Consider the following 67,740-nt stretch of genomic DNA (forward strand, 5'->3'; position numbering starts at 1 on the left):
TGCGCGTGCCCTCCCACCACAATACACAGTGCAATAAGCAGATAATAGAAGCTGAGATACTGCGATCCTCTCACACAGCATTTGCAGCGGCAAACAAACTGATACGCGCCAAAGTATGAAGTATCGGCGTCAACAAGGTGACCATGTGTTTAGCGGAGTACGACCTGCCATCAGCAGAAACTAATACTGCACGAAGAATGTAGCAACAAGGACTTTTAAAAAAGGGCAACTTCAATAATAATTCCACGAAAACTACATCAACTGAAACATTAACATTTCTGAAAGGACACCAGTAGAACCAAAGATTCTAGCGTCCGCAGAAGAAATCACGTACCAAAACTTTGCGCTATCATGGAATAATCCGTCATGTGACATTTAGACATGATAGTCTCATCATACAAAGTGTAACCATTTAGAGACAGGGAGTTCAATAAAAATTTTGTAACAGTTCAGTAAAAATTGTCAAAGAGTAGTTCAATCAATTGGTTTTTAGTTAAAAATCAGTCAGTTAAAGTCGGTTTTTAGTTACTGTTCAGTCATTCAGTTTACTTATAAAGTCTAATCCAGTCAGTCGATGTTTTGTTGAGAAAGTCTTACAGTCCACTTCAAAATTTGAAAGAGTTCAGTTGAGTTAAAAATTCAAGCAGTTCCGTTAAAATTCATAAGAGTCCAATTGAAATTTTGTCAAACCGCAATTCAGGTAAAAGTTTATTAAGAGTTCAGTTGTTCAGTTGTTAATTCAGTCTTCCAACAATTATGCTAACTCAGTACGATATTCCACGAGTGCGATCGACCATACGCATAAACAAGGTGAAAAGTTAAACATTGTAACATTTTCTTTCCCGATTTCGGACTTGTACCACTTCATGTATGACTGACATGTACGACTTCAATAAAATTATTCATTGAATATTATTGTCAACAATTAAGCCGATATCAGAAATATTTATTTATTCCAAGAAAACTTTAGTCCTTCCCGTGCTAGTACTCTTGCACATAGCGGGTAAGCTGAAACGTGGAATTTTATTTACCAGTTGCATTCATACGCTAGTTAACGCTATCTATACGGTTACATTAACGGATTAAAACATCAAAGATACAACAGTTTGGAAATTCAAAATAGTGCTGCGCTCTAGAAGAGTGCGACAAGTTTTTGAATCGATTCGGTTGTTGCGGAAGTAATTAGAGCACAACCTCCTGGGATATTTGGAATAGTGTCGCGATCTAGAAGAATACGAGAAGTTTCTGAAATCATTCCATTCAGTCGTTTGCCTTATTTCAAAAATAACAAATGAAAGTCGAATTAATCCATATAGTTAATAACTATTTGTTGCAAATATGGTGGTGACAGCAACCACCGTTTTGACATAAATATAACTCGAGAAATCTAAAATTCGACATCTAAAGTAACACATAACGGTTACGAATATTGAAGATCAAGACCAGATCGTAACACCTACATTTTATTGTTTTATGTCTTCTTAACCAGTTAGCGGGCGGTTGCGACCTCTTTGAAAGGTGTATACCTAAAATGTATCGTAAAAAGTAAGCGATGACGAAACACTGAGTATCTGTGGCTGTTATAATATAGAATTAAGTTGTAATGAAATGACTGTTTTATTTTTTGATTTTATTACTGCAATTTACTGCAATTGCTAAATTGCAATCTAATCAACAAATTATAACTACTTTTTACGTATAACGAGTATACTGGCCATAACACAAAATATTGCCATTTCTTTATGACAAGTATACTCATCAAAGCTAACTGGTTAAAAACGCTCAAGAAGATGTATTTCTATTATTAACAGTTAAGAACAATTATTTTTACAGGTTTAAAAAGTTCGGTTTTGTAAGAATTAAGATTCAATTGCAATTGTTTCACTTTATATATGTACTTCATTGTCTTGCTTTAAACCGCAATTCTTAATCAGCTTTTATTCTATTATTTATTATGACAATTACGGAACGGAGTACTTTCACTGGTGCGTTTCCAAGGATTCAGTGATTGATTCCATCGGTGGGAATGTCGATGGAGTATATTGGTTTTCCCGATCGGGAATATATTCGGCTCAAATCCAATTACTCTGAATATCGACGAATCACAAATATTTATGACATCAGACCGAATTAAACGAGCATTTGAAGAGTGAGGCGACGATAAAATACGTTTCTGAAGAAACGCGCGAAGAATTAATATTCTTGCCGCGAATGAAGTTCCCACTTTTACGTTAGACCAGCGCGGTAGCCAATTCGATTATCTGCACCGCACAGCCGTCGGTGCGCATTTTCAGATCGTCACCCCCGATAATTCGCCTTACATTCTGGCGTTTTTTATTGCTTCTTGATTGCCTACCACCGCACACTATCCATCCCATTAGGAATCATCCGCGTTTTCGCGATGATGCGTTTTTTCCTTTGAGTACTCTTCTCTTTGAACTTCCATCGATCGAAGCTTGGTTTAGTTATCGCGAAATCGCGCGCAGCATTCTTCTTCTTAATTTAGTTCATCGAGTTCATCGAGATTACCCATTCCGCGGATGGAGCAATTAGTTCCCCAAGATGAGGAAACAATCATACAACGTTGTTGACAGGGAGGCGGCGAAAATCTGCTTCAATAAAATGCTTCAATAAAATTCAGAGAAACCTGGCTTCCCTCCGGAAGGAAACCGGTTTAAGTACCTCTTAAATTCTAGTAAACGTCAATGTGCCTAATACATTAGCTATTATTTATCAGTTAATTTCTCATTGTGGTCGACACCTTCCTGACAATATCGCTTAGTTAAACAAAAAACGCGAGAGGAAATTAAAAATTGAGCTCGAGAGAAAACTACCGTTCTGAGGAAATATGTCTCTGAACTTCTTTCGTTTGACACAGTAGGGAAACTTGGTTCGGGAAGTTTTAATGATTCTTACCAAACTGTTCTCTTATACGACAGGGAAACACTTCAGAATACTGATGCACTTTAGGCTCGATCTTGTTCAAACAGTTTCTGTTGAAGTGTGGCACATAAAAGGATATACGCGGAGTTCCGTTTATTGCGAGGATTAATTAATCAGCTGTAAGTGTCAGAACATCTGCTGATATCCATTATAAATTGAATGTTTTTACTAGTATTTTATAATTATATTTACTTAAGATTTTGTAATTATTTTACTATAAATTTGTCAACTCATTTCATTTCATTGGCGAACTCTTATTATACGAATTTTTTGTTGGCCAACGAGTTCAGATAAATGGAGTTATATTATAGACATTTTTTTATTTACGAGTCCATTGAGGAAAAGTCAGTGAACAATGATTGCACTGTACGTAAATGAAGCAATGCTCATCATTACTTTTGTTATACTTTATACCTTAATTTGAAATGTGTTTTGTAATTCGTTATTTAATATTACGCGTTACGCATTTTCGATCTATCAGCTCGAAACAGTTCAATTGTTCATTAATAAACAATTAAATGCAACAATTTTTACCACGGTTTCCATTAGTGACAGTTATCATGGATTTCCTCTTCCACTTTCATTTTTCAATTACGTAAATTATTTTTTACAAGTACTTTGTTTGTAGATATGATTCAGATCGAAGCGAAATCTAAATTATTGAAGACTCAGCCGCGACAAACACAATAGCTTTTTTTCATTTGTGATTAAAGTACTCCGGAGAATTGAAATATCTCATGGATACGCGATAACTAATAAAACGTGTCAGTGATTTTTGGTGATTTCATCGTGCCTAAACGTTTTTCATTAATAAAATTCGATTTTTCCCCTGTCGTTTACTTGCTTTTCATGTCAACACGCTTTAATTCGTTGCGTACAATACATAAAAGTTGTCACGCATCGTTCAATTCGATCGCTCTTTCATTGAGTCTATTTGCACCGATAAAACATGTCGATATACATAATTACTTTTACAAATTCTGAACATCAAATATGTCAATGTTTAAAAATATAGCATACATATAACATTTCGAATAGCATTCGAGGCATTTAGTCTCGTAACAGATTGATTATTTTTCAATGTTATTGAATAAATTTCCAAACAAAATATAACCACGACGTTAATCAATACAGGCACGTACATCGTCATAATTAGCCAGCTAATTAAATATATTCAGTAATTTTCACAGCTAAACGTGGCAAAAAAGAAAAAAAAAAACGGAAAGAGAAAGCAAGGTAACGATCATTTCAAACGTACCACTTTTAATTCGTCAATCTGGCCTGTTAACTTTCTTCTTCTGGAGAAGTTAACAATATTCTCCATTGCGTTAAAACATTATCAGTTGGAGGCTTTACAACTCCCACTAGTTATAATATCCTAAAGTAACTTTGAGTTGTGCTATTGCTGTTGCAACGCTATTATGGTGCATCATTGTAACTATTATAAATACGACCGGGCTAGCGAGTTTCCAATCAAGGACCTTTGCTTTTAAAGTCTCTGTAACGCAGTTGCGGCTGTTTATTGAAACGTCTCTCTTTGAACGTCGCTTCGCCGATTGTCTTGCTCGAAGCGCGAACGACCAACTTTTAACAAATTCGTTCCACAATTTCGCTTTTCCTCGTTCCATTACTTTAATCGCGAATCGAGAATGAATGTTCCGCGTAATTATGAAATCTGCGCTTTTCTCATTCTGTTCCGGAAGTAATTTTTTAGTTTTTATATAAAAAAAAAGAACGAAATATTTTATATATACTGTAAAACTGTATGCATTTTTGTATCTTCAAAATTTCTCATAAATACATAAAAAGAGACAGTGTAATTATCGGTTATTTCTGTTAATGTCTAGCTATCAATTGTGACAATTGTCAGTTTAAACTTAAAAAAGGAAATTATTTAATTTTTAAAACTAATAAATATTTATTCCTTTTCTCTCTTTACTGTAAACTAAAATAAATAAATTGTATACTTTATTTTCTAATGCTCAGGACTAAATGATAATTTTACTTAAATAATGCAAGACATTTTTTAAGTATGCATGTAATATAAATATAATCGACGTATACTTTTATCAAGTTCTTGGATACTGGACTACTATCATATTGCTTGAGAGGTGACTGCGGATTTTGAGATTAAATGTTAAAAGTTCTCAAGAAAATTATTATGCAATTCTGCTATATTTGTGTTACATTAAATAAAACTTAATAAAAACAATAAAGATGAAATATAAAGCAAACCAAGAAACTTGAAAGTTGATTGGCTGTAACAGGTGATTGTCAACGCGTCTATAATTTTAACTAGTTAGAAGTGGCCACTTGTTACAAAACATATGAGGTATATTGACGTCACTTAATTACTTTCAACTTTACATTTCTTAATACCATAGATATCACTTTCTTTTTTAGAAATAATTTCACAGATAATGAAATGTAAAAGTGGTGGCAAAGATTGTGGATGTTTTTTCTTAATAAAATGAAACCGATTAAAGTAAAAATAAATGTTAATGATTAGTAGGACTATTATAAAATATATATAAAATGGAAATATTAGTAAATAACGTCAAATCTATTGACTGAACATAGATCGTAGAGTAAATGTTGTAGTTTTAGCATGGCAGAGGTTTGCGAATTGCTTGTATAAAAGGTAATTTTTGGATATAAATAAGTTAAATTCATAGTTCTTTATAACTTGGCTATGAAGTTATAGTTATTATATTTCAAATATAATACAAGTATAATGCAATTTAACATTTTTAAGAATGCTAGAAAGTGAGAGCCACAAAAAGTTCCTATTCCTGTAGAATTAACCATACATGCAAATAGTTGTTAGAAATACGAACAATATTACCATGAATGTATGCATTCGATATCAATGGAAGAGATTCGAAGTGATGATCGATTAGAGGAACTAGTTTAAAATTCGCTTTAATTGATAACATACAATGGCTAGTATTGTCACATATACCAGGATAAGATAGTAGGATAAGGTTTCTGCACGATACTGTATAGACTCTAATGGAATGCTACCGCGGTGATTTTTTCGGTATATTGTTTATTGAGTCGACGAATGGGCTAATATTCACCGCGTTGTTGTTACATAAACGGTATATATTATTGATAAAGCGGTCGTTATCAACGAGATGGTTGAGACAACGTTATCAAAAAGAGACAAAGAAAAGAAAAAACGTAGGAACGTGTCCCTTTATTTTCTGTTTTTCATTTGAAGTCAATATTCAAACAATACTCCATGTGTAACTACGTTGCGATAAATCGCGGAGAAGCTCGTGACATTTGCTGCAACAAAGTACACACTTGGAAAGTCTTGCTATTGAACCCGTAAATTATATAATAGTCATTTAGTTAATTTGCTTCGATGCACTCGCCAAATTTGCATGTATCAGTTTAATAGCAACAGAAGTCATCGAAGTCGTTTTAAAATTACAAAATAGTCATTAAGGTCGTCGGTATGTAACATCAATCGAAAATCGTCGAAATCGTGTCATTAGTGATTGAAGTCACTATTAACTAGAAGCATTAAAATTGTCATGTTATCTATTAAAGTTACTTGAAGACCACGAGGTCGTTTCCAATAATGTCAAATGTTTAATAAACGTATAAATGTTATTATAGATACTTACAATTATACTTATAATTAGTTGTGAACTATTTAAAAGGAATAAAAGTGATGGATGGGTTCTACAACATTATTTCCCAATTTATAGTTCTATATAAAACCAATGATAAAATCTATAATAGTCGATATTATATATATTTCAGCTACTGCTTCAATATAATTTAAGAGATAATTCTTGACGCTGAAAGAAGACGAAAATCAAGAACAAAAAATTGCGACTTCGGCTTTGTTTTTTATTTATTGGCAATTAAAAATCGACCAAAATATCCCTGCACGTGAGCGGGCCTCCTTACACGAACGAAGGGAAGTCAGCTTAAGCAATGGTGTGAACAACGTGTCAAGCGCCTACATGACGTGAATGAAGAAGTGCAGGTTTGCTTTATTATATTTGACATTTACAAAAAGTGACAAGGCCTTACCTTAATAGCGCGTCTCGGGAATCGTGTTAGATTCCTCACGAAAGAATGAATGAATATGCTCCATTGAAATATTCACCATATTAGCTTATTTCGAGAGCTTTTAATATTTCTATCAGTGAATATATTGTACAATGATAAGACTAAATTTTTATTAGATTAAAAGAGGATTATTAACACATTTTTGTTGTTCTCAAACACATTTTACTCAATACAATGTTAGATCTACAAAAAATACGTAGCCTTTAAATCTTTCTTAAATTGTGTTATCTAAACAATTCAATATCTGTAATTTCTATAACAAAAAAAATGTAGTATAGAAGGATAAGTTGATCATAATGAAGGCTAAAACGAATATGGATAAGATGTATATGGAATATGGAGCTGATGTGGAGAGAAGATAGGAAACGCTTATCAGTAAGTGCCGGTAAGTACAAGAGTGTGGTGCCTCAGGTGACATATTATTGTGTTTATACCTTCTGAGATGTCGATAAACGAGGCAAATATTAGCTCTCGATAGATAGCCCAATCGAATTAACATCTATTTAAGAACAAATTGATAGTAGAAATGTTTTTGCAGAATCTGGTTCGGAACAATATTTAGAACGAAATAAGCGACTTTGAAACAATTTTGCTCTGGTGTGTTTTAAAGAAATGTCGATCTTTCTTTTTACATTTCGCTTTATATCTTAGAGTCTACTCGTCGTACGCAAAAGGGTTTTAGTAAAAAGTTTTAATTAATAAAATTATCTTTAAAACGATACTTATTATATAACTATTGTTAGGTTATAAATTAGTAAAGGGCGTGAAGAAGTTTGTTTTTCTTAATTGTAAAATGCAATAACTTTCGCATTTTTCATTCTATTGTAGTAAAACTTATTCCTATTAATTTCTGCGACCATTTCACGTAATTAAAAAAGAAAACGTTTCTCTAGCACCAAATCCCTCCAAGATAGGTTTTTCTTCAAAAAGATCGCCAACGCTAGACTGTTCAATATTAAGAGATGCGACAGATGTCGTTCTACAGTTTACTACTTGTATTATACGCGGATCTATTTTCGCATTGATTGGTTGTTCATAAAGGATAGAAAAACGCTTACAAAACTGCTCCATTTTTGCAACGGGCGATCAAAGAGCAATCAGTGAGGTCCAGTTTAGTACGTGAGACTGCTGAAAGCTCCGCACACCATTGCTGACTCAACCACTTTCAAACTGTAGCTCATGGAAAAAATCACGCTATCTTGGCAACTACACACCTTTGATAAACAGTTTGATAAACGTAGCAATGATAATCGTAAAGAAATCAATATAGCTAGCACTTTTAAGAGTTCAGCTGGAAGAGGGATAATTACCGGACTGAGTACTTGTCAAATTCGACGACTAATTCATTAGAAGCAACATTTTTAGGCAGCGGAAGATAAAGGGGATATAAAGCAAAGAATGTCACCGCTAATCCTAAGCTGGGCAGTACGTACATCGCAAGGAGCTACAATATAATCAAACCAGGTATGAATGACAAGTTTATGTACATAATCGCACAAAGTACGCTTCCATAGACAATTCTGTAAACAAAATTGGTCACTTCCATTGCTTCCAGTGACGAGCTAGTGGACGATTAGGCACAATGAAATAATGAAATCGGCGAATACTAGATAATTTTCTATAACAATAATTACAAAGGAAGAGATTTTGCAAATAGAACTCATCAGAGGTCTACCTTTACGAGATATAAAAGGTTTCATCCCGATAGCTTAATCCAGTCCGAGCAATCGACAAACATACATAAAAATTCGATTGTTGCAAAAAATATTCTTCATAAAAAGCAAATGCAAAACAGGCTTATGGCAAGACCAGCGAAAGAGTATGCCCTATGAGATAGAAAAGTAATCATCCTGATTGGTCAAGCCGTCGTGAAGAAGTTGGCGAACACAAAAAAAAATAAACATATTTATACAGAATGTTCAGCAACAAGTGTAGGTAATTTAAGGGGTGATTCGTGAAATTAAAATAAAATAAAAAACGAAAATAAAAAACTGTATTTTCAACTTCATTTTTTAGTTATTAACAATTAAAAATTAGACGAAATATCCCTGTACGCGAGCAAACCTCTTTACACGATCGAAAGTAGGTCAGCCTAAGCAGCGGTGTGAACAGGGATCCTCAAATCGAACGATACATGGGTAGTAACTTAGCTCGTACAAGTAGTAGAAAAGAAGATTATGGCATTCGAATACGTAAATTATGGTGCGCGAGGTTTTGTAAGAAAAACCGTAGATTAAATATTGAAACTACTAATTCATTAAAATCCATAGCAACGTAACGAAAACTGTCCCAATGGAATTTTCGTGTGGAGAAGACTAATGTTTCCGCTAATCCTTTGCCTCCATGGATAACTAATAAATAATAGCACATATAAACAATGTTTATACAGATTTCATACACTCATCGCAATCGTTCCATCCGCGGATATTCACAGAAAAATTACATACGCATCAAGCATTCTTGAGGTACTACTAAATGTGGTCGAACAGTGTTACAACTTGTTACATAACGTGTTTTAGTGATTTTAGAAACTGGGTAGGAAAGTAAAACTATTCTGGAAGGATAGAATTATTTCGACAACCAAAGAAAAAAAAAAAAAAAAGAAAACAGAAAATTAGGAGAATTGTATAGACATGAAGTTGGAGTTAATTGTAGATTAACTGTAGTAAGATTTAAGTTATTCCACTGTAGATTTTTTTGTACCTTTTTTTCTAAATCTTTCTTTTTTAACATTTCTAGTTGTTTGAACTTTTCAGTTGCTTTATTTTTGTATTCTTCGTATTTTTGTTTAATCTCTTTGATTTAGTTCCAACGCAAGTAATTTGGGTGTGCGGTGTGTGTACTGTGTGTACTGTGTAAAGTGCGTGTTGTAAAGTTATTTGTAAAGAAAACAGAGGCTATACTGAACATTTACTGTAATATAAAATGATTGTTATCTTTGTTACGACTTTTCTGTGAACAGTTTGGAAACTCGCTATGCGTATGTGATCTTTCCGCGGGCACTCGCGAAGGGGACGATCGCAGTACATACGTGAAGTTTGTATAAGCATTATTCATATGTGCATTTATTAATTGTTTATGGATGCAAAGGATTAGAAAAAACATTAATTCTTTCTACTCGAAAATTCCATGAGGTGGTTTTCGATATGCTATAATAGATTAATGAGGAGGCACAATAAATTAAATTTTTGGATGTCATTACTTTCTTCTCTACAACTGGTACGGGGTATGCTGTTACCCATGTATCAGTCGTCCAGTCGTGTCAGTCGATAACAGATGTATTTATTAATGTTCATAAATAATAACTATCGAATGATAACGAGTACAAATTCGTTATACGCAGAATAACAAAATTAAGTGCTAAATTTATGCTTCAGCTCGCTTTCACTTCTTTTGTATAATAGATACATTTGGTCAAACAACCAATAACAAATACAGATTAATTATAACGTGCTATTATTATCTTGCAGATTATCCTATATATTTGTTAATTGAAAAACATGTTAACCAATCTCAATTTTGTAAACGATTATAATAACAAGTGATATAAATGTTTATGCAACGAATAAATGGAAATTATTTACATATCTAATGAAATTTTTAATTGAAAATATAAAATATCATCTAACACACACTTTAATTCTTAAATATGTTTGTTTTAAATTTTCACATATAACATTGTATATATTTAATTTAGAAGTAAACTCGTTATAAAAAAAAATCTGCCACGGAATTCAAGCCAAGCTCCTTTGGCAAAACAAAATAGTAGAGACTTTTCTTTAAATTACATTTTTTGACAACAATTGTTATATTAAGTAAAAATATAGGAACAAATTTGTCTATACTAGTCTACAGTTATCTACACTGCATGGACATAGTTATCAATACATCTGTTAATCATATTTTTTAAGTAATTGTCACAAATTTTATCTTATTTAGGGTTTTTTAATTACAAGGCATATATGATATAGAAGAAATAATAGATTTCTAATAAAGTAACTAAAAAATGAAACCAATGGAATGCATGTAATGTATACTAATTATAATTTATACTATTAATAAGTGACCTAATACTTATGCTGAAAGTGTACGTAGAAAATATAAAGAAAGAAAGTATAATGAAAATCGTAACATAATTCTGCACCTTCGGAGCGATAGAGATTTGTAAAAAAAGTTTGTACAAAAACGATCTTTAGCGTAAAATTCAAGGTAAAATTTGTTTAAATTGCAACGTATTCTACTCGTCACAAGGAACAAAAGATTCAAAAACACTCTGCGTCGGAAATGATTCCCTCTCATAAAAAAATGTTAAAGATTTAATAATTCTTAAATTGGCTTTACTCACAATATATTTATATTTCTATGTTTATATTCGCATTTGTGTTTATATTTACATTTACTTGTAATAAAATAAATAACATACTATTGATGAAGCAAAATACAGAAATAATAGAAGAATTTTACGCGCAGGGAGGTTTTCGCGATAATACGATATTCAGCGACTAAATCCATAATTTGGCGATCAAAAATTAATATTGCGACATGTCAAAGATCAAATTGACCCCGTATTCCTACAGAAGAACAAGTTATCGCCCTTGCTCACGCATATTTACTGATGAATATATGAAACAGGTCCTCGATTCAGCTATATGACAGCGCGGTGAATACGCGAGGAAGCTCACAATTTTATAAAATTCGTCACGTTCAAGCACTGCAAATAGATATGTCACTCGATAATATTTGGATGCTATTTAAGTTGCAACTATGTTTTTTGGGCCACGTAACGAATGCAGTAGCATTTTCAATCAACAAATGCCAGAATTTAGATTCGCGATAAATCACATTCAATAGTTTGAAAAATTTAACAAGGATAGGCGGGAATTATGTATTTAGATTGGTTTTCCGGAAGGAGAAATCACTTGCAATCTACGGATCCTTTGAGACTTTTGTTCCTCGTGATAAGTAGAATACGTTGGAATGAAAAAAGAAGTTGACTTTGAATTTCAAAGTTAAGATTGCTTTTGCACAAATTTCTTTTTAGAAATCTCTACCGATCCGAAAATGTAGATTCATACTACGATTCTCTTTATATTTATTTTTCTTACACACAGCACATATATTTGTTCTGGCAGTGCTACCATATGCCGTGCACACATATTTCCTCCAATGCTTATCGGTACGAACCAAGATCGCACGATTCCACACTCCCTCTCTTTCCATCTCTCTGTCCACACACTTCTCCTGCCGCGTTTGTTCCTTTCTCCCATCACCAAGAACTCATCGGTGAATAGTGAATAGTTGACCAGCGAAGGCCCATATTCTCAGTATCCATTTTCTAATGACAACGCTTTAGAGACCTCCCTATTCATCCCCGATACCACAGACGAGTATACAACGTAGACTTTGCATTTTATGAACCCTCGTGTCACATGTTCTAAAATATCGACCGTTTAAAAAATTCGAAAGTCTCTTACGCTCTCTGTGATTTATGCTGGTGAGTGTGTAAACTATATTCAATCGAATTAATAAAGTTGGTAATGTCACAAACGAGTGTGGTAAAGTTAACAGGACTAAAAATCTGCGATAAAAATATTTCTCTGGTTAGAAGTTACATGTGGTTACACGATTACAATAGAGACAATATATGTATTTATTAAATTTTCAAAAACTTAACGATTTGACGACAGCAGTTAAATTTTCGTATGAGATAAGTTTAATTATACATCAACTAAAAATATATTTATCACCTTATAGTTTCTGCTAGAGCATAACGAAAACGTTATCAATTTCTGGTATTTTTTTATACTTCGTTTAAACACAAACAAAATCAACTTTTATTTGTCTACATGATCAAAATATTTGTTTATATAATATAGACCGTAAGGCATTGATGATTTTATGAAGATTTAATGAAAAGAAAAGTACAAGTATGTATCTATATACACTATTGTGGGGCATGTAACTGGAACCACTTCGATTACTACATAAATAACGATTTTAATGAAAAATATTTTATATAAAAGTTGAATGGTTTCAAGAAGGAAATAATTTAATGTGACTAGTTTTTAGTAATTATTATGCTGATTACCTAGATATTTCTAAGATATTTATAAACAACTGTGAAAACTATCGTTAATAGACAATGATATGTGTGTATTTGTGACACAGTCGCAATTATAGGCAACATGTTCCCCGTTTCGTTCGCCGCTTAGCGATTTGTTTACTGTACAGCCATCAGCCATCCATCTGTTTATCTTTGTATCTTACTTCAAGAATTTAAATGAATACCTACAAAAATCTCATTTACTACTGTAGAAGTGACGTTGTAAGAAATGCTTTCGAAAAATTTACTTCAGTATAGATGTGGTTGTAGCATAAAGGAATTGACAATCTGCATATTTGCATTCCTGAATCTCTTTATTTTCTACCTGTATTAAGCTCGTAGAAGAATTAATGTAAGAAAATGTGAAGTTCGAACGCCTAGAATGGCTGTTTGGTTTTCGTCACCCTCGACTGTGGATCGAGAAAGTATCGACGTTTGAGGGTCATCAATGCGTGTCGTGGGCCAGCGGGCCCCGAAGTTTTGCATCTGCGACGCCTGATATATTTGAGTATTCTTTATACAATTGTCCATTTTTCGATGCCTGTTGCTTCTTTCTGCATATTGATACAGACGGATTTCGACGAAATTCTCAGTGTAAATATGGGTGACATAACTTTTCAATATGTGTTGTTTAAATTTTTATTACAGACTCAAATAAAAATGTTGTAAAAAGTGATCTGTACTTCTTTCTTCATGGAGCCGATCAAATGTATTGTTTTTAAAATTCTTTTTATAATTCTTTTCTTATCTAGTCAACTAATCCTTCTATCATCTTAAAAAAATTCAAGTTGTTTGGTCTAGTTTTAATAAAGCTTTTGTGTTCTGAAGGGCGATCAAACACTTTCTCGAACCACTGTATGTGATTTGAACAAAAGACCAGAGTTAAGTTTGGGTCAGATCATGATATGATAGATCATGGTATCTAGACGCCGCGAGGCTGCTGGCAACCAACACTAATGCATATGCTCCTAGATCGTATAAGTATAGGCAAAATAGTAGTACCCGTAGCTTTTGCGAATATCTCTGAAACTGGAGCTGCCCGATGATTACATGTACAAGAAAAAGTTGTTAAAATCATGCCCCCGACAACATATTCCAAAACCATCAGAATCGGTGAAGGAATGGTCTTTCCTAATCAACGATCGGTTCCCACGAAATGACTCGAATGATTTCAATTGATACAAAAATAATCTATGCAAAATTTGATCTCGATTGGCTGAGAGAAAACATGGAAATAATTATTTAAATGAAATAAAATCTATTTTATTCTATTATCTTCCAAGCTATTCACTGTACCGAAAAACACAAAAGTTGTAGATTAGACAAGACGCATCCTTTATGTTCTATTATTCTTTATCGTGTGACGATTGTTTTTCGGACAAATATTTAAATTCGAAAATGTTTGCAAACGAGACTACTGAACATTCTCTACAAAATGCCTGATCCGAATTAAAATATTAATGAGACAATGCTAATACAATTATGAACATTATGCGGTAATTATTAAGAAAGTAGCTACTATCTTCGATTTCGATAATTGTGAAATACGTTGCAAAGCTCAACATATGGTACAAGACAAGAGTTTCGTTCCCATGCTGATCAGATCAGCATGCTGTGCCTATTGTCCGATTCGTGGTGGTCGCTTTCTAAATAATCGACAAGTTTTGCAGGATTCGATTTTCTTTTTTTTTCTTTCTTTCTTTCTTTCCTTTTGGACGACCTATAAAAAATTAATGTATGATCTTTTTTACTGTTTTGTCACACATTAAATAAAATGTACCGCCGTGTAGACACACTTAATATTTAATGTCAATATGTACATTTATGGGTATCATAACTGAAGGCATCAGTTTTCATATTATTGACTACGCATTGAACGTCTTAAAAAGAATTTTCAAACTTCATCACACTGTTATATATACTCCGATGCTCCCCCTTTTCCGGTGCGTGTCGAGTATCATATATGGGTGTCCTTTTTTTCTTTTTTTATTTTTAATTTGTGCTTCATGGCCACCTGGGACAAAATTCATAACTTCTAAATTAGTCAATTTTGGACCTAAGTACGCTAATACCTTTTTAAAAAAAATGCAAAGCTGCCGATTGGTGTATAAGAAAACATACGTGGTTATTCAAACAATTGCAATGGTCTTGTTTTTTTATTGAATATAAAGCTTTTAGTCAATTTACGTTATTGCAATTTGTTGTTAACTGAATACTGACTAACTTTAATTTAATAACTCTTCATAACAATATAGAAGATATACTTGAAAAATCGTGGCGATCAGTTTACATACGTAGGTTCGAAAGGAAAAAGTCCTGATATTTAAGCAAGGTCTGTACAAGGTTAATAGTAGCTCCACCAAAAGTAATTAGACACGAAATGAGGAGACAAAAATATGAGTACAATTTCAAAGTGCATGTTTATTTACCAAAACAACCGAAGAGTTTGAAATTTTACTATGTAATTAATATAACAATCCTTTAATTTAATTTAATAATGGTCCAGTGTAGACATATATATTGATCGCCTAAATACCTTTTTAGAAATTATCCGTGTTGGAATGCAACGATATTTCACGTATAAGCACAATACCCTTACACAGACACCCACACAGGCACTTGAACAGGACACTTACACAGGTCATACTCATTACTGTATAGAGAGTGGGGTTCAAAATATTTAAGGGGGCATGGGTCACTACTTAAGTCTAGTCTGAGAGTAACTTTTCTTTTTTTTTTTTTACGTGGGGAAATCCTCATGGACGCCTGACCGCCATCTGGGGGGCGGCGGGTAGTGTCGGACTCTTACCGACTAAAACCCCACAGTGGTCTTCATGACGCTTGTCAGGAGTGTCCCGGTTCCTTTCTTTAGATATGCTACCGCAACACTCCTTCGTCGTCGTTTGTTGTTGTGGGAGGCATCGTGGTTAAGTTTGGCAACGAGGAGGAGAGGGGGACCTAGTGCCGCATTTCCTGGGCAGTCGTGCGAGTCTGAGGGGAGGGCCCTAGTGCCGCATTTCCTGGGCAGTCGTGCGAGTCTGAGGGGAGGGGGCCCAGACCCTCCTCAGCCTGACGGCTCCTTCGCCGCGCACTTCTATGGCGGCGGTAGTAGTGGTGCCGCGGTCGCGCGGCGTTGTATCGGTTCTCTTCGGAGAGCCACTCTGACGGGGTCGCCTCTTTTCTCTCTGTTCTTCTCCGCCCATTCCTTCGCTAGCATTACTTGCTCGCAGTAGTTGCGGACGGCGGCTAACTCCTGTTGGCCCCTCGTCATGGCCTCCATGACCGCTTCAGGGGCTAGCCTATCGCCGATGGTGAGGCGTAGTACGCGGCGCGGTCCTTCCCACGCTGGGTAGCGCTCCAGTGTGTGCTGTGCCGTGTCTTCCTCCACTTGGCAGTGGTGACAGATGGACGTCACCTCCCTTTGAATTTTTAGCAGGTACTGCCCGAACACGCCGTGACCGATGAGTACATGCGTCATCCTGAATGTGAGTGGGACTCCTCCGCGGTCCCTCCAGGCCTCCCAGTTGGGAAGGATGGCGCGAACGGCTCGGTGCGGCCGCGTGGTGTCTTCCTCCAGCAATTGGGAGCACCATCTTTCCCATATCCTTCGCTTTGCCTCCCTCCGGATGTCTTGGACCGGCCGGTCACAGTTGGTGGGCTTCGTTCCCCCGTAGCCCGAGCCCAGATCCCTCAGGTGGTCGTACACCTGTTGGAGTGCGAGGGCTTGCAGTTCGAACGGAGGTGACGCAGCTAGCACGGATGCCGACACATGGGATATCGTTCTATGTGCGGATAGCGGTCGTCCTGTGTAGCCTCCGCAGTAAGGTCAGGCTGCGGCGGTTGGCCATTAGATCTCCGGCCCATATGAAAGCCCCGTAGAGGACCCGCGATCGAATCACTCCCTCATATAGGCGGCGCACTCCGGTTCCCGCTCCTCCGATGTTCGTTGGTAAACCGCACAGAACGTTGGCTGCTGCCGTCACTTTCGGGACCAACAGATCGAAATGTGGACCGAACGTCCATCCGCTGTCAAGGGTGAGACCCAGGTATCTCAGCTGGGATCTCACCGGGACTTCCTCTCCGTCAATGTCCACGCAGAGTTTAGGAGGGGGGGGGTCCTCTAGTGCGATGGTCGAAGAACCCCAGTGCCTCTGACTTGGTCGGCGGCACGTTCAGGCCTAGTCTCCGGATGGCGCGCACTGCGCATGCCACGGCGATCTCCGCGAACCTCTGTGTCTCGTACCATCCGCGATCCCCGGCCAGGACCAAAGTGTCGTCTGCATAGCACACCATGTCCGTGCCCGGTGGCATGGGGCATCGGAGGACTGAGTCACATGCCGCGATCCACAGAATGGGTCCCCATACCGATCACTGCGGGACCCCACACACGACCGGTCTCTTTTCCTCTCCGTTCCTACCGGTGTACGCGATCCATCGATCGTTGAGGTACGACCGGATGAGGCGTACTAAGTACGGCGGTACCTTGAAACGCTGCAGCGCCTCCATTATCCCGTCCCAGGGTATGGTATTGAAGGCGTTTGTGACGTCCAGGGAGACCGCTAGCGCCACTCCTTTCCAGGAGACCATGGCTTCCGTCGTTGCTCTCACCCGCTTCACCGCGTCCACCGTCGATCGACCTCGCCGAAATCCAAATTGGCTGTCGTGCCATCCAGGTGTGCGTTCCGTCGTGTGGGCCTCCAGATGGGCGGCGATTATTCTTTCGAATAGTTTGCCCACCTCGTCCAGAAGGCATATTGGCCTTCGCCTTGGTACGCGGACGGCGAGACTGAATATTATTTCAACACAAACATTGTGTCTTTCACAAATTATTAATCTTAACTTCAAGATTAAATTCTAACAATCCGAAATTAGAAACTTAATTACCTAGTATCAAACACAGAACTTAATGAATAAAGCTACTTTTATCATGTTTGTAATATGTTGTTGTTAATATATAAAGATACAACTTTTCATTTTATGAAGTTTTGATTTTCTTCTCTTCTGATTTGCATACTTCTGTGTGCTTCCATACGGACCTGTACATATAACATGTTAAATGAGAGAAAGGTGAAGAAAAAAAATTTATATTGAACGTACCTTAAAAAAATCGGTAAAAATCAATTCTCATATCCTCTTTTAGTACATGCGATTGTACATGCGTTTCCGTCACCTTAGTTCCACTATTGCTTTTATAAGTAAATCATTAAATTTTGGAAAAATTTTGGATAACGATGCAATAGTGTTAAAAGGATGGGTTATGTGAAGGCGTGAAAGAAGGTCTTTACCACCCCAGAGTATGTTTAATGTTCATAATGAAGTCATGCATTGTGCTATTACAGGCAGAAGAGAAGAATGTAATCGAAAAAGCAGTGCAATGCACGTATGTACATATATAACAAAAGCAAGAATGTAGGCGAAAAAGCAAGACAATACACATATGTACATACATAACAGAAATAGAAGTTTTCTTTATTTATTTAATTTGTACTTTACAATTTGTCCAGCTGGACATTTAGTAAATTTTTTTATTTTTGTGATATGCTCTTGTAGTAATGTGACTGCTGTTTCTGGATTAGTGTGCCTGACTACTACATCTGTGTCATCCGCGAATGTCAGTATTTGCCGTTGTTAGTCGTTGTAACAAGCCTGGCTATTACTTATAAATCTGTTCCATATTTCGGATATCAGCGCAAATTTTTCTGTTTGTAATCTTTCGAAGGCTTCCAATGATCTCGTTTCATATGCACCCCGGGCATATAGAATTCTTAGAAAACTACGTAACTCAGCAACTGTGATTGTCCGTATTTTTTCAAAACTCGCTGCTCCTCGGTTTGAGTGTTCTTTTATGTGTTCTATTTTGTGTCTGTCAATTATCAATTCGAAAGCACTAGTTACACAACCCGACATAATATTTCTCTTAGCATAGCCAGTAAGCCCTGCGATATCCTCGAATATCATACGAACTGGCGTCTTACCCCTAGATCCGCTTGCTTCCAGTTTTATCCACTGTGTCCCGTCAATTGCAATTTCAATTTCACCTATTACATTTTGGAATGTGCTTGGAATGTTACGACACATTTTCAAGAAGTTTTCCTCTTCACTATACGAAGATCCCTCTATCTCTCCACTTTCAGTGTTTTCAGAACTTTTACTGTCAGCTTCGCTTTAGCCTAATTCATATTGATCTTCTTCGGAGGTATCCTTAGAACAATCTTCATTGATGTTGACAATTTAGTTCAATATCTTATTATATTTCCTGGATTTATTCATGATTCCTAGAAAAGGGGGATTGGTAAAAAAAAAAGAAAAAGAAAAAATACTGTGCCCAAATTCAATTATCCTATTGTAAATACTTACAATAAGCGGAGACAATAATGGGAAATGTCTACAATAACTGAAACGTTTGCACACTGTCTTTGAAAAACGATTTGTTTATGAAGTCAGCTAGCAATCAATTTGACGGGTTTCGTAGAGGTAGGGGAAATCTGCTTTTCTCACGAACGACGCTTCCCACTAGTAACTTTCTCTCAAGGGCGGCTAGCATCCTTCTCTAACCACCAACGTAGAAATTGACCAATTAACAGCAACGTCAATTTCCCTCACTTTCCGAGCGAAGGTTTTCCTCGACGAATCCGATGATCTCGTGCCCTGAGACACACCCCATCATAGTTTTCCTCTGCAACATCACCGCGACGGAAGGAAACATTCCTCGTGCGATCTCATCAACGAGAAAAACAACGTCTTTACGATCAGTGAATATTTCACGTTTTATTTTAACCAAGAGTCAGACTTAGACTTTAGAGGAAAGTACATTTACTATCCCGTTAACCGCGGATTCGTTACCGAACCTAAGACCATTATCATTAATGTCAAATCACCGCGGTTACTTGTCAACTCTGTAATATCCACACTTGTGCTAATAAACATTACCTCGATTGTATAAAAACAATGGATAGATCCAGTGAAGATTCATAACACGCTCGTAAGCCTAACCCTAATCATAATGTTGCCCCGACATATATGTATATAATCATATAATTATTCAATACAAAATTTAATAACAATAAAATGTTTCAATGATGAATAATATTTTAGACATGATATTATTTAAATTATTTATTATTGGATATGATATTATTTAAACAAATTGTGAAAAATTATGGAAAGTAGTATAGTTCAGTTTATATTCTTTACTCCTAGCTACCTTTGGTGTATGCAGATATTGTTTTCAGCATAGGATGGCGTTAAATACAAAGTCTTAACAAATAGATCAATGCGTTATGGCAGCAATCGATTTATAAAGCACGGCTCCAGTGTAGTTCTCACATTTGTATATATAATCATGGCCAATACGTTTGGTATTGGCAGTCTGTTTACATTTTAAATACGTCAGGCATCGATCTCTTCAGTTTTGCGTTATATTTACCTTTGTATCAATCTTTTTGTTCCAGACCATTGAAACGGGTAAGAATTTATGACACTGCAGAGTGGACCCTCAGAGGGTCTAGGCCCGGAAAACTCTTGAATAACCAACAGTATCACGACGACACTCCCTTAATAGTCGCGCATCCAATAAAATCATACAGTCCATTTTGTAATCTGTCTGGCCTGCAATTCCTTTTCTCTGTCATCACGCTCACAACCGCGAGTGTTTGGATGCGTACAAGCACCGAATCTATTTTTAAATCCATTCTGCGTAAAGTGGCCATACCGTTACTCTCGAAGCTAAAGAAAGAGTTGGATAAGCTCGTTAAGCAAATAATGCCAGAACCGATAAATTGTCCAACGGAATGGTGTAACCCGATGGTAATTGAGCCTAAAGAGAACATTGACGAAATTTGTTTTTGTTGCAATTTTATCAAGCTCAATAATACCATAAAACGCGCAATTCACTCGGTAACGAAGATAGAGGGTCTCTATCTAGGTTAAAAGGGGCAAAAATATTTTCTATATTATATACAAACCCGGGATACCGGCAAATTAAATTAAGCAAGGAAAGTCAATCCCTAATTATGTTTATAATCGCCTTCAGAAGGTGTTTACCCGTTTGCCTTTTGGCGTAAACTGCAGATTGGATTATTTCTCATAATGAATAAAAGTAAATGCGTTTTCGTTGTTTTCCTTCGCCAAACAAATTCGAAAAATATATATAATAAAGATCAAGGATCCGAATAAATCAATGATCTTCGAACCACTTAATTTATTGCTAAAAGACTTTTATTTCACCTGAACCTCAAAAACGGGCGTTCGAAGAGACAAAAGATCATGTAAAAAGAGTCCCGACTTTGACACATTTTAATTTCTCTAAAGATATTATTATCGTTCAAGGGAATGCGTCGGGCTATGGCCTAGACGCAGCCTTGCTGCAGGAAGATATAGATAAGAATTATTATAAGCGCTATTATTATAAGGTAGTCTATGTTTCGGGGCAGCAGTCAGCCGTCGCGGATTCTTTGTTTAGGAACTCCCTATACCAAAGTGAGACCGATGCCGATGATATGCCATGGGAAATGAACGTTTGTGTGAACTTTATTATAAGTAATTTGCTCGCGTCAAAAAGTTTGTTGAATAGAATCAAATACGAGCAGGAAGCCGATTCCGTTAGCACCGCATTGAAAAAGTACTGTTCGGCAAATTGGCCTTCGATAATTGGTTTCCTTAATCACGTGCTGACGTAAAAATGTAAAAATGAAAACATATACTCTTAACTTATTTCTATATCTATAATAAAATCGAATCCTGCTAACTATTCATTCTTAGCTAGTCAGAAATTTCCAAACTCAACTTTTTTGGAAACAAAGTGTCATATGAAAAAGTTTGATTTTATATTAAATTTATTTTTTCACATAGAATCACATCCTTGCCGATTTCACTATGATTATTTTGACGGTCTGTTTAGTCTTTATCTTTTATTATATTTTTTTTAGAAATTTCTGATTTCGAAAAATATAAAATAGAAAAGTAATAGTTGTTAACTGTGCTTCAGGATTATGTGGAGTTAAATCATGCAGATTTCAATCTTATCTGTTACTGTTTCTACAGAGTAACGTCGTTCGTTCGAAACAAATATGTTGCAGGTGAATTAATTAAAGTGTACAGACTTATGTTAAGATATATTGATTTATAAGTAACAATGGTTTCGACTGTACATATATATTATTTTAATAAAATTTAAAAACTACTAGTGAACAGAAACTATTAACAAATTATCACCGCGGTAATTTTTCACGGAAAATTTGTCGTGTTCACGGAAAATGTATATGTTTATATCTAAATAATTTTATATAAGCTGATAACATTTCTTATCAAGATTGCATGACGCAAACTCTTATTTGAGGATTATGGATCTACGTACCATCGCAAGAAGAAATGATACTGTCTACAGTGAATGCGAGTTTTTTTTTTTCAAATACGACAACTTACTATTACAAACACGATAAGCAGGATTTATGCCTATTTTGTATTTTTTTGGTAGCAAATTGTTATCTCTCACGTTGATTAAATAATGCGATGAAACACATTTAGTTCGTTTGATTCAGTTATAGGTTAACATCCGTTGCGTAATTTATTCTCGAAGTGTATGAAATATAAATTGCAAAGATGGGTATTGATGCAGACGAAAGGAAATATACATCACCAGATGGCTCAAAAACTTGGGAATATTTGGCTATTTTGACATGTAATTATAAAATTATTTTGCTCTTCGATATTTTTTTAAATTCTAAAGGAAAAGATCCACCAAAGACCTGAAATGAAAAATTACACATTCCACTGACAGTTATTCTTTATAGTGACAATTTTTTTTTTTAAATCTTAAGAAATCTGTTGGCGATAAAAAAATAACATTGGACAGAAAGTAACTAAAAAAAAAAAAAAAAAAAAAAAAACGCAGCAGGTTACAGTTGTATTTTTGATTATATAATATCTATAATAATGATCTATAATAATATTGTCGAATTATTTTTCCTTATTGATACATATACCGTACATGTACATTACGTACATGAATCTGTCAGGTTCCATTATGAGTGGTTGCATTGGATTCGTCGTAGGATGGAATTCACCAAGTATTGTAATATTAATGTCCGAAGACTCGCCTATTCCAGTCACAGCATCATCTGTTTCTACATTGGTGGCAGTTGTGGCTGTTGGACATATGTTAGCGCCACCAATTAATATTTTTATCGTTGATAAGTTTGGCAGAAAAAATACTCTGTTGTTTAGTGCTTTACCGCTCTTAGTCAGTTGGAGTTTAATTACTGTCGCAACGTCTATTTGGGTAAGTTGTATTAGAGGATGAGACATGTCCATACAACAGTGGGTGAATTTGCATATTAAAATATGTAAAAGGCGTCATATGAATATGCTCGTATGTCCTACTTATTTTAGTTCTCAAGTGAAATGATTACAAAAAATGTTCGAAGTTTTCACCTCGTTTTCTTATTAAAGCATTCTTTAACAGTATAATAGGTTTAGTTACAGTTTAATAAGACAAGATGGACCCATTGCATAGCCACTGTGATATAGATCCATTAGGTTTTTGTTTTTGGAATCGTTTAAAATCTATTGTGTATTCGATGCAAACGAATAATGTACATGATCTGCGGAAGTAGATATAAAATACAAATTTGGAACTATTCGAAGAATAGTATTTTCAAGTGAGTACGGAGCTCAGTGTTACGGCGCGCAGTACTTAGATGATGTTGAGGCTCAAAGCGGACACTTCGAACATCTTCTTTAATCGTGCATAACTCGAAAATTAAGGTATGTAGGAACATATGCTTATAAGATTTGTACTTATTTTATTTTTGTGTAGATACGCCTTCTAAAATATGACGTGTATTTATAATTCACCGTATATATTGATCAAAAAATATTAATTCGTTATATCAAATTCATTCCTTCTTTTTCAATATTTAATACTATCCGTTTTTACCACGCTAGAAACAAAGACACATTGATTACATTTCCTATCCCGAATGATACATAAACCAACTAGTAACATCTTGTTTGTCCATTTTGAAATAACAATCATATTCGTTAATTTGCAAAAAGAATAAAAATTCTGATTTATTTCGAGTATAAGTTTGTAGTTCACATACACAAATATTGAAAATCGATAAATATTTAAAAGTGAAATTAATAAAAAGGTTATAATTTTAAAAATATTATCTAAACAAATGAATTTTTAAAAAATTTGTTTACACATCTATGTTTTCCGTTCACAAACATAGAATTCTAACTGATACAATTACTCTATCTCTAGGAGTTTCAAGTTTCATTTGCACCAAAAAATGCGATTTTTTTAATAAGCATACAATACGTGAAATTTCCATAGTTCCGTGCAATATTTTATGCAATATGTAATATTAGTGTGATAAAAAAGACAACTGAACAATTATAACGTAAATATATGTCTTTATATACACAATTCTTGAAAAATGTATGTATATTTACAGTAAGAGAATGGGGTGAAATATCCACAGTTCAACTTAATATAATACTATATTTACTCTATAGAACAAAATGTTTTGTTTAAAAATTACATGTTAATAAACATGTATTTGCTCCATTTCTGCGGATAACTTCAAAACTTCTTTCTTTCATACTTTCGATTAAAATTTGTAGAGTTACGATTTCTATGGTAGCACACATTTGTCCTATGCCACCCTTAAGATCTAGAATTTAGCATACTGCGTTGTATTTGCGTATATTTTGGGAGCTAATATTCCCCGAAGGATTTCAATTAGGGAATATTAGGGGATCAGGAGGATGTATGGGCCATTGCTTATTTTTTGTTTGAAAATATTCTTTATTCAATCTCCAATTATGAATGGTTACATTGTCTTGCTGCAACATACAATTTTCATAATCCATGTCTTCCACAAACGGAATTAAAACATGTTCTACAAGTTCTATGTCTCTTGGAATTCATTTTTGTTAATATCCAACGCATTAGAATTTTTGTAGTGTAGATAAATGCAGCCTATATACAACCATAATAGTTAAATCATGACAGTAAAATTTAAAGCCATCTGGTTCGTCATGGTTAAACTTTTTTTCGTCTGAAAGAATTACATTTTTCTACTTTTCATCCCAAGTCATAGGATATTTCGCAAACGCGAGACTTACTTGTTTACAATGTTGCGTTAGGGGTGTTTCCGAAATTTTGTTCTGTATGAATCGTTTAATGTTTCGGAAAACTTATTGGGAACGCCTTTTATTAACCGGTAGATTTTAATCTGCTCGTATTTAACTCCCTGTTAGATTCTCCTTTGTTGCAGTTCGCAACATTAACGAAATGTGACTTCATGTAAGCTTCCCATTTTCGCTCTTTGAGCACTTTTCTTCATAGGATCACCAAATAATTTAATAAAATTATTTATGAAATGATGTAATTTCTTTATTCTAAGGGCAATTTCTTTATGAGGGTCCTGCATCCTTGTACGCCATAATTTTAGCCTTCTTCTCTTGATTTAGCAAAATATCTCTTGGGATATTTAAAATAAACTAAATTAACCTAAAAATATACTCTATTTAATTAAAATATAACAAAACTAATACTTTTCCAAATGCACTCTCGCTATACAGCTAAAGATGATAAGAAAGAAAATTGTAACTATGGGAATTTCGATCACATTTGCAATATAATCAAATGTTACATTACTAATTAGAACAAGACGTAACAATCAAGAAACAATGATAAAGAATACAAATATGAAATTATGACTTTAGCCATCACAGTCGGGAGCTGTTCAGAACTGAATCAATAGCTACAGAAGAAGTAAAACTTTTTGTGGAACTATGGAGATTTCGTGTACTGTACGTGCCCAATGTCTTTGGTAGCACTATTATTTATAGTTTACAAGAATTTATAAAATTTCATAAAAATCGGCGTGTCACGCTTAGGTGATGCTTTTCGTTATATGTCTAAGGAACTGTCGTATTAGACTGCCGTACTGTATCCTTTAAGCGACCTTTGGACGAAACACTCGCCCTTTTTCATTTCTCTGTTTTCCCATTCTTCTCTTTCATTCAACACTACATAAGATTTCCAACAATTGAAAATTTTTGTGATACCACGTTAATTCATTTACAGAAGACATCTAGCAAAGGCTCAAATGTTTTATTAGAAATGAAAGCGATCGATAAGCATAATTTGGTCAAATGCACGATAATATGCACGATAAAATGCACGATGCCTAGCAATAAAGTGTTCCCTTTACACATTTGCATTCCCAAATCTAACACGAACCAAGTATAAATATAATCAAAATCAAAACTAACCAAAACATGGCTCAAGTATATTCCTAACATCTGAAAGTACATTGCAAATATTAGATAGTATATAATATTAATATTATAATATAATATAATATATAGTCTGTATATCTGTGCAACAAATACCAAGCGACGGTTAATATATATAAGTGTAACTCCTCCTTGGAAATCAACCTTAGGTACATATCTGAAAATCACTGAAATAATAAAGAAGGATCGTTTTGTAAATAATTAATCAAAATTCATTTGCGACTTATACATGATTTTAAATATTATTAGGCTTGGACAAATTTTATTTGGGACAATGATGAAAAGTCACAATTTGAAGTAATGGATCAATTACTTTAATTCACATTTTTATTTTACAAATAATATAGGTTATTTTGTGTTTAGGATCAAATAAATTATTTTCAAGTAATTTTCCATTTTAGATAATACTTTCAAATAAAATAATAAATAATTTGAATTTTAATATTAATTTGAGTTTTAGATGTTGCATTTTGTATACGTTTCAAGCATAATCTAGCCGAATTATTTCAAAACATAACAGTATTTGTCCTCAGAATTGTTTTTATTTCAATTGTCCTTCGATCAATACTATCTGAATATGAGTACCTAGTGAAATCAGTGTTTCTGATGCAATTGTTGATATAATAAAATCGAAATATTTGAGACATTGTTTCAAGAAACATTTATTCAAATATAAAATTCTATCTAATAGTTGAATAATTCGAAGAAAAATCATTTACCTATTCAAACAAGCTAACTCGTAATTATTTCAAAACAAAATTTAACCAAACAAGATAGTATATTCTCTTAATAATCATTTTTCAAATATTTTATTTAAATAATATCTAAGCTTGAATATTATTATGAATAAAAATTATGTTTATTAACTAATAATGTTCATTAATTTTAATAAACGACGATTTTATATCCATACTTATGTATGTATATAAAATATATTTATATATATTTTTATAGTTTATTCTCATATATTATTTTACATAAAAATACTTCATCGTCGTACTCGGAAGTTACTGAATGTAATAAGGTACCGAATTAGCAAGTTTTCAAATGTGAAATTATATATACCAGAGATTTGAACACATACGATAGAAAATTAACATGTTACGTGTTAAATCTCTTTGAAATTTTAATAGCGCTGTAATGAAACTTGACTAGCGTGATTATATTGGTAAGATTTAAAATCAAATTGAAAATACGTATATACAAAAAGTTACAAGATAATCGATAAGAAATTAGTATGCAGCATTATAACTCGTCTTAAACATATAATAAAACATATAATAAAAAATAGTCCGTCTGAATACAAAAGTTTTGTAACTTTTGCGAAGTGTACTATATATTTGTAATAAATATCTTGTAATTTTTAAATAAATTTTCAGCTTTGTTTTAAAATGTACCAATATTGATCATGATAGTCATATCTTACATATTATCATATCTTTAATGAAATTTCAGAATGGTTTACATAAAACACATAATATATACTCCAACTCCATAAAAGAACTTTGTACAAGTATTTCTCTGTGCTACATAGATCACAAAATTTATACACAATTGTACACAAAGTATATAAAGGGTAAATATAAAAACTACCGCAGCGTGATTCTACACCTCCGAATCTTTAGAGATCTGTAAAAAAAAAATTCTTGGAAAATTAAGCATTTGAGCATTTTCAAGGGCAAAACTCTTTTTTATTGCTACATATTCCACTCACCATGATGAAAGAACCAAGGTCTCAAAGGAATCATTACTACGCGCAGAAGACATTCCATGATAATGCGGTTTTTAGCGATTATGTTATTATTGCGACTTAGTTTTGCCTGCATCTGAGAATTATTGAAACTTTAACATTTCTTTCCGAGAGAAGGTTTCATTTGCGATATGTGATTCCTGTAAGTTTTGCAATAAAAAAACCTTAGCCTTGAAAATCATACTTAATGCCAATTTTTTCAGAAGTCTCCGAGTTATACAATTACGCTATTGTGGTTTTTACGCTTACTTTGTATACATCTTTATACTATTATGAGCTCTTTTCCCTTTAATATTGCCATCTTACTACATTTTTCCCTACATTCGCTGCGTAAAGTTATTTTCGTCAAACTTTGGCTTTTGAAATACGCGCAATTTCTGACTTATTTTTTTTATCATGTAATATCTTATATAATAGCTTTCAAGATAAAGTCCAACAATTCCAGTTTTAAGGTATAAACTTTACGCATAGCTTTCAAAATAATTATCTTCGCACTTTAAAATTATCATTTTTCATATTATAAAAAAGGTTATAAATTCAAAACGAAACAAAATTGAATAATCATTCTCTATATCTATATTAATATATGTTAAAAATTAAATGTCTATTTATATACATAGGCACAACAGCTTTAATTATAAAATTCCAAGGTGAAACTGTAGAAAGGCTAACGATCCTCCGATTTGGATTACTTTTTGATATATTGCGAAACTCAATATGTTACAATATTTTCCTATACATGTAAGGGCTGGATGCACTTAATTTCTGACATATTCGCCAAAAACTGCCGATATCACTGCAGTAAATTCTGCCTATAGTGGTACATATGTGGCAATGTATGCGTTAGTATTGGTTACCGCCCGCTGGCTACTTATCTTTTGTTTATAAACGAAGATGGTTGGCTTGAAGGCCCCGTGTACTACGAGCACATGCAAGTTTGTAGAAAGTATCTGTTAGAACTTACAACTCAAGAAAGTTCTTTTCGTAACATAATATCAAGTATTCATTCGCGTAAAGTTTTTACAATTAATTTGTTATTATTTTATGTAAGCGTTGCCGACATTCCCGTGTAAGCCCTCACGAACCGCAAAGTCGGTAATGTGGGGATGGTCACTTGCGGAAGGCAAATTATCAGATAACCAACCCGCGTATCTTGTTAATCAATAAGTTTTTAGAGTTTGGTACTTATTGATTCACTCAGATTAGATTTGTATATTCTATATTTCACCACCACATACAAATATGCGAATACACCGGATACACTGAGGTAATTAACACGTGGCCCACGTTTAAGACAAAAGAGCGTCATTAGAAGTCGTACCAACTTAGCTTGTAGGAGCTTTTTTTTTTTTTTTTTTTTTTATCGTGGGGAAATCCTCATGGACACTCGGCGCTGCGTAGCAACGACCGTGTAGTGTCGGACTCCTACCGACTAAAACCCCACGGTGGTCATCCCGACGTTCAGAGGAGCACCCGGGGTCTCTTGCGAATCACTACCGAGTGCAACCAGCTTGTAGGAGCTAGTGATCATACCAATCCACTATTTCCTCAATATGTCTTGCCCCCTATCGTTTCTCAGACGAGTTATAAGAGCTTTTTCTTGGGCAAGTTGACATAGTTCATTGATCCAGTTCATTGAATTAGTTTATTGAATCAGTTTATTGAATCAGTTCATTGAGTCAGTTCATTCATACAGTTCATGGAAACTTACCCTCAAGCTTATTTCGCTTTCAAACTCAGAACCATTTTACATCAAACACATTCAGCTTATATACAGTCCACTTCAAATAAATCAAACAGACTTTTCGTACTGGTAAAATAATCAGCCTTTCCTTCCTGTGGCAAATAATCTTTACTGCTACATTCTTCTGTGCCTAGGGTCCAGAATATTTTGTGGTCGAGTCTAGCATCTCGACTAATAAGTTCTAACGGACGTATCTTACAGCCTCACATATGCACGTTATACTTTTAAGCACGATGCCTTTAAGTCTGACCGACGAGAGTTTATAAGTAGAAGAGCCACACATTGTATGTATAAGAAAATCTTCTTTAGAATATCGATTTCTACAACATATCCAAAAATCATCGAGATCTGAGGGTAATTAGATTTTCTGCAGTTCCACTAAATTTTAACTCGTGTTTCTTTCTTTTTCTTCTTTCTTCGTCATTATCTCATAATCCAGAAATAATTTCAAAGATTTTTTCTTGTAGGAACTGTACGTGGCAAGATTTTTGGCTGGAATAACACTAGGATTATTTATCTGTGTCGCTCCAATATACATAGGTGAAATATCATCACCAGGTACGCGAGGCGCTGGAGGTTCTCTGACGACTATCATCTATAACACCGGTATTCTTGTAACCTTCATAGTTGCACCGCATCTTTCATTATCTGCAATGGCAGGAGCTTTCCTGATCATTAACATTGGGTTTGTAATCGCATTCTGGTTTATGCCAGAGTCACCGTACTTTTTCGTAATGAGGAATAGAATAGACGAAGCTGAAGAAGTTTTGGAGAAATTACGTGGCAAAAGTGACATTTCCGAAGAGCTTCAAACGATCGTCGATTCCCTTTCAAAAAAGAACAAGCAATCATCGAAAAGTGGAAATTTGAAAGATATCTTTACGTCGAAAGCAAATTTTCGTGCATTTCTTAGTATAATGCTGTTTACAGTGACGCAACATTTTGGAGGTTTCTTTACGATTCTGACGTATGGTCAATTGATTTTTAAATCAATAAATAATATAATGTCAGATTATGTCGTAAATGTTGTAATTGGTGCAGTACAACTTATTTCTGCTCTTATAACAACCTTGCTAGTCGACAAATTTGGTCGCAAGCCGCTAATACTTGCGTCAGGTGTCAGCGCTGCAATTTGCAATTTTGTGATCGGTTTTTATTTCTTTTCGAAAGAATATATGCACGCAGATGTGCTATCGGTTTCATGGATCCCATTTATATCGTCTCTTATATTAATTTTCACTTTCAATTGCGGCTTATTATGTTTACAGATTATTCTAATGTCAGAAATCTTTGCAACTGAGATTAAAGCAATTAGCACATGTCTCGTCGGTGTAATCGGCGGATTGCTTGCTACATTAGGAAGTAAACTTTATATATGGATAGCAATAACTTTGAATTACGGTCATTCGCTTCCTTTTTTTGTGTATTTTGTAATCGTAGCAGTTTGTACAGCAATTATATTGCATGTTACCCCAGAGACAAAAGGTAAAACATTCGCGGAAATCCAAATAGAGTTGAAAAAGTAATTAGCATTATATTTCTTCATTCGTTGTCTAGTAAGAACATCGACGATAATTTCCAATTTGAATGTTAATAAAATAAGTGATTCATAGAAAATGTATTCACGGAAAAAAATAAACATTTTAATTATATTATTTCTTATTTTAATGTGTTAAGGTACATGGCCAAAAATATTGTATAACAGAAATGTTCAAAATTGTATAACAGAAATGAGTATGTAGAATAAGCACACCTCATATTTCATAAAAAGAGCATTCCCATAAATTAATAAAGAACAAAAATCAATCACCTATAGAAAGGAACTCGACCAACATGTAACGAATAAGAAATATTTTTGTGATGTTCGTTAATGTACAGTACTGCGAAAACAAATACATTTCTATATATACTTCTAAATTATTTCAGCCGTTGGTCTTATCTCCGGCCATCATATACAACTAATAGATATTGATAAAAATGATAATTAGTATTAATTAGTATAAATAAAAAGATAATAATAGAAGGTAGATGAGAATTGGTTTTGCAGAGACATCTGATGGTAAAGTACTCGATCTCACAGGTACGGCAACTGGAATTAACTTGATAAATCGTAAAGTTTATTTACCGAAACGATTTATAACTCCTTTCTTTCAGGATATTCACATCATCACATGATATTACTACCAGCACCACCTATGAATGAGGCATCGAAGGAACATGTGGCATTATATCTCACATCGAAACCTTCATTTTTTATTCCATTTCATTTGTAAACAAAATTATATTTGGCATTTATAAGTATTCTTACAATATAATCCGAGACAAGAAATGTACAGAACATCATTGATACACAGAGATATTCTAGGCAGTCAATAATGTATATATCAGATATAATATAGTATATAATATAATATCAGTTTTCTATGTGACTTGTTTTACGGGAGACGGTATGGAAGATTTAATAAATTTCATTAAAATTTAGAGGGGTCAGTCAAATATAAACCGGACTTAGTAACATTATGTTTCAGTAAAATGTTTCAAAACAAAGGAAAAGAAAAAAAATTGAGTTATTTTTCTATATATGTTTGATTTCCCTCTATACATTTTTGTCACCTTTTTCCGCGAGAAGGGGAAAATGCTATTACGCATACCCAGTGACACGTGTCATTGGGTTATATGGGACTCGACAGATGATATCGCCATACCCACTAAAAACCGCTCCTCTATCCGCTCCTTTAACCGTACAAGCACCAACCTTGGAACCACTTAACAGCATTATTTCAGGGTCGGCTTTATGTCAATACCGCTCTCTTATTCAATCTTATTGTATTGTCACGTCGGAGACACAAAAGATCGTGAAATTAAGGGATCGCCGGTGATCTCCTCGCGTCGCGGCACGAACGAAATGATTCTTTCACGAATAGGGTGAAGAAAATAGAACTTCGTATGCGAAAATGAGATTTATTGCAGAAATCCAACAGAGTGACGGTTACAACAGCGTGGTTGGGAATATTAGAACAGACAGCTTCGAGATACTACGACGGACTGTTATAGCGCTGGTTTAGGAAGGTCCTTCTACCAAAGGTCTAGTCCCTTTGGAGGGGACTCTTTAGTTATTGTTTTCACAGATATGGTATGCAGGGTGTTCGGTCTATCTGGTTACTGAGCGGATGATCTTCTTGAGTGTGTGATAGTATCGTCTTCTTCTTCTCTCTTTGATCTTTTCTTGCGCAAGCCTCGACATCATTGTTTTATTGCATAAAGCCTGGAACTTAGTCCGATTGTTCTCTTTTTCCACTAATAGCCCGATCAAGTTGTCAATCGTCAGTGATGTACCGACGTGATTCTCCAATTCGGTCCTTTCCTTTATCCACCTGGGGCAGTTGAACAGCGCATGTTCGGCGTCGTCGTTATTGTCACGGTGATCTTGGAATAATCATATTTTACATACCAGTTCGCATACCATAGCCATCAAAACCACAATTAAGCAGTAACAGCATACCCGCGTGCCGGCAGCCAGCGATAACCCTTCCAGGAGCCTTGATATAAAAATCCTCTCAAGTCAGCACTCGCCATTCCATTCCATTCCTATTTCTGTTCTGTTAATGTGACATTCTGTACCGTTACTCTGTCAGTTTTATAATAAATTGTGAAACAATTATCAATTGTTATTAATTGGAGTACGAATCTCTCACCTTACATGCGGAACCTGAAATAATCTCGAACCGACGCGACATTATCACTGCCCCAGTCACAGCAGCGTGCGTGTATTTCCTTCCTGATCATCCTTCGGTACACGTTAAAAATACCGTGGCCGATTAGAATCCGCATAGTAAAGTGGTCAATGTATCTCCCATGCTTCCTGAACATGCAGACGTCTGCCACCTGCCTCTTCGCCCAGTTGTCGTTGCGATAATCACGCTACTCCTCCTTCCACTCATACTCCATACGCTCCTCCAATGCCTTGATCCTTTCATAAAAAACCGAGACCGTATCTTCTCTAGAACGAGTATCGTATCGTGATTGCAAATATTCCTTTTTAATTCGATATTTCTCGGCCCGGAGCTCGACTGTAAGTAAGTAAATGGGTCAGGTGCCCGTAAGCACGTACAGTGCTGCGTGGATCACTGTGCGGTACGCCGTTGATGATCTTATCAGAGCGGCCCTTTACGCCCTATTAAGAGTATTCCTATTCTTTGTCTTTTCTGCCGTCTTTGCCCATACAGGCTCCGCATAGAGCATCACCGACTCCCAGACTCCATAATAGAGTTTTCTCGCAGAGCCAGTGGGACCGTTAATATTGGGCAGCAACCCATAAGAGCATCGGCCTTACCGCACATTTTCTCCAAATGAGCCCCGAACCTTCTCCAGTTATCTACCTGCACCCCAAGGTATCTAATCTCCTCTTTCGTGGTCAGAAGGTGCCCCTCCACATTCATCTTAATTACCTTGGGGATCCGCTTGCCTGTCAGCAGTATCACGTCAGTCTTCTCCTGTACGATCTTCAATCCTTTATCGGCACATCATCGCACAATCACATTTCGAGATAATTCTCAAGGAGTATCACCAATTTCCTGAGCATCCCTATAGATTCTGCTTCCTCGAAAATCTTATTCCAGCTGAGAGCGTTAAACGCGTTCTTCACGTCAACCGCCGCCAACACACAAATTTCTTTTCTTGGATCAGTCAGCAAGATTCATTACTCGGCGCAGGACGTCCACCGTACTCACTCTTCTCCTGAACCCATACTGACCAAATGAGTCTAGTCCCAGGCTTTCCTTGGTCAAGTTCTTAAACGTGTGCTCCTAGACTTTACTAAGTGTTGGAAGCACGTTAATCGGTCGGAAAGACGATGTCAACGTGGGATTTCTGCCCGGTTGAGGCATGAGCACCACCCTCGCTATCTTCCATTTCGCCGGAATCTTGCCCGTGTCGTTCACGGCATTCAATACTCTCGGCACTTTCTCTGCTCTCCTCTCCACCAATGCTTTGACCGCCGTCCCTGGTATACCGTCTACACCAGCCGCCTTGTTCGGGTTTATCTTCCTACAGGCATCTATCAGATCTTCCTCTGGCATCCTCTGACATCCTGTAATCGACAACTCCTTCCTCTTCTCCGTTGCGATTCCTCAATGTACCTTGCCTTCTCTGCGTTGGCCTCGTCAGGAAGAGCTCATCAACTATAGATCGGTCTCTGTCCAATTGGAGGCCATCCGTCTGAACTCTGCGGCCCATCCTAGACATGACCGCTCTATAGGGTCTCCCCCAAGGGTCCTTATCCAGCGTCACACAGAACTCTCTCCAGCATCTTTCCTTATTCGCTTTGATCGCCCTCGCAAGTTTCCTCTTACTAGCTTTGTAAAGTTCACTCAAATGAGTCGCGTCGTTCATGCCCCTAGTCCTAGCCCTCTGAGCTTTTCTTCTGCTCTTCGTCATCTCCTTCCTTAACTTGCTTATTTCATCGTTCCACCACTAGTTACATCTCTTCTTACCCATTGGTGAGTACACCTTTTTAAGTTCGGTAGCACACGTTGTTTCCAGAACAGTCTAAACATTCTTCGTCGCCCGTATTATCAACAAATAATTTCTTATAATTGTTGTCAAAAGTTAAAACAAATTTGTCCATATCGGCGTCCCTCGTCGAATACTTAAAATTCTCTGCGTTACGTCTTGTTTTTTTAATCCTAAAATTATGCAGGACGTATGTGTGGTCTGATGCCGACCAGACCTTCGACAATTTCTCACCTGTATACTTCTTATCCAATCCTTTGTTTGTACTAATAATGTCGAGTAATGCCAGGGTCTCCCTATTCGCCAAGGGATACATTTTTGTCACCTGACTTGTAATTTTTTCATTCTAGTTTCGTAGAAAATGCAGAGCTGGGTCAGAAGCCATTTGTACAGTACTTGTTCTATTTCTTCGTTCCTATTGAAGCGTTGTCCCCTTAACGCCTCTTTATGTGGTTGTGATTTTGCGGAACTTTAACTCCTTCGAAATGATGGAAACCACGCTTCTATGACTAATATTAACTTTCGAGCAAATGAAGTCGACTGTTACGCGTCGATCATGCTCAATCAGTTTCTGAACAGCTTTAATTTTGGCTGGCGTTACATTTGTCTCGACGTCTAGAAAACAATTTATGAAACGCAAACATTTAGGTTGTTGATAATGTTTCATCTACAAACTGTAGTCGTAATCCATATAAAATTTCATTAATGAGTTTTGTACTCTCAACAGATAAATCTAATAATTACGGATTGTAAAATAAAAGACGTATCGTCTTATCTGCTTCCTTGGTTATTCAATTATCTGCTAAAGAAACGATGAATAGAGCATCGTGTGTACCGGAACGTCTTAAGGATACGTCTGTTTGAATTCCCACACAGTCCCATTTGTATAACTGACACTGTACCACACACAGATCGGTTAATATTTGATTGTTACTCATATCGGGACGTGAACTCATTATTTATCATACCGAATTAAATTCTGAATCAACTTAAGTGAATCATATGTTTCAATTTAAAGTAACTTCTTGTATATACGTCTTTCCAAAAATGTAATTAGTAAATCATATTTAGTAATCATATGAATTATAGAGTCCAACTATTTTCCTTTACTTCATATAGAATGCAAGGTTTAAAACTATCTATTTGCCAGATTGTTTGAGAAAGCAGCAATCGCTCCTGGAACTTGATTATCAGTAAGCTTACCTACCTATCGGTAGGACTGTGAATAGAGTTCCGTTAAATTTAGTTAGTCTATATCGAAACAAGACCTATATTGTTTAGTAACAGCATTGCAGAGCACTAGTATAACGTTAGTACAAGTAACGTTACCAAATTAAAGACTCACTTTGCTCCATCTACAATTTGAAATGGTTTTAATATAGTGATATTAAATATATGTGTAATAACGACTAGTCTCATGGAAAACTTATTTTTCAAGTATCAATGTTGATCGATATCCGAAATAAACTATATATTGGTGGATTGTGCACCAATAAGAGTAAGGAGGATCCGTGTCAGGTTTTTCAATTGAAAAGCAATCTTGGTCAAAGCAGCGCTGCATTTAGCTAACACAGCATCAAAGTCAATAATAGAACATGCAATATACCATGGAGATGAACGAGAACGTGATACACCGAAATTTTACAAAATCAAACCGCACAATAAATAAGTTTCAACGAGAATTGTATCATTTGTTGCGATTATTCCACTTCCAGTTGAGAATTTCGTACAGAAAACTGTGTCGATGGAAGCCGAAGAAGTCGAGCGAAGGTAATTGATTTACGATATTTTTGTCGAATTTATCTTTTTGCCATCCGCTAGTTCCAGGTTGACTGTCTGGCGAGGGAGGCTTCGGCCTTGACTTTTATTTAGGTCGCGCGACAGGTGTTCTCACCAATAACGAATCAATTTTCGTAGATATATGCGCGCGCGTGGTAGTATTAACAGGGGCCTGACGTTTACTGTCGCTCTGCTCTCTTTTAGATAGACGATTCCGAAACATATGTTCATCATAATGATATCTCATATAAAATATATGTAAATTCGATAGAATTTAAAACACCAACCGAAGGTTTGACTCCCTGTATTTACTGGGAGTCGGCCGAACAATATAAACAGAGAAGGACGGGGTCTTAGGAGATAGAATAGAACAAGATTTCAAGAAGCCAAGATTGAACAAAGAAGAAGAAAAGCAAATTAAAAGTTAGAAGGAGAAAGAGAAGAGAGATTAGAAGCGAAGAGTTTTGAGGAGATACGGAAGAAGACTTAGAAAATCGATTCTTGAGTTTTCACGAATCGATTGCCTGATTTCCAAAATATTACACCATTACATATATATAGGATTTAAATAAATTATTAATTATAATTTTATGAGAACATTTTTTTTAGGCAACCGTAATTAATAGCGTAATCACGCGACTACGATATTTTCTGGTCTTTGTCACGTCTCACGCTTAACACGAGCCAGGGTACTTGAGGCAGGGTAACAATACGTCGTAACTCGCGAATAATGCGAGTCACAACTCCGGGCATAATGGAATTAGGTAAAGAAAATCCAAAGGAATAAATTATATATATATACACATATTTTCACTATCTATCATTCTACAACCAAAATTAAAATTATATGATCAGGGAAACTCGCAAACCGCCAAAGTCCGAACACCGAATAAAAATAACGAACGGAAGTTACAAAAATCTGTAACGTATATAACGTATAAGTGAAATAAAACCAACAAGTAACGATCATGTGGAAAAATTGATCGAAGCTCACGAAACGTGCACGACACGCAACATGTCAGTCTGGATAAAAAGGAACAATAAAGTAACAAGTATGGAAAAATCAATTGGAACGCACGAAGTATGAGCACCCCAATCAGTAAATTTCACAACATGTCAATCTGGAACAACAAAGTAACAAGTGTAGAAAAGTCAATTGGGACACACGAAGTATCCACTCTCCAATCAGTAAATCCCACAATATGTCACCATGGATAACACAAGGAATAATAAAGCAACATGTAAACGAAGTAATCTAAATTTACGGAACGTGCACATTACAATCAGTAAAATCCACATCACGTTACCTTCTATGAAATAATGAAACAGGCTCTCGGAAAATACACGAATCGTTAAACACTTCAGGAGACACTTTCGTTATATCCAAGAGTGCGGAGAGGTGCGTGGTTGCATGGTGAAGAGTCGGTGGAACGATGAGACGCCCGCTGACGCGTACCGCGCTGCGCGCACTCTGCCCACCAAAATAACCAGTACGATAAGCAGACGACGGAAACTGAGAGATCGTGACGTTCTCACGTAGCGTCAGCAGAGATATGCAACTACGACGCACCAAAGTATTGACATCAGCAAAGATAACCACATGTCAAGAAGAGTACGATTTATTGTCAGCAAAACTTAAAACTACAACACCTGAAAGAAGAATGTATGAATGTTCTAAGAAGAACTTCTTAGAAAAGACATCAACAATACCTACAAGAAAACCATATCAGCAAAAAGAAGAACTTCTTGGAAAGGACATCAGGAAAAACGAAGATTGTAGAATAAACCGTCGCGTAATAATTATCCCATGATGACTTTAGTATTAATAAGAGCAACCCCTTAGAGCAGTAGTTAATTAGTACAAAATAGTCAGTCAGTCAGTTGTAAAGTGGAGTTAATAATTGTCAACCGGTAACGTTAACACAGTCTTCAGTTAGTATTCAATCGACAACAAGTCAGACATAATCAAGCAGTTATTATTCAGTCTTTAACAATCATTCAATATTTCCGTAGTGCGATCTACACGACAATACACATATATAAGTCAGGCGAAAATTTTAGACATTGTAATATTCTGCTCTTTAATAATTTCGGACTTATATTACAATTATTACTCGAATAAAATTATTCGTTGAAATATTCATTCGGGCTTTCTTCAAATAATAATTAATAATAGTAAATATTTAAAACGGCCGTTCGTTATTGTAATCTTTGACCCTGTCGTGGTTGAAAGAATCGCAACAGGTTACGGAGTCTCCAATAGCTGAAGACGCCTACGGATTTTCGCATTTCTCCTCCCATTGTTAGCAGGAAATTATCTGCTCGGCTTTGGGCAGGATTTACGAAGCCATATTGGTATCCGCAGAGATCACCATTATAGATAACCTTTGTTCCTATTAGATGCCAAAAACAAAAAGGAATTATTGAAGTAAAGGGTATAATAGGAGAAAACTTGCAGAACGTTGGTTCAAGCGATTGTTAACCTCCGAAATTAAAAGAGAAAAGGGGAGACAAAAAGAATTCGGTAGAAATAATATCAGAATAAACTGAAATTAGTTTTCCACTTTCAAATTCCCCTATACCAGAACACGAGGATACTCTGCGACCTGAAGAGCCACACCCATTTCATATTTTATAAATTACATGGAAAATAAAGATTAGAATTTATTAATCTAATTAATAACTAATGAAAATCAAATAAGTCACCAATTAAGAAGATATTGAAAATATTTATTTATTCCGAGAAACTTTAATCGTTCTCGCGCTAGTACTCCTGCCCATAGTAGGTACGCCAAAATATGGAATTTTATTTACGTCACATTATCGTGCTAGTTAACACTACTCGTAAGGTTGTCCTAACGAGTTAGAATACCAAGAGTACAACAGTTTGGGATATTCAAAACAGTAATGCGCTTTAGAAAGGCGCGACAAGCTTTTGAATCTATTCCATTTAGTCGCTCTACCTTTTATTTCCTTGATCATTGCCTCGAATCTTCTTTCCATTTTCTCTATTTTTTTCATCATTGCCTCCATTTCTTTCTCCCTGGCTGGTGTCTTTATTTCTGTCTAGCTGCATCTGTACAGTGTATTATTGAAGTCTGCCTTATTTTCCGCCGTATCAGTGTTCCTTGGTCTTCCCCTGTTTGTCGTCATCTGCCGTTTCCCTACCTTACTTTTTTTTGCCGCGTTTCTAGCCTCCTAACCTCTTCTTTTCTAGTTTATCTTATTTATAACTCACTCTCGTTCTTGACTTCTCTTTCTCCTCGTATGCTCACTCTTTATTTACCCTTCTTCTTTATGCTTCCTTTTTCTTTTTCCCTTCACACTTCACTTTTTCCACAGATCTCTCCGTCCGCGCGCCACCCTCGTCCTGACCCGAACCGAAAAAACATTCGCTCTCTTTGTTTCGAATTAACAAGCGAGAGTCGAGCCAATCGAAATAGCTTAACAACTATTTCTAGTGGCAGCAACTACCGTTTTGATTTAAAAACATTCGAGTCAAATTGAAACTCAAAATTTGAAGTAAAGATCGTAACGTAACACCTTCAAGTAACTGTGAACATAAGGCAGAATAATATATTCTTATAAAGAATATAAGGCAGACGTGTATTGGAATAATGTCTTCACGTTATTATTATTGAGAGGGAATCGTACTAAAGGAATCGGTAAAAGAACACGGATATTTCGATTAATAAGCTAACAGAACATTATGCAGTACACCACATAAAATTTTATATGTAAAAAGTATACAATATATTTCTAAAGGCAATAAGAAATTTAGTTATCTCAACACTAGATGTAATTATCACGTGCCTGGCATAAGGTATTTAAAAAATATCAGCAATATTCGTTACACAGTACTGGAAAATGGGTTTTGCTCTTTTCGAAGATTTCTTTTACTCGATATAATGTATGTGAGGTGGTATTAAACGTGTAGGTGTATTTAGTAATGAAACGAGTGGATGAAATCATAATAGTCGGTTATATTAAAATCAGTGTAAGTACAAGTACAGAGATAGTGTACGCCGGCCGTAATCGTCGCTCGTTCAATACTCATATGTCGTTCGCAGAAAGGATAACAATTCAAATCTTCAACCCCTCAATAACAATTCGGTCCTAGGGAGCACGTTCATACATTTATATTGATGGACTTATTACGAAAAGTTTAAAGTTACAGTTATTATGTAACTCCGGTAAAAGATTACCAGTAACGGAAATAATGCTCTGTTGGGAGTTCGTTTGCCTTTAGAGCTTGTAAACCAAAACAACGTTGGTACAAGAGTATGAGTCTTTCTAGATTCGAATTTTCCGTTGGCTCAGGTGCGGCTACAAATGTATGTACACTAGCAAACCTATTATAGTTCAGTTTTCTAAAATCTTTTACTTTTTAAAGGCCAATATGCCTTATGGACGAGATGGGCAAACTATTCGAAAGAATAATTGCCGCCCGTCTGGAGGCCCATATGAACGGAACGCGCACCTGGATGGCACGACAGCCAATTTGGATTTCGGCGAGGTCGATCGACGGTGGACGCGGTGAAGCGGGTGAGAGCAACGACGGAAGCCATGGTCTCCTGGAAAGAAGTGGCGCTAGCGGTCTCCGTGGACGTCACAAACGCCTTCAATACCATACCCTGGGACGGGATAATGGAGGCGCTGGAGCGTTCCAAGGTACCGCCGGACCTAGTACGCCTTATCCGGTCGTACCTCACCGATCGATGGATCGCGTACACCGGTAGGAACGGAGAGGAAAAGAGACAGGTCGTGTGTGGGGTCCCGACATGGTGTGCTATGCAGACGACACCTTGGTCCTGGCCGGGAATCGCGGATGGTACGAGACACAGGGGCTCGCGGAGATCGCCGCGGCATGCGCAGTGCGCGCCATCCGGAGACTGGGCCTGAACGTGCCGCCGACCAAGTCAGAGGCACTGGGGTTCTTCGACCATTGCACTAGAGGAGCCCCCCCTCCTAAACTCTGCGTGGACGTTGACGGAGAGGAAGTCCCGGTGAGATCCCAGCTGAGATACCTGGGTCTCACCCTTGACAGCGGATGGACGTTCGGTCCACATTTCGATCTGTTGGTCCCGAAAGTGACGGCAGCAGCCAACGTTCTGTGCGGTTTACCAACGAACATCGGAGGAGCGGGAACCGGAGTGCGCCGCCTATATGAGGGAGTGATTCGATCGCGGGTCCTCTACGGGGCTTTCATATGGGCCGGAGATCTAATGGCCAACCGCCGCAGCCTGACCTTACTGCGGAGGCTACACAGGACGACCGCTATCCGCACATAGAACGATATCCCATGTGTCGGCATCCGTGCTAGCTGCGTCACCTCCGTTCGAACTGCAAGCCCTCGCACTCCAACAGGTGTACGACCACCTGAGGGATCTGGGCTCGGGCTACGGGGGAACGAAGCCCACCAACTGTGACCGGCCGGTCCAAGACATCCGGAGGGAGGCAAAGCGAAGGATATGGGAAAGATGGTGCTCCCAATTGCTGGAGGAAGACACCACGCGGCCGCACCGAGCCGTTCGCGCCATCCTTCCCAACTGGGAGGCCTGGAGGGACCGCGGAGGAGTCCCACTCACATTCAGGATGACGCATGTACTCATCGGTCACGGCGTGTTCGGGCAGTACCTGCTAAAAATTCAAAGGGAGGTGACGTCCATCTGTCACCACTGCCAAGTGGAGGAAGACACGGCACAGCACACACTGGAGCGCTACCCAGCGTGGGAAGGACCGCGCCGCGTACTACGCCTCACCATCGGCGATAGGCTAGCCCCTGAAGCGGTCATGGAGGCCATGACGAGGGGCCAACAGGAGTTAGCCGCCGTCCGCAACTACTGCGAGCAAGTAATGCTAGCGAAGGAATGGGCGGAGAAGAACAGAGAGAAAAGAGGCGACCCCGTCAGAGTGGCTCTCCGAAGAGAACCGATACAACGCCGCGCGACCGCGGCACCACTACTACCGCCGCCATAGAAGTGCGCGGCGAAGGAGCCGTCAGGCTGAGGAGGGTCTGGGCCCCCTCCCCTCAGACTCGCACGACTGCCCAGGAAATGCGGCACTAGGGCCCTCCCCTCAGACTCGCACGACTGCCCAGGAAATGCGGCACTAGGGCCCTCCCCTCGTTACTAAACTCAACCAGGATGTTTCCCACAAGAACAAAGGGTGGCGACGACGAAGGAGTGTTGCGGTAGCAAATCTAAAGAAAGGAACCGGGACAGTCCTGACAAGCGTCATGAAGACCACCGTGGGGTTTTAGTCGGTAAGTGTCCGACACTGCCCGCTGCCCCCCCCCCCCCCAGAGGGTGGCCAGGCGTCCATGAGGATTTTATCCTCAGGATAAAAAAAAAAAAAAAAGGTTGACTTAACTACCCGACGATTTGAAGAACAGTAGTTGACTTGACTACCCGACGATTTGAAGAACAGTAGTTGACTTGACTGCCCGAAGATTTGTAGAACAGTAGTAGAACCGTCTCGTACTATTAAGGAGAAAAGCTCGGTGTGGGTGTGCCTTTTTGAACTAAGAACGCGGATTCGTTGTTCACACTTTTCAGTAGAAAAGTGAGGGTAACGATCCGCGATGCCCATTGCTATAAAGCCAATGTAAATAAATAAAATAATAAATAAAATATAAATAAATAAAAGTCTCCTGTAGATGTGGCTCATGGGTGTCCTTGTTCATGGGAAAAACCTGCTATTTCGCTTGGCAAACGTCCGTTTTCTCCGTAATTAGTAAGTGTGTGCAATAAACCTGAGAAGTGTTTTAAGGACCATCCATAAACCGAAAATACTTATATGTATAGAGATTAAGTAAAAAGATTCGGTTTATGGTGGTTCCTTGGGTTTATTGCGGGTCAGTGTAACGATGTGTAGGCCTTGGCGACCAGACCATGAGGGACGTTGCACGAACCATCTCGCGCGACATAACACTACCTGCTGCGATGAAAATATCATCAAGGTACAACAGTATTTTACCAGAATTGATCAAGAGCTTAAATATTAAACTGATAAATTTCTGAAATGCAACCAGTACATTAGCTACACCAAAAGGCATTTTTAGATATTCAAATTGCCCGTCTGGTGTGACGAAAGAAGCTATTTGATGAAAGTTTGCGGAATCGACACATGATCGAAACTATCTTTCAAATCTAGATTAGTAAAATAAGAATTATTAGCAAGGTGACTTATCCAATCTTCTATCAGGGAAGAGGATATCTATCTTTTACAGTAATCTTGTTATTATTTGTAATCCACTCTTCCTGTCTACCATTTTAAATTTATATATTCGTATAACATTGTAACCAAAATTTCTTTTGCTTTATATTTTTATAGTCTCCATATTTAATGTTTCATTAAATAAATTTCATTAAATTTCATATCTACGATTTGGTTAAGCATTACCGTCAAACTCTGTTATTGTGTTGTAAATTCGTGCTCGAACAACATATTATAAGAAGTAGTATTATCCGGAATAATCATAAACTTTACAATAAATATATTATTTGGTAATAATTTTGTTGGATTATTACGAAAAATGAGTGCGTGAGCGTAATGCGTGACAGCAGAAATTGTTCAACATACTAAAAATAAATTATCTTTATATATAGACTGTTTCATTTGTTTAATATGACTGAACATCCATATTCTTTTCTTCTCTTTTGTTACTAACTTTGTTACTAGTTTTCAGGAGTTCAGTCTGAAATATAGACATGCTTTTTGCGAATAAATATTAAGTAAAGAAATAATAATTATAAGAAAGCATTATTACATTTTCCAATTTAGTGCTTGCAATCAATAAATCTAATTTTAATTCTACTCGTAATACAACCAATTGATAATAGAGATTTATTTAAGCAGCCGTAACCAATTTTCCCCATATCACGTTTACATTTGTAAGTATTAAAAAGGTTTAAATATGTAGACTTTGTCATAAGATTTATAGTGCAACCTGAATTCATTAATGCTTCGTAAAAATATAATTCTCTGCTTTCTTCCGTTAATAAAACATAATAGTCGCGAGAGGTATTTCCCGAAAGTATACGTGCCCAATGATTCTTGTTTTTGATCATCAATGATGATATTCTGCAATTGTAGAGGTTTAAGTATCGATAGATGAAACGATTACCGACTTCGATTTATCTGAGTTCGGCTTCCTAAAATCTTTATAGCTATGTCCAAATTTGCGGCAGGTGAAACGCAATCGGTTTCTCCCTCTTTGGAAGTGTACGTCCACTAGTCATATTTCTCTTTTTTTTTTTCATGTTAGTTTACATACCAGATTTCAAACTTATTTTATCTTATTACTTTCAGATCTTAACGTTATTTGCTCAAAAACTTGAAACAATAACGACAATGTCTCTGTAGCGGCACACGTGTTAGAGAACAAATCAAGCCACGTATGGTCTTGCCTCGAAGTATCAATATCGTAGGACACACACATACTGTAATAATAACTAAACTCCGGACAGAAACAATGTCGCCGCTACGTATGACCGTCTAACAAAGGCGATTGGAAATTTACCAGTACCCCCTCGACCAGTATAATAAACAAACGCGATCGTAAGGAGACCAGTTTCGTCAGTCTCGGTCACGTGGGATGTCATCAACGAGTTACATACAGTCTTAGCGAATCAGTTAGTACCGAACGTCGGAGTTTGGGTCGGGTGAGGGTAAGAGTGGCATGCGGACGGAGAGATCTGTGGAAAAAGTGAAGTGTGAAGGGGAAAAGGGAAAAGGAAGCATAAAGAAGCATGAAGAAAGGTAAATAATAATTGAGCATATGAGGAGAAGACAAAAGAAAAGAGAAACAGAAGTCAAGAACGAGAGTGAGCTACAAATAAGAAAAACTAGAAAAGAAGAGGTTAGGAGGCCAGAAACGCCGCAAAGATAGTAAGGTAGGGAAACGGCAGATGGCGACAAACAGGGGAAAACCAAATAACACTGGTAAGGCGGGAAATAAGGCAGACTTCTATCATACACTGGACAGATACAGCTCAACAGAAATAGAAACACCAGCCAAAGAGAAAGGAATGGAGGCAATGATGGAAAAAATAGAGAAAATGGAAAGAGGATTCGAGGCAATGATCAAGGAAATAAAAGATATATTCGAAAAGCAAGTGGAGGAGCTGAAGAGGGAAATGAAAGAGGAAAGGGAAAGAAGGGAAAGAGCGAGAGAGACAGAGAGAAAGGAGAGTGGGAAAAGGAAGAGAAAGAATTATTGGGTAGAATCAGAAGAATTGAGCAGGAGCAGGACAGGACAGAAAGAGAGAAAAGAAGAAGAAACATAGTAATCAAAGGAGTGGACTGGAACGAAGGAAGCAATGAAGAGACAGTTCATAAATGAAGGAGTTCATAAATGAAAAAATAAGGATAGGCGTAGAAGTAGAAAAAGCACATACTGTTACGCCGTATGAAGCGGCCCACAAGTCAGCCCTTATTACCTGACTGTCAACGACCCTCATACCGTTATTCTGACCTTCTACAGACTCTGGAATTTATCACGTGCTGGTAACAATCACGGATAAAACAGGTATCTGCCATACGGAAAGAGCGGATGTGTATACAAAGAAAAAAGGGACTTCATCCCAAAAAACAATATCATCCACTACCTAAGACGGTAGAAAGTCTCCTACTCCTGAGATGGCGAAAGAACGAACTGTGAGTCGAGTCTAGGCCAGTCTGTGCCACACATCTCCCGGGTTCCTTTGGCTCTTCAAGCCCTCGCGACAGTCAAGTCAACTGTTCGTACGACAATCCGGCATCATATTAACTCTACGTTCCGTCTAAGTAATCAAATTCACCGACTTCGCTTGTGTATGAGAGTGTGTATCCGTGCAAAATAGAAATAAATATATATATTAATAAAACTGTAGACTACAGTTTTATTCCAGCTGAACTACCCCTATTATCCCAAAAGAAATACGGGGATCGACCTGCTCGTGGTGTCGATTGATACAATCGTAACGGGAATATACGACTCCCGTTGACGCGCCTCCTCGCGAACGCGTCTCCCCGCGACTGGCTGAATTTACACATACGATGAAGGTAGAGGGGGGGCAAGAACGCAATAATAGTGGCGACAATGAAATCGGTGGAGGAAAAAAGAAGGATAATGAAGGAGAAAAGCAAATTGGAAAAGGGGATATACAAGGAAAAGGGCGAATATGTAAAGATTGGATACAAAAAAATAAAATAGAAAACAAATAGTATAGGTGGAACGAAAACGAAGAGAGACTGGAGGAAAAAAGAAAGAGAGAGGAAGAAAAATAAAAAAAGTGGAAACAGAAGGGGGGACTACAAAGGGGATGAAAATGTGCTTCTGGAATATAGCAGGGCTAATAAGTAAGGACAAGGAGGTGTGGGAATATTTGAAGACATTCGACGTGATCGGACTCACGGAAACATGGATAGAGGAAGACAAGTGGGAAAAGTTAAAATATAGACTACCCAAAGAATTCGACTGAAAATGCAGGACAGCAATGAGAGTAAGAAAAAAAGGAAGAGCAAAGAGGGGAATAATAACGGGTATAAATAAAGAACAAAAAGAAATAGAATATAAAGATATAAGGGATAATATAGTTGAAACAAAAATAATATACAATGACAAGACGTATAGGATAATGGTAGTCTATAATCAAGATACAAAAGAGACATGGAAAAAAATAGAGGAAAGAGTAGATGAAAGAGAAGAGGGAGTGACGATCATCGGTGGAGACTGAAATGCAAAAACGGGAGAAGAGGAAGGGCCGATAAACGAGGACCTAGGAAAAGAAAAAAACAGACGATCAAAAGGCAAGAAAATAAACATGGAAGGAAGAACACTGCTGAAGTATCTGGAAGAGAGAGGCTGGACGACAATCAATGACAGAAATGAAGGAGAGGAGTGGACCTATATAGGGGAGAAAGGAAACTCAGATAACGAGTAGCTATGTAATAGACTATGTGATTGGCAATCAAGAGACAACAGAAATAATTGACATGAAAGTAGGGAAAAGAACAGAGTCATAACACATGCCGTTAGAAATAGAAATAGGGGGGCCGAAATTACAAAAAAATGAAGAAAAGAAGGAAGAAGAGAAGGAGAAGGGGGAATGGACAAACGAAAGTGTGAAAAATACTTGGAGAAATGTAAAGACTGGAATAAAAAAGAAGATACACGAATCAATGCCAAAGAAGAAAGTGAAGATCTTCTTAGATGGGGCATGGGAGAGAAAGCGTGGTACGACAAGGAGTGGAAAGAGAGGAAAAAAGAGATGAGAAGAAAGGTAACAAAGTTTATGAAAGAAAAATGCAGCAGAGAAGCTCTCATAGAGGAAAAAAAGGCATTCAGACAGGGGTGCAAACAAAGAAAGGAAAAGGACGAAGAAGATGAAATGGACAAAATCAAAAAGATCAAAACAAAACAAGAAGCGTGGAAATACATAAATAAATATAAAAGAAGAAGAGAGGGTATAGATGAAGAAATAAGCGAAGAAGAATGGAAAAAGTACTTCATGGAAATTTTAGAAGGAATAGAGCACAAAGAAGGCAGAGAAACGAAGAAGCAGCGAGCAGAAGAGAAAACAATGGAGGAGAGAGAAGATAATATACAGAAGGAAGAGGTAATCTACCAACTAAGAAACTTTGTTTGTTAAAGATAATATGGAATGGGGAGGGGATACCAGAAGACTGAAAAAAAGGAGTAATAAGCCCGATATACAAGAAGAGAGACAAGAGAGTAGCGAAAAGTTACAGAAGAGTAACATTAATGGACACAGCATACAAGATCTATGCAGGGATACTGGACGAACGGCTGAAAGCAGAAATAGAAACCAAACTGGAAGAAAGACAATTCGGATTTAGAAAAGGAAGAGGAGTAACCGATGCAATATTCGTGATAAACCACATAATAGATTAACAGCTGAGCAGAGAAAAAGGAAAACTATATGCCTGCTTCGCGGACTTAAAAGCGACGTTCGACAGGTTAAACAGAGAGAAATTGGAGGAGAAAATGAGAAAAATGGGGATTAACGAAAAACTAATTCGAAGGAAAAAAGAGTTGTACGCAGAAACAAAAAATGTCGTGAGAATCAAGAATAAAAACACAGAAGAATTTTGGACGGGGGGGGGGGGGAGTCAGACAAGGATGCCCGTTGAGCCCAAAGTTATTCAACATCTACGTGGCAGAGCTAGAAGAAGAATTAAGGAAAGGACAAGTCGGGAGCATAGTGGTAGGAGAAAAGAAGATATGGTCACTGACATATGCAGACGATATTGTACTGATGGCTGATAGAGAAGAGGAACTAAAGGAGATGCTAAAGAAATTTGAAAAATTTTTAAAGGAAACCGAATTGGACCTGAGCACGGAAAAGAACAAAATGGTAGTGTTCGAAAAAAGAAAGAATAAGAAGAGACAAAGAAAATGGAAATGGAGAAAGCGAGAATTAGAAGAAGTGGAAGAAATAAGATACCTAAGGTACATACTACAGAAAAACGGCAGCAATGAGAAACATATATAAGACAGGAAAAAAAGAGCAACAATAGCAATGAAGAAAACATGGAGCGTGGGAGAAAGAATTTTCAAACAGGACTACAGGAGGAGAATGAAGATGTTCGGCGTGCTGGTAGAGAGACGACACTGTTTGGAGCAGAAATATGGGGCTGGAACATAGAAGAAAGGCTGGATAAAATACAAAGGAGATATGTAAAATGGATCCTAGGTTTAGATATGACAACACCAAACTACGTATGGGCAGAGGAATGCAAACTAACAGAAATAAAAGAAAAAGCACTAAGAAGAGCAGCAAGGTATGAAGGGAAAGCCAATCGAAAAAAAAATTAGTAAAGGAGTGCATAAAGGAAAGAGAGAGAAACTAGGGAAATGGTCAAGAAGGAAAAAGAGCAAGAAAGAGGAAGAAGGAACTAGAAGAGATGAGAAATGGAGGGACACAAAGGGAAGCAAGAGAAGAACAAGGAAGGACGACAGTAGACCAAATTATAGAAGAAAGGAGAAAGAGAGAAGCAGAAGAAAGGGGGAAAAGGATAAGTGTTACGTCGGCCGACTCTCTACCTGGACGGGGCCTTGCATCGCACATGGCAACCATATGTCTACACCTCCTTACGGCGTACTCTAAAGAATCTCAAGGACCGACCATAAATCTTAGAAAATCTCAACAAAGTTTCTCAGGTCGAACAAGGATCTTTTCTACGAAAGTAATTTCTAAGATCTCTGGTTTGTGTCCGGAAAACACTTAAAATTAGTTATTTGCACACGTGCGATGCTTCCCACCACCAACCTTCTATCGAGGGCGGCTAAGACCCCTCCTAGTCCGCCAACAATCGTAATAGCCAATAGAAACAACGTCTATTTCCCTCACTTTCCTGACCAAAAACTGTCATTAACAAATCCGATGATCCCATGCGTTAGACACACCCTTTCCTAGCTCTCCTCTGATACAGCATCGTCACTCTAGAGGGAGTCCATTTTCATCGTCCGAACAGTCAATAAGTCTACCACGGTTCTACCTAACCCCAATCAATTCATTTGCAAAGTCTAACTATCGCATCGAGACATATCGTCAAATCGGGTCCTATTTCTGTAACGCATAATCTACACTCATCGTCAAATACTTGCGACTCATAATATTGTGTAATCCATTGTTGAATATATATCACATTAACCTGTTAACACAGTGTTAATTTCAATTAACCACCCCTGTTATCCTAACCGAAACACGGGGAACGGCTATTTCGCGGCGTCGATTAGCCGAATCGTAGCGAGAATTTACGCCTCTCGCTGACGCGTTTTCCTCGCGACCGCGTCTCTCCGCGAACGGTCGTAACAATAAGGGAGTCAAAATATAATAAGCATTACAAAAAAATTACCAACGAAGAGTTACCAAAGTACGTAGAAGGGAGGATAAAGTGGAAGGACAGAAAAATACTAGCAAGATTCAGATGTGGAAACGAGACCAAAGCAAGGGAATACTGGAAAGAAGAGAGAGACAAAAGATGCAGACTATGTAAAAGGAAAGAAGAAGACTTGACACACGTAATAGAAGAATGCAAAATAACGGGAGGGACAAAGGAAACAGAGAAAGTATTAGACAAGACGGGAGAAGGAATAAAGGATCTGAAAGCAATAATGGAGAAGAGAAGGGCAATACAAGACGGGGAGGAACGAAAATAAGGAAGCATAGCAAGCAATAGTCTTAGAAATATATTACACAGCGAAATGCAATATAATAGAGTAGATAAGAGGAGTGATAGACACATAAGAAAAGAGTGTAGAGTTTAGTTAGATAGATATAAGAGAAAATGTAAAATTAGGCAAAAAAGATGTAAAACCGAAAATTCGTCCAAAGCCGGACGGCACAGACTAAGAATAATAAATAAACAATAAATAAATAGTACCGAGCATCTTAGCGAACATTCTTGTATCTATTTGTTATTTCAAAATACACTTTACGATTTTAACAAAGAATTATCTCGTCATTTAACATCATACGACCAACCATCTCTCCCATATCTCAAAGCAACGCATTCGTGCTTGATCACATAGACCTTCATCGAAGTTGCCGTCAATTATATAGCCCACTAATTCTTCTTCCTCTTGAATTCCGACCTGATTAGTCAAAACTAGTTTGTCGTGGCGATAGTCGTTAAAGTTTTCACTCATTTTTCAAATCCTATCTTCGAGTTGCTTTCTTAACGTTAATTTATTAGGTTAATGGTCAACATCCTTTTTCGTATTTCTTAATAACTTTTTAAAGTCTATTGCTATATGTTCTGCCTTCGAATGTAACCAACTAAACGCTTTACCCTTGATTTTCGAAATCTTAAGAATTTCCGTGGATTCTCCATTTAAATCATAAATTATTATTGTGAAGGAAGATTTTAGTTGGGGGTCGCCATTTATTACAAAGTTATTATCATAAAAGATTTATACAAAAAAATATAATTTTCCGGATTTCCTATTTACATTCTTAAATCGGACATTCTTTTAGAGTAGCGGTGGAGTAGTGTCAGATTCCTACTGAGTGAAACTCTGCAGTGGCCGTCCTCAATACTTCCAGGAGGGTTCCAAAGCCTCTTCCCTGCTAATTTCGACGTGCGGAGCAACCACCACACCTCATGCCACTTCCTACCTAAACTATCGTGTAAATCCGAGGCGATCCGGCCGTGATGGCCGGGAACATGAGATAGTAGGATCCAGCCAAGTTACATCTCCTTACCACCTGTCCCTAACCGGAAGTCAGTGAATACGCAAATCTAGACCGTACGCCAACCGTGAACTCACCCACGTACAACCCGCTCTCGTCCCCTCAGCATCACTTCCATAATTACCGAAGGGTCCACGTATTCGTCAATGAATGTCGTATCATCATTCGAATGATGAGTCGTAAGAGGTAGCGCAGCACTTTCCACGTCAAACAAAATTCCGACATGTACTGCATCGATTTCCTGAACTCCCCAAACCAGACTCAATTTTGATTAACTTAAAATTAGATTAGGGTTAAATCAGGTTATCATAGACTTTCCTTACAGACAGGGTGCAGGGGCATGTAAAGCATCTTCGCTTTACTTATCGATGCTATCGTACCAAAATACAAAATAATTGTATTATAAACCTGTTTTGATAATAACATTTTAATAAACGGCGACTCTTAACTAAAACTTTCACAACACTATTCAGAGTGTTGACAACCTTGACAACATATTACAAAATTATCGAAATCTGAAATGACCCACATCTTGTGAATATTTCACAAAATTCTTTTTTTTTCTTTTGCATGATACTATGCTACTGTGTTTTATTAGTTGTTATTATTAGTATTTAGTATACATTGCATTGCTACTATACTATCTCTCTATAACAGTTATTAATTCTTAAATTTTACATCAAAGTAAAAATTACAATTAATTATAATTTCTAAAAGACTTTAACTATGTATATTCTTATTCCTGTTTTGCAAAAATTTAATACAAAATGTAATGGAAATTTGATGTTTTAAAAAGGTTTATTTATAGATACAGTTTTTGGCAAAATTAAAAGACTGAGGACATATTTCTGAAGAACTATTGCTTTTTATTGTTTTCTCGTACTTTACATATATTATATCTTCTTCGTTCGTCTTGCCGCCATATTTAAATTTTGTTATATTTGTTTTCATATTTTCTGTCACTTTTCATATTATAGGGAATAAATTATATTAAAACATTTAAGGCAACGTATAACAAATGTCTAATGATTAAGACCCATGCTACTTTTTATATTAATGTTTCAGATTATTGGGATTGTCCTCTGGAGAAGAAAATCTCTATAACAATAAGTAACGAATTATGTATTGGTAATGCTTCAGATGTCGATGACAGAGTATCCCATTTGATTTCATCTTCTAATATGTAGCATTTAGTATGTCGAGGTAATAAAAAAGACTATACAGTAAAAAATATAAAAGAACATAAGTCTCTCCTTTAAAAATTAGTCTATGTTGAAATTAAAAAAGATTAAATTATAGTTGTTCAGTTATATGTTATTTAATATTATCTTATAAAATTTGTTACTCAAACAAAAACTTAAAATACAAAAAATTAACTTTGAATAAAAATTTTTGGAATTTGTTCTCTTCTCTTTAACATTTTAAGAAGCTTTATTAATATATACGCACAATCTTTTATCTAACATGGCAGCTGTATCGTGTATTGTTATGTATATTATCGTACAATTATCTGCCAATTATAACATTCTCCGATGAAAAATAAAGATTAATTGATTTTAATGAAATCAATTGGTGTTGATTGATTTGTTTTGAAAATTACTTACTCCGCCAATCCGTATCGAAGTGCCGATGAATTTGACGTGACAACAGCAACTAGATGGAAACCGAAAATGCTGGTAGACAACCGAACCATCGTCCTCTAGGCCTAGGAGTTGATTATAAACGAACTTTTGTTTACATGTGGTTTCGTAACCCATTGGTATGCCATTGGTTATGCTGCAGCGTTGGCCTTCGTTACTATAAAAAAGAAATGGTTTAAAGATCATTTTTAAAGTGCAAGCGTTTTTCCCTAATTATCGATTTGTTTTATGATGAAAGGTCCAGTCAGTAACTAAAGTCTACTGAAACCTATATCAATTTTACGAATTTAGTTAACATATTTCCAAAAAATTATATAATAATATATTTAGTTTACAAAAATCATAGAACGAAACTATACCAGAAATTGCAAAACTTTGAACTTTATCAATGTTAAGAAGAATGCAAATGTTTACGGTGGACTTATAGGATATTATTATAATATTAAATCTATTTTACTTATAATTTTATGCAAATATAATAAGTGTACGCACTCTTTCCAAACATTGTATTTTTTTTATTCTTTTTACTTCTTCTTAATCTTAGGTTTAATTGTTATGCAATTTTAGTTCTGAAAGTATTAACATTCGTGACTGGCTGTATGTAACTTTAACACATTAAATAGAAATTGCGTTGTTGTATCAATAAAAATAACTTGACTTGGTTCAAGACACTTTTATCCTTCGCGTACACTCTGGAAAAGTATAGTTATGTGGATAAAACTATAGTTATAGTACAATAGTGAGAATAAAATAAAACATGTATAGACATTATCTTTTCTCTGTTTAATCTTATAATATTATTGAAATTGTAATAAGCAATCAATCAAATTCTGACATAATCTTAAAGTCTTTATCCTCAGGGATACGCATAGCTTAGATTGAAGATCACTGATCTAGGGTATTCAATAATGAAATTGACAAAACTAAGATTTTCAGTAATTATGTATTCCCATTATTGCTGTCTATGCCGTTCAATCTGTTATAATATTCTATTTCCTATATAAGCAGTAGCAATATATATTATTATATAAAGCTGTTAGCATTTTGTGGCGTGAAAGAAATAGAGTGAAAAGGGGTTAGTGAAACATTTCTTTCATCTAGAAAACAAAATATATACCTACATGCATTTTTCTATACGTACTCCCTGTTTCAATTCTTTGTTGTTAAGGATATACTTCCACTCGTTGTTCATATTTTCCGCCGTTTTCGGAAGGACGACATGCTCCTGAAATTATTTTGAAATTATTGTGTTTTGAAAGATACAGATAGAAATCGAATACTAAATTATATTTACAGATGATGCACAGAACGATTCTGTCTCAACAGAATCTTCTCCTAACCTGGGTTTGAGCATATCTATCTGAAAGTAAAACCAAATTTGGAAAATGAAATAGAATATGTCCATTATTTTCGGATAATGTGTCGATTTATAAAAATAAAAGAATAAAATAATTTATAGAATTTAAGAAAAAGATAAGATAAAAGTGTTAGAAAAAGACAAATTAGTATCGGAAAAAATTGAAGAACATGATAAATCATATTTATTATATTTTACAGCAGAGCAGCTTTAAAATTCAATTAAATATCAGTCAATCTCCTATTATTAAAATTCTCTCTATATTTTTTGGATTTTTTAAATCCATTTTAAAGTTTGAAAAATATTAGAATTTTTTAATTTCCATTCATAATGTTGAAACATTCTTTGTTTTGATATAATAGTTATACCTTCGGTTTCTATACAGCTTCGTCAACCTAACAGCTATTTAAAAAAAGCTAACATCTTTGAAATTAACAGATCATTTTCATTTCCAATTATGTCATATTAACATTCTGCTGTTTTATCGTAAGATGACATTAAAATCAGAAAATCGACAAATATGTACTTATCATGTCTTTTTCCTATAATCTTCGATTAGAAAATAAAAATACTTTTACAAAAATGGATACCAACCATGTCAACAGAAGTATAATTTACAAGATGTGGATTTCTGGCAATGATATCTTTCACCAAATTCGTAGGATAATTCGGAACATCTTCACAGTAGCTCTGCCCTTTACAAGAAGGTATTACTGATCCCACCCTCGGTTGTATCGGTGCGGTATGATCAGCAAGAAATGCGATGTTACCATTTTCTAATATTGTTGAACACATGTAAGAAAAAAAAAGGGAAGACGTTAAATAAAGTGTTGATGTTCTTCCCTAACTAAAAATAAAAACGAAAAAAAATTTTTAATTTTGTTAAGGAACAAACTAGCTGTGTTCATCTTCGTCAAAGATTTGGTTTCTCCCATTGCATTGTTTTGATTTAGAGGCCACTTCCAATTTCCTGATGAAGAAGCACGGGGTTCCTCATACGATCGACGAGATTCGCTGTGAGCACTGTTGAAGACCTTTCAAAAGATAAGATACATTAAGTTTGTAATGTTTCTGACTCTACAAATTCCCCAAAAACCTGGTTTCCTTTTTTGCGAAACACTTTTTTCCTACAATATACTTATGTTTATATTTATATGCTTAATTTCAAATATTTTCAGCGACAAAAGAAAATTTTAAAAAGAATAGTTTATTATTCCTTAATTATTAATATTAAAATATTCCTTAGAAATTTTCATTCATATTGATTAATCATTAAAACTTAAAAATTGAATGATTCAAATTGTACTTTGAAATTTATTGAAACTTCTACATGCTAAAACTGCAGAAACGGTCGCTAGTTCGAGTCGTAAAAGCAGTTTGCCGAATCAACATATTGTTTCAATCAACAGCTTTGTAATCTAACTATCCAATTCAGTCGGCTTATCGCGATTATTTGGTTCGAATGTCAAAAAATTTTTAATAGTTAACTTAAACAAAAGTTTAGAACAGAAATATATTCATGCTAACAGTGATTTTTTCTTATTTTCTTCAAACTTAAAAAATTTGTTCAATAACAAAGAGACATTATTCCACTACTAATAGACAGTAGTCCAGAATGATTCAATGAATGCAACAATAAAAAAATTAGAAGCTATCACGAAAAGTATTACTACGATCAAATCTAAACTATCAGAGCGAGAGATTCGTAAATTTCAGGACCCAATTCTTTTAGCCTTCGAAAAACATTATTTTTTATTAATTATTCATTGTAGAAACATGTTTTTTCGAATGGTCTAGGGCATTAAAATTTGTAAGTTCTTTTATCTAAAACAAATATCATTCAATTAAACCTTCCAGAACCAAAATAAAATTATTTTTTAAATTAATTATTAATAATAAAAACATCTTGAGCGATTTTGTAAAAAAAAAATCTGTCTTAAGAAGTATAACGAAGGAATGAAAACACATATATATGTTAATTAATAACTTTGTATAAAGTTATTGTAAGTTATTGTAAGATAACCTAACCCCAATTTATTAAGGTTTTTTTACATGTTACTTACCAACAACAAGACAATTGCAACATTAAATACAGAAACTATGGTCTGATGTCCCTTCATCTTACACTGTCAAATAGCTTTTCTCTTTTTGCTAAATGATTTCTTTTTCCTTTTTTTTCCTAAAATACAATGCTTTAATTTTAACGAGAGTTTGATTTCATTCGACCAACTTTGTCTATTATTCGATATACGTATATATGTTTGCGCGTCTAATGATGATACACACTGCACTTGATATCCGCCGAATTAACGGCTGGAAGTTCGGATGATAACTGCCAACGACACTAAAATGAACTTGTGCTCGCCGTAACAAGTTGTTTCTGTTCGGTCTAATCACTCAACCAGACTCTAGTGTAAGCAATGTCTGATAATCGAGTGTCGAACAACGAAGCCAGTAGCACGTCCAGCTTTTTGATTGCTGTTGGCTATCAAAGTTTATAGTGTAATCTGTACCAAAAGCATCATATCCAATCATAGAGTTTATACTAATGGAGGGGCTTGCTTATATGGCAAGCATAGGCAAATCAGTACCAGGAGAATCAACAATGAGGTAGATATGTTGTCGTAACTGCTGTCTCTCTCCCACTCCGAGTTTTTCTCTTGTGAGGATAAGACGCACAATAATATCTTTTTATATTATAGTATTATATTAATAATATATAATAATACCTCCTATATATCAAATAACAATGCGTATCAAATACGGAAACCTCCGATAATTGACAAAAAAGAATCTCTGGATAATTGCATCGTCGTTATCCCCACCACTCGAAAGAGATTACTCTCGACGCATCATGGAGCTCGACTGGCCATCACAGTCGATTACTGTAATATGATCCAACGCCAGATATCGCTAAGACAATGTATGTAAATATTAATTCAAAAGTGAAACATTTTTATTTTTGATGTTTTTTAAATTAAACTTCTACTAACGTATTTGTGAGATATTTCTGGTCAAAATGAAACTAAACACGATATAGTTTGAATTATACTTATTTATTAATATTTATTATCACTTATTTAATATTATCTTCTATTAAGCAAATATAATTCAAAGTATATTGTGTTTGGTGTAACAAACATATCGGTAAAAGTTGCATGGATCATAGACAAATTAAAAATAAAAGATTTTGAATTTTGAATTAATGATCTCACTTTATCGCCTTCTACAGCTTTAGAGCCTTTAGCATTTAGAGCCTGAACGCGTCGACTCTCATTACCTTTTTCCTCTTTGATTTGTTCTTTCTATGTTCGGCATATCTAAGATGTCAGTTTCGAGGAATAGAATCATTTCTACCTATTTATTTCGGCATTAAATGTACATATACTAGAGTATTTCTCAATATGTTTGACCAGACATTGTCATAGGAAACATTTGCAAATCACAAAGGAGACTTGATAAATATATAATTACTAAGTATTATATTGACATAAAATATTTTTATATTGGGAAGATTATAACAATAAGTATCACATTAAAAAAAACAAGTAAAGAGAAAAATGAGAAAACTAATATTGTTTCATAATAAATAAATGTAAAATAAATTATTTTTAAATTTAACAAAAGGTAGGTACTGTATTTAATTCAATCTTCTCAACAGTTTTAATATTTCTTAAATATTCATTGTGTTATTTCTTAAGATTGTAGATGTTTTTACCATACCAATAATAATATCGTGCTAATAATAATCATTCTTGATTTTATTTATTTATTTTAGTATTATTATCATGTATTTTTTTAGTTATACAAAAAGATTTAAACAAATGATCGAAAAACTTTAATAACTTTCAGTAATTTAAGAAATAAAATACAAGTTTATCTGGCCGCATAGTTATGGATATATGGTCACACAGCCACAGGTCTGACAGAAAAATATCTTTCTCTCTCTCTCTCTTTGTCAATCCCCTCGGCACATCCTTGGGCCTCCATAAGCTCTATTGCTCTGATGCACTACCGGTTCTCGATCAATTCTGCACCAATCACAGCACAGATCTCGTGATCCTCGCCAGTATCTACCAACTTACAGTGACTATATCGAGTGTTACTCCCCTCTACCCTTAAATTGAGGGTGCCTGGATTAGATTCCGCGAAACCCTAGTTACCGAAATAGCATAAATATGGCCGATCATTTTAAGCCCCTATTCATTCCTTATCAAGTACCTACTTGTCAATCCCGTTATTTTGACCGTATAAGTATCAAATCAAACTGAGCAATTTCCCAAAATCTTATTCCAGTTAAATAATCTGTTCGCGTTTTAAGAGACGTAAGAGACAGAAAGATTAAAAAGACGTAAATGGAAAGATTTTCTGGAAAGAATATACATTTGTTTTTAAAATAGCGCCAATCATATTATATTAATTAATTATAAAAATATTAAATATTAATAAATAAATTTAAAATAATATAAAAAGAACATACTCGATGTTGCAGCTATACCGCGCAAAACAATGACTAATTCTGAGTTTTTCGAGACTTGTGTGGATTCACGCGTCATTAACATCCGCTGCTTTGTCTTGATCTCTGATGTTAGAATCCGTTTTCAGAGACAACTGTTCACCGTAACCAACTATTCATTTTTTTATCTACGTTACATACGATACTAAAATAAGCCGTGAATCATTTCTAAAATCCGCAACAATGAAAATTTTCGCAGACAGTTTTCCAGTAACGAAGTTTCTATTAAAAAATTTACGTTATCATTTGCAAAAATTATAAAGTTATTTAGCAAGCTTGAGGAGTTCATCATAACTCTTTTCTATGTTTGTGGTTTACAAAAGAACACTCCAGCATTTTTGATTTTATACCATTTATTACATTCCGATTTTTTTTTAACCAATTATCATTTTTATCAATGTGATGCTCACTTTATATGACATGATCAATTTTTCATGTTACATAACACATACACGATGTTGACACGATGATTCATAGATGATACATAACTACATAATGTTAAGCTTATTGTGGCTGTATCTGTAATTATATTGAGGAAAAATTATATTAAATATAATCATGAAACAATTATCCGCAATCTAGGTATTATGTGTAAAGTGAAAAAGTTTAACAAGGTTAGTTTTCCTTACGAGAGTCTTATGCACTGTTATTGCACAAGTTTCACGTTTCTTAATTTTTTGTAGAATTGACTAGAATCGACCTAGAATTGACCTTGATCGACTATGATTGACTATAATAGTTGAATTCATCTTGACCTGAACTATATTTACGTGAATTAAAAAATATATATAATTCCATTTAAAGAAAGGTGATGACCTTGATATGTTCTTGATCCTTTCATGTAAAAGATCCAATTACATGAAAAGTTGTGCCCCTTAGGATACTTAGATTTTCATAAATATATTTTCTTATATCACCAATATTTTCGACAATATCCCACTGTCATGTTTTACGTGCCTCACCCTGCATAACATTTTGTTCAATTATAATATCCAGCATAGCGAGTCCTCAACGATATACCTTTGCCACCCGAGGTTTACCCTTGTTAGTTAACGTTACGAGGCCTACTACTAACATTTTCTGTAGCTCCTGACGTTAACCATATGTCAAAACATTCTCACGTCTATTTTCTTCCACAAGCAGCGTAATTAACAACACTAGATTTGCCTCTGTATCCTCGTAGCCGCTCTCCTCAGATTGACTCATAACGATATAATAGGATATATGATGACATGATTACGTTGATATAGTTTGAAACAAATATGAAAATGTATATGGTAGTTACAAGATATCTATTGCTAGCATACACTTCACAAAAATCACACAATTGTTTGAACAGTCAATTATCTATTATATTAATAATTATTTATTATATTAATAAATCATACATATATATTATATATATACATAATATACATTTATATACATTTATATACATTTTCATATCAGCTCCAAATTATATTAATATAAAGAGTATAGCGGCGTCTCATTACAGTGTTAACGAAATTTCAAAATGTTTCATATAATACACCTAATAATATAGTCACAAATATTTTCTATGTGTAAGTATTTCTAAATTTTGGTTTGCAGTTTCTAAATTCAAGTATTTTCACAAGACACTGAATGTAGATACATTCTTGATAAAATTATCTAGAATGCAATATGATAAAAAAATGATAATTGTTCATATTTTTCACACCAAATTTTTCTCAAAAATTTATGTATTTTTGTCGCTTGCTTTGTGTTTATCTGTTTATCTATAGAGTTTATCTGTTTCTGGGATATTGATCGTTTGTATTTGGAATATACTCTTTCAAGGATGAATCAGAGCTGTATTCTTTATTATTACCTCCCTACTTTCGAAACTATCTTCCTTCAACGTAGTACCAAGATATTGCCTCGAGTGACCAGTTTCCGACACTCTGCTCGCCTTCTACCAATTCCAAAGAGTCGCGTTCTAGATAGATCTATTCTGATCATTCCGTCGTCTACTTCAAATCAGATATGCCTCCATGCTTTTTGAACTGAAAATCAGAGTGAATAATTTTTAAAGAAAGCAATTGTGCACGAGTTTCTTTTAATGGTATTATAAATAATTAAACTTTTTTCTTTGTTTTCTTGGCGTAAAGTACAGAGGTTTTAAAAGGGATATTTAGAAGAATTTTGTTTTTGATGGTTGTAATTATGAAGCCTAGTTTTAAAAATGTTTTATTTAATTGAATTAGACACATTGAAATTACTTGGTCTATTCAATTTTTCAATTAAATTACCTCATTTTTTACTATCTGTTTCTTTATCTTTATCTTTGTACTTTCATTTGGTCTTTCAGGTAGTAACAACATTGACAGAAATTGTACAAGAAGCAGCATGAGCAACTATTTATAAACCAAACAACAGGCAAACAAAAATAAGTCCACCAGACATCCTTGATAAAATTAGAGAAAAACATAGAACACGTGAAAACGGAAAACATTCAAACAAATTTGCAAAGAAAATAAAAAGTAAAATATAAGATCATAATAATAACGAATTCTCAAAATTCATAGAGACACTCCCTGCGCACGAGAATGCCAACTACTCTCTATGGAAAGCAACGAACAAAATAAAAAAACCAATAAAACTAATCCTGACAATCAAAAAAGCAGACAACACATGGACCAGGAGCAATGAAGAGCAAGCTGAAGATTTCTCCAGCCACCTTTGTAACACATTTACTCCATATAATATTAACAACAGTAAAACCAAATGTCATTCAGACAAAGATGCGCAAAATACTAGTACTCCAACTAACCAGCACTACACCATACCTAATACAACAGCACAAGAAATTAGAATAATAATCGGAAAAACAAAAAACAATAAGGCAGCAGGGATCGACCTAATCAATGGTAAAATCTTGAAAAACCTTCCCTCAAAAACAATACGTTTAATCACAATAATATTCAATGCAATTTTAAGAATCCAATACTTTCCTAATCTATGGAAGCTAGCGCAGATTATGATCTGGTTTATACTATCATGATTATATTTATTATATTATTATATCAGATTTTTATTATATCAGACACTATATCAAATATGATCTGATGGTAACATTATGATGTTACCTAAGCTAAGCAAAGACCCACACTAAACTGTATCTTACGGACCAATATCACATGTTTCTGTGTTTTTCAAAATACTAGAGAAAATAATATACAATCGCCTAAAACCAACAATAGAGAAAGAAAAATTAATACCAGATCACCAATTTGGATTCAGAAACAAGCACTCCACGATAGAGCAAATGCACAGGCTCGTCAACGAAATTTTACTAGCGATAGAAAAGAAACAATACTGTATAGCCCTCTTCATGGACATTGAGAAGGCATTTAACAAAATGAACCATGAAAGCCTCTTACAAACGATCAAAAAACATTTCCCGGAACAAATCCACCACTTACTCAAATCATACCTAAGCAACAGAACCTTTATAGTAAAAGTAAGGGACGCATATTCCAAAGTCAAAGACATCAAGGCATGGGTACCGCAAGGAAGCGTCTTAAGACCAATATTATACACACTATGCACGGTCAACATACCAACAACTACCAACAACAAAATACTGAAATTTGCGGACAACACGGCTGTACTAGTCAGGCACACTAATCTAGAAACAACAGTCACATTAATACGAGAACATATCACAAAAATAGAAAAGTGGCTACAAGCTAAACAAATCAAAGCTAACCCGAATAAATGCAACCACATCACATTCACACTGCGAAAACAGATACCACAAAACATCTTCCTGAACGGCACGCAAATAATACAAACTAGGCAAGTCAAATACCTAGGACTACACATAGATATACAACTCACATGGAAACAGCATATCAAATCAATAATAGACAAAATACGGATAAAAATAAGGCAGATGTATTGGCTAACTAGTCGAAACTATAAGCTCAGCACGGAAAATAAACTAAAAATTTATAAAACGATAATAAAACCAATTTGGACTTACGGAATACCGCTATGGAGGACATCAGTAATGAGTCATATAAATAGATTAGAGTCGCTACAATCGAAAATACTCAGAACAATAGTCAACGCCCCATGGTATGTCAGAAACGAGGATATACGCAAAGACTTAAAAATACCAACGGTCAAAGAAGAAATCGGTAGGTACGCAAAAAAATACAAGGAAAGAACGGCAACATATCCAAACCAGCTGGTTAGTGAAGCGAGCAAAACTCTCATAAGAAGACTAAAGTGAAAACACCCCACTGACCCTCATTAAGGAAATAAAATAGACAAACTCAAAGATAGTATCCCGCTGGGGATAGCCATCCACATGTTATTTAGCAATAAAGCTACTGAATGTCCAGTTGGACAAATTGTGAAGTGCAAATTAGATAATAAAAAAAAATTTGTTCTTTCCTCAATCAGTTTCCAACTCACCTTCTTTACTGTACGTTTTCTCCTGTTAATCAAATTCTGTCTTTTTACATCAATTGCACTATTTGTTAAGAAATGATATTTGCTCGGCTCATTGGAATTATCTTCTTCCTTGATTTTATCATCTGCACTTTCCGTTATCTCTGACAAAGTGTTTTCTTCTTGTTATCGATTCCTTTCGACCTAATCCTCGTAACTACAACAATACCTCTTTCATTTCTTTTCACAACTGTTTCATCATCATTTTTCTCGTCTTCTTCGTCTCCGACTCCGATAATTTGCAACATAAATCTAAGCTTAAATCTGTTACTACTAATTTTCCAATAAGTTTTCTGAGTTGTCTTTTACTTTTCAGTAATCATGAAAATATTCATAAATCGAAAGCTACGATTTTTCGCCCTACCAACAAAGAGATGCAAAGGAAATATTCAATATCGGCTACATCTCTTATTCGGCCCTTCAATCAGTAGAAACTGCAAAGGAAGCAGACGTGAATTCTACGTCTCCCCCGTCTTCAATAGAACGAAGATGCAAAGGGAGTACCTACGTGGATCCTGCGTCTCCCCACAAAAATCTTATTCGAAATCGCACTGCGCGTAAAACCCAGTTAACGTGGAAACGATATATTGGATTTGAAAACTCAGAGAATGTAAGTATGTTAGATCAATGCCAACAAAAGTTAGAAGAAGTTTACGGAAATTTGGAAAGAATGCAATCTGACATCGAATCATTAAAAGACAATAGCGAAACTGAAGCGGAACGTGCAGTCTTTGGAAGTGCAAATTTCAAATCTAACTTTGATATAAAACAACGTAAATGTTTGTTAGAACCACCTACAGATCTGCGAAACTCTCCAACGATTAATAACATACAATCAAAACTACCCGAAATAAAAATTAAACCATTCAGATTATGAAAATTTCAAATTACGTGGAATGAAATAGCTTTTACGACATTTTCCGCGATTTAATATATAACAATAAGCGATTACCGACTGCCCATAAATTCCACCGCTTAATCCGTATCTACAAGAGGACGCGGCAACAGTCATTAAAGTCTGGAACGAAACAAAACAAAATTATTTCGTAGCGTATTTATTAGTATTATTATTATATTAATGACTGTTTTAATTTCATTACTATTTTAATTATTAACGTAGTATCTCTTACAAAAAAAATTTAATAAGTCGTGGACAAAGTTTTGATAATTAAGGGAATGTTTAATTAAGAAACATTTATCTTTCGAACACAAACATATCCAAACACATACGCGCCTTGATTAAAAGATCGATACGTTGTAAAAGTTCCCTTCAATGCGGACCGGAATAAAGTAACCAATTCGTACAAAGGATCGTTAAAACGATTTTATACTTATGTACGACGGTTAAAAGGTCAAGATGATCTACGCGAAATATGTAGCGAGTTTATGACGGGCTATCAACATTTAGGTCACATGACGATTTGTAGCAGCGACGAGACAAATGGATTTTACCTTCCCCATCAGTAATCAAATCGAGTACTATGAAATTCCAAACAGTATTTGATGCCTCTGCTAAATCTAATAGCTCTCTCTGCAATAGTAATTTTCGTTGTTCTTCTAGTAGACCGATGACTCAATACATCATATTTCAACCAGTCGTTTGATTTAGATTATACAATTATATATCACCTGCAGACATAAGACAAATATAAGATTTTGAAAAATTCTTTGGCCCGCAAATAAATACGAGTAGTTAGTTAAATAAAAACTAAACTCGGTCACATATGGAAGCTCGTGAGGCTCCATTCCTTGCAATTCGTACGTTACAACAGTTAGCAATTAGTATAGACAAAGGAAAACCGGTAAGTATTCATAAAAAGGGAGCAACTGCCCATTTCCATAATTTCTTAATATATTACCAAGGTCATCACCTAGAGTAGTGTTGTGAAAGTTTTAGCTGGAGTCGCTGTATCTTAAAAAGTTATTATCAAAAACAGTTTACTGTAAAATTATGTAAGTCTGGATTATCTCAGCGGCGGTCGTTGTGGAGGGAGCTCTCGTGGTTGGGACGGAGAATGTCAGACAACGAGATGTCGTTGACGCTGAGGAAACAAATTCGGGTGAAATTGAACATCAGACAGAGTTACCGCCACAGGAGTGAATTTGAAAGGCGCCATAATCAGCCGAACAACAATCAGCATTGACGCTGAAATTATGAGAGCAATGGAGAAGGTGGTGCGAATAGCGTTCACCTCCAAAACGTAACCCTTTGCACTCGACGGCCTTTTCGGTCGAGCGTAGCAGCAACTCGAGGTGATTTTGCACGGATGTGACCAGTGCCTTGTAGGTAACATAAAATAATTTTATGCAAAAATTAACTTAAAAAAGATTATATTTTAATAATCTATATATAGTTACATCTTTGAACATATGACTTTTTAATTTTTTTCTGTATTCTCTTTTTTTATGATAATCTATAAAACATCTGCCAATATGTACCCTTGGCTTGTCGGGACAAGTATCGCAATAATAAGTTGTTTGGTGTCTTTCTCCTACTTTGTCTCGGTAAGAGCACACCTTGAAATCCTTTTTTGTTCCTGTTAAGATTACATGGAACTTTCCATTTAACCGAATTTCATCACAATTAGCAATCGATATCCAAGGTCGATCTCGCGGTTGTCGAAGATCTCCTCTCAACTGACCTACTAAAGTTTTTATAAATCGCAGGTGTTTAAGTGGCCTTTCGTTCTTTTTATTTTTACTAATCTATATAGAATATACGAATTAATGAAACAAATTTTCATTTTCCAAAAAAATAACTTGCGCCACCACTTCAATAACTTTCTCATAAAACAGTATGTCGAGATATACTGATCAGCCCGATCAACGCTTCCCGTGAATTTAATGTAATTTATAATTGCAATAAATTTTTTGACGACAGTCCGAGTTCCATAGCGGAGAGTTCTTTCCACGGTACCCATTTCTGCATTATGCCAATTTGTCAATAATGTGACGATCCTCTTATCCTTCCACGGTAGAACCAAATTATTATTCCTGCAATAGGCTATCATCGGTATTTTTTCCAGATTTGCTTTTTTTATCCCATCTAACGATTCTTTTCTATTTGACAATATTGTACCGGTCAAATGACATTTTAATTTATGTAATTCAGTAGCCAAAATGTAACTGGTGTAATAACGGTCTGTAAACATATGATGTCCTTACGATCCGAGTATTTCATTCAGTAACATTGTATACAGGTGCAAATAGAATTCTAGTGGATACTAAAAGGTCCGGTATTATCAATGTTTGTGTTGTAATGCTCCCATAATAAGGCAGAATTCCGCAAATATAACCTGTATTAGAATCTGCTAA

The 67,740-nt window shown here is 35.7% G+C and overlaps 4 protein-coding genes across 6 annotated transcripts; 2 read left to right on the forward strand and 2 right to left on the reverse strand.

Moving 5' to 3' along the window:
* Positions 1-16,229: 16,229 nt before the first annotated feature.
* On the reverse strand, positions 16,230-16,613 carry LOC139993824 (uncharacterized). Its single transcript, XM_072015901.1, has one exon. It carries the CDS (start codon positions 16,611-16,613, stop codon positions 16,230-16,232), a length of 384 nt encoding a protein of 127 aa, XP_071872002.1.
* A 6,033-nt stretch (positions 16,614-22,646) lies between these two features.
* Positions 22,647-31,609, forward strand: LOC139993476 (facilitated trehalose transporter Tret1-like). Its single transcript, XM_072015228.1, has 3 exons — positions 22,647-22,814; positions 23,152-23,414; positions 30,408-31,609. The coding sequence occupies exons 1-3, from the start codon at positions 22,736-22,738 to the stop codon at positions 31,464-31,466; spliced, it is 1,401 nt and encodes a 466-aa protein (XP_071871329.1). The 5' UTR covers positions 22,647-22,735; the 3' UTR covers positions 31,467-31,609.
* An 11,216-nt stretch (positions 31,610-42,825) lies between these two features.
* Positions 42,826-43,209, forward strand: LOC139993825 (uncharacterized). The gene has a single exon (XM_072015902.1). The coding sequence runs from the start codon at positions 42,826-42,828 to the stop codon at positions 43,207-43,209; it is 384 nt and encodes a 127-aa protein (XP_071872003.1).
* A 10,069-nt stretch (positions 43,210-53,278) lies between these two features.
* Positions 53,279-57,967, reverse strand: LOC139993485 (protein spaetzle-like). 3 transcript variants are annotated; one of them, XM_072015239.1, is made up of 8 exons: positions 57,682-57,967; positions 57,494-57,609; positions 56,326-56,464; positions 56,025-56,206; positions 55,368-55,433; positions 55,195-55,298; positions 54,038-54,230; positions 53,279-53,531 (listed from the first exon to the last, which is right to left on the reverse strand). In XM_072015239.1, the coding sequence occupies exons 2-8, from the start codon at positions 57,548-57,550 to the stop codon at positions 53,487-53,489; spliced, it is 786 nt and encodes a 261-aa protein (XP_071871340.1). In that variant the 5' UTR covers positions 57,551-57,609; positions 57,682-57,967; the 3' UTR covers positions 53,279-53,486. The 3 variants fall into 3 exon arrangements, with proteins under 3 accessions (XP_071871340.1, XP_071871341.1, XP_071871339.1); XM_072015240.1 differs by having other exon boundaries at positions 57,717-57,966; XM_072015238.1 differs by having other exon boundaries at positions 57,494-57,966.
* Between the last annotated feature and the right edge of the window lie 9,773 nt (positions 57,968-67,740).

Source organism: Bombus fervidus, chromosome 13 (assembly GCF_041682495.2).
Source record: "Bombus fervidus isolate BK054 chromosome 13, iyBomFerv1, whole genome shotgun sequence".
Lineage (NCBI taxonomy): Eukaryota > Metazoa > Arthropoda > Insecta > Hymenoptera > Apidae > Bombus > Bombus fervidus.

Coding starts and splice junctions, on each gene's coding strand:
- LOC139993825 (XM_072015902.1), top strand. CDS start 42,826: ATGACGCATGTACTCATCGGTCACGGCGTGTTCGGGCAGTACCTGCTA.
- LOC139993476 (XM_072015228.1), top strand. CDS start 22,736: ATGGGTATTGATGCAGACGAAAGGAAATATACATCACCAGATGGCTCA. Junction 22,815..23,151: donor ATATTTGGCTATTTTGACAT/GTAATTATAAAA, acceptor TGAATCTGTCAG/GTTCCATTATGAGTGGTTGC. Junction 23,415..30,407: donor CTGTCGCAACGTCTATTTGG/GTAAGTTGTATT, acceptor TTTTTCTTGTAG/GAACTGTACGTGGCAAGATT.
- LOC139993485 (XM_072015239.1), bottom strand. CDS start 57,550: ATGAAGGGACATCAGACCATAGTTTCTGTATTTAATGTTGCAATTGTC. Junction 55,299..55,367: donor AATCGTTCTGTGCATCATCT/GTAAATATAATT, acceptor AAATAATTTCAG/GAGCATGTCGTCCTTCCGAA. Junction 53,532..54,037: donor CTTCGATACGGATTGGCGGA/GTAAGTAATTTT, acceptor TTATTGTTATAG/AGATTTTCTTCTCCAGAGGA.
- LOC139993824 (XM_072015901.1), bottom strand. CDS start 16,613: ATGACGCATGTACTCATCGGTCACGGCGTGTTCGGGCAGTACCTGCTA.